We start from the raw sequence: 72,089 nt of genomic DNA, 5'->3' as shown, positions 1-72,089 counted from the left end.
TACATGCATCCCACTGTAAGAAAGTACCCCTACTCGTACCCTCTGATGAGATAAAAAGTGGTGACCACCCGACGACTGAGGGCCATTTCAGCAACACTACGTGGAGTGATAAAAAACAGAACAACAGTGTGCTGCAGGAGGTTCCCTCAGATTTAGGTCACACTGAACAATTGTTTCCTGACCATACCATACCACAGTCCACAAGATACGGTTTCCACCCACGAAAATAAGAAAATGAACAATGAACTGATTGCTTGTCCCCTGTATTAAGTCTGACGATAGCTGCAGGGCCGTGATTTTGACTGTCGGGCCGGACCAGAGTGTGTCAATAGGACTGCTGGAATCACCCCACAGTGAAGCAACCACCAGTCACGGGCAGCAACTAGGTTGGACTGAACTGCTAGTGGGACAAGCAATAAAGAGAAATGGATATTATACAAGAAGACAATAGGAAAAAGAAGAAAATAAGTAATTTAAAAAGACTATTAGGCCCACGTATCGCGTGTCTCACCATAACTATACTAATTTTGATTCTTCTGTCCTGCATTGGGTGGGTAATACATGATTCTGACTCAGAGGTCTCACCAACTACGCCACTGCCTCCAGAACACAGCCATGTTTCCTTACCACCCCATGAGGAAGGACGACGTAAGGAATATGAAAACAATACCTTCATATCTATGTTACATCAACATCAGCTGGCTATAAATAGAACAAATTGTTGGATATGTGGCTTGCTACCGAGTTCCGTGCAAAGAAGGTTGCCATATATTGCATTCCCTTTTTCTTTTGATGGCTCCTGCAGCGCCTGGTATGAACTATCAGCCATTTGGGCTACCTCAATGGATGCTACTAATTCCGGACTATTGGTCACCCACCTATACCAGTTATGCTGGCCCACTGGAACGAGAGTTTATGGAACAAAGGCAGAAAAGTCAGAATATGCTGACCGACGAAATAGGTCTACTGACATATATTTTTTATCCTTTAATACCACACCCCGGATTGGCCGAAGATTTTTTGTAACACAGGTCAAGGCTCCACTTTGTTTTCAGAAAAGTGGTAATAGAAGTGTAGGTGCCAGTATCTGTAATGCTACAGTAATGTTGAATGGAACTAATTGGCCTACCGTGATACCATCGCGAAACTCGTATCTTGTTTGTGGTAATAATGCCTACACCTCCTTGGTACCCACCTGGACCGGCACATGTTACATTGCTTGGTTACTACCACCAACTTACACAGCTGGCCCTCAACACCACAGGACTCGGCGAGGGGTAATATCTGCAGAAGATACCTCAGCACAAGAAGCATTGGACTACTTTAAAGGAGTCCTTCCATTTTGGGGCCCTATGATGAACAGTAGGGATATCAGACATCTCACACGAGTCATGGAAGCAACAATAAATGAAACAGCAGGAGCTCTGAGTAACATCACTACAGAGCTCGCTGCTGACCGCCTTGTTACTCTTCAAAACAAAATGGTTCTTGACATTATCTTGGCAGACCGTGGTGGAGTTTGCACTTTGATTGGATCGAGCTGCTGCATTTATATACCAGACAATGCCCCTTCAGTGTATAAAGCTATTCAAAGGTTGCATATGATAGCTTCCACAATACACCAAGACGAAGGAACATGGTCCTTGACCGACTGGTTTTGGGGCTTGATTTCCCAATGGGGCTGGAAGATACTAATATTCCTTTTTGTGCTTGCTGCTGTATTCCTCACCTGTTGTCTTTGTGTACAGTGCCTACCTGCTTTGTGCGGTTGCAGTATGGCATCCCTTGCCCCCTGGCCTGTTCGCCCTCCTCAACACACGGCTTTGCTGTCCCTTGAGCAGGAGATAAAAGACCTTATGTCCATTAACATAGACACTTAATGATGTTCAAACTTGCCTCACAATGGCAAAAGGAGGGATTGAGAAAATGTACATAAAGTTAATCATACACCATAGCTGCTAGGCATCTGTTTATCTTTATTATGTTGCCATGTGCTCGACAAACCTCCTGAACTTTGATGATTGACCTTGTGCTCGCAGCCTTGGGCTGCAATCTGCTTATCGCTGCCATATTACTTAATCAGTAACTGCCAGAACAAGTTTGTACAGGTCGTTGCCACCTCCTGCCAACTGCATCTGTACCTTCTCCCACCACACGTGTATCCCTGAAATATTCTGAAGACCGCAGAGGACCTTGAATACGATAGGGGTGGAGTTGTCCTCTGACTAAGCAGTTTTGTGTGTATATAAGGTTGGGTGCCACAGAGTGAAGGGGCAGCCTCCGTAGGATAGTCACTTGACTGTCCTGGGACTCTGTATTAGCTCGAGCTATAATCCATGTAATATACTTCTCTTTATTTCTCCAGTTGGTGACTCTGTCTGATTTGTGAACTCTCTGCTAAATTGACCCTGAGGACATAAAGGGTGTCCCTCCACCACTGGGAAGAAGAACCCGGGTGGGGGTCAAATATTTCCTGGTTCCTCAGTCTGAATAGATATATTGAGAAGATTGCCATACACTACAAAAAAAAGGCAATTGCTTCAGTTTAAACTAAGATGATACCAACCAATTAAAGAGAATGTATTTATCTTTATAGTTACAACAATCGAAAAATGTATTTTGAAAAATTAAATTATCACAGACACACACATGAACAGACACACAAATTCACAGGGATGAATAAAGATAATTTGTGGCCATAAAATCTATGATTCACAAAATAATAGGGTTTGCAACTACGAATATCCTTTTTTACTAGTTAAAACACTATTTTTGAGTCCCACAAATCTTTCTGACTCATTAAAGGGGTATTGCCAATCCTGTACAAATCGCAAATCAGAGTTAGCATATTAAGGGCTTTCCCCTTCTATAGGCAATTTGGAGAGAAATACATTAATGATTTGTGACCGAAATTGCTTTTGCAAACTACTGATCAGATATTAACACCCCAAAAACGATGATATCTGATTCGTGAATCGTAACAGTGGCCTAAGGAAGAGGATCCAGTGCCTTTTGTGAATCGTAACAATGGCCTAAGGAAGAGGATCCAGTGCCTAAGGAACCACTGCGTCTCTCTCTCTCTCTCTCTCTCTCTCTCTCTCTCTCTCTCTCTCTCTCTCTCTCTCTCTCTCTCTCTCTCTCTCTCTCTCTCTCTCTCTCTCTCTCTCTCTCTCTCTCTCTCTCTCTCTCTCTCTCTCTCTCTCTCTCTCTCTCTCTCTCTCTCTCTCTCTCTCTCTCTCTCTCTCTCTCTCTCTCTCTCTCTCTCTCTCTCTCTCTCTCTCTCTCTCTCTCTCTCTCTCTCTCTCTCTCTCTCTCTCTCTCTCTCTCTCTTTCTCTCCCTCTCTTTAATAGACAGAGGCTGATTTGGATTTGTTTTCATTAAAAACGTTTCCTGTTTGGGAAATAGAAATGTAGGGACCGATATCTGCAGTCCCTTTCAGGTGTCCAAACTGCAGCCTGCCTAATAAATATTAATTAGGCTCATCATTTTGCGTCCCCCATCTGAATTACAATTTGTGATTCCACTCATTACCACAAACATCATATTGCAAATTGTATTCCCATTCGCAAACCACCTTGTGTGCTAATTGCACATCCCTGGTTTTCGAAAGGACATAGTGCATCAAGAACATAGTTTACAACACTTTGCAGCATTAACAACAAAACCAAATCCTTAGCTGAAGCATGTCATCGATATATATGTATTGTGTCATGGACATTGTTGCTTAATTCGGCAGTCGCTTCAGGACGGAAAATGGACAAATGAGTGTCCTCATAGAATAAAAGAAGAGAAAAAATTTCTCTCAAATTCACCTAGACATGCAAAAAAACATAAAAAATCCCTAATAATGTCCGATACATTTTGTATTCTTACTAATTTCTAAACCATAAACTGAACAGACCAATAAAATATGGTAGAACCTTTGATAAAATAACAAAAAATATGGATAATTATCCAGTTAACAGCTGAGTGACTTTGTTGTGTTGGGCCCCAGTTGCCAAAGAAAGAAACATCCCATAACAAATAAATATTTTGGGACACAGGAATGTGGACGTGCAGAATAGCCCCTCTACTAAATAGATGACATCAATATTGTTCAGCTGTATCATCAAAAAACAGTGATATTAAAAGGAGCCAGAAGATTAGATTGATGCAGTAGCTGGGGAAACTTAATGTCATGCACAACAAATACTTTTGCAAATCAGTGGTGCTTTTTTTGCAAAGCCTATGTGTGCACAATCCTTTAGTCTGTAAACAAAAATAGGCACAAATCCAACATGTTGTCATAACAGCAAAGCAAAGACAAGCACTGAGAAAACCAATAGTCCTGGGCTCTAAAAGGTCTACCTATTGGGTTTGCATTTGGATTACCAGCCACATGAAAACACATGTAATTATACAAGCAGATTGCAGGGCTCGCAATCTTTCAATGGGTTTCCTTTAAAAAATCACCTTCTAAGACAGGAAGCCAATGAGTATGCATACATTTTTACATAAGTCATCATTTTTTACTTTATCACTTTAACCTGGTGGTCATTCGTGTTAGAATGGTACATGAAAGATAAATACAGTGAAAATGTGTGTGCATCAATGTGAAAAAGTTAACCAGCTGTTTGATAGCATATTGCAGCTGCTGAGCAGTTAAAAAAAAAAAAAAACAATAAGAATACATAAAAAACTAAATTGGTGTTCGGGGATTAAAAACATAGGGGCATATTTACAAGCCCCATGGTGCAGGGCCGCACAGCAAGTGACCCTGCTGTGCTGCCCTGCACCACAGGAAAAGGGCAGAAATGCACTGTATCTGTCCTTTCCTCCTGGGCGAATGGAAGAACGCTTCAGCCATGGTGCAAGGATGTCTGTGTTGTAGGCAAAGATTGTTTTTGTGCAGCAAGGTATACCTTCCTGCATAAAAACAATTCAGAGAGGTGTTTTCCTCTTTCTATGTGTGCTGCCGAATGCAGCACACATGGAACGAGAAAACAACAAGGAGAAATAAACATATTTCTCCTTGTTGCACCTGCCCTGGTGAGGCATACAGTTTTGACACATTTCAAGGTCTACAGATTCTTGTAAATCTGCGAATGTGTCAAAAACCCATGGGGTGTTGTGTAGGAATACCCACTGCAACACCCATGGTATGCCTCCCTGACTCAGTGTAAGGCAATACCACAACTTTTGCTGTGCTGCCTTACACCAGATCTACAAGCCCATGAAAACCTCCACAAAGTGGCTTTAGATAGTCTTGTAGATATGGGTCTGCACTATTTGCTGCCAGTACGTCACCAAAAGTGTCACACCAGCAGTGCACAGGCTTGTACATATGCACCAAAGTCCTTGGGGTCCCATTAGCATTTTGCATCTGGCAGGCACTTGTAAAAATCTAACAATAAGAAGGAGACATAAAAAAAAAATTAAACAGAGAGCATGGTGGGGATCCATTGAATAAAATGAAGGCGCTTAAGGTCCGGGTAACACTTTACAGCTACTGGGCTCTCGTACAGTAAATAAAATAAATATATATAACTATGAAAATAAATAAATACATAAATGAATAATCATATTACAAAATACCATGCAGAGCAGAGAAGTAGAAAGAAAGATGACCAGGAGGGGCAGAGAGAAGGACAATAAAACACATGCACTTCAGTGAGTGCTGATAAATAATGAAAAGAAAAAGGTGAGTTTTGCCTCACCTGAAGTTGAACAAGAGGACAGGGCCACTGGAATTATGTGATTGTTCAGCTGCAGCGATTTTAGCATACTTATAGATTTGCCGCATTTACCACTTAATCCATCACCTACCGCCTAATCTGCAGATTTTACCCCCAAAAAATTGTTTGTATCTCAAACGGTTCATACGTTACTATAAACACAGCGACACATGTTGCCATGCAGCGGAAGGCCCTTTGCAAAGCTGGAATGATAACCTTTTTATATTGCTTTTTGCTATATTTGGGTGTTACAATGGGACTGCTGAGGTGCAGCTAATGCCCTGATGGTGTTACCAAGTTTAAAATTGACAAAATAATGAAGCAATACATTTACAAATGTGGTGCATTATGCCACCAATTTTGCCTTTTGTTATTGCATACCTTACTCAACCCTGCTGTATAATTTAGCACTCTCCTTCTGCATGATTCCAGTGGTGCTGCAAGAGGATTATTTGATGCCTCACCAGCAAAACCTACTTTTAACAAAATTGAGGCAAGAAAATCAGCCTTCAAATGCCATAATGTTAATGGACAGCCCAGCCAAATAATGGCAAACCTTGGAAAACAGAAACACATGAAATCAATGGCTGAAGGGCATTGACCCATAGACCAGTTGACCTAAGGCCGGCCTATTCTGTGTACATCTTATACCTTTCTGAAGAATTCCTAACAAGATACATCAGATAGCTAAAGATGTCAGTAGCCAATGCTAGAAATCTAAAAAGAAATTCTTAAATTGTGGCAAGTTAACTCTGCAACCCCTCTTTTGTGTTCACTCTACAACAGTTCTGGGGCAGCTTCTCTCCCACTAGGATTGGTGCCTGCCTGGGGAAACAAAGGAGGGCCCTGCCCTGAAGTCATCTAGCATTTGCCTGTGACATGGTAGGCCTCCTTGAAGTTAATCACGTTCCTGGGCATAGTCTGCAGAGTCACATCTCTTAGCACCCAAAGCCTTTTCCTGCTCTAGGAGCAGTTTTCTTACCTCATCAACTGGCTAGTCAGGTGACAGATGGAGCTCGTTCCGTAGGCCTCCTGGGGCCTTATGCTGGTAAGTTTCAAAAAGTATGTTTTCCCAAATACTTATTAAAATCTGACTTCACCAGTACATTTGGCTTTTAATAATATTGCATTTCAATGCTTTTCCATGGCTCTGGAACTACAAACCTTGCTACAGTAAAATAGCTTTTGGGGCCATTTTTTAAAGTAAGGAAATGTGTAACATTAAACTTTTACATGATCTACATTTAAATACCATACACTTTGCCTTATAGGTAATACTGTACACTTGTGCTTGACTTTTTAATATTAAAAAGAAGGATTGGGCTCTTAAAAGGGGTTATTTTGACTGTGAAATTGTCAGTTAAACAACTGTGTAGCCAAGCTACAAGTAGTAAACCTGCAGTCATCTTTGCACTGTCACTGATGTGGATGACACAATTGGTGTTGTGGTCTTCTGGTACCATTTAACTCACAAGTCTTTGGCACTCTTTGTATCACATGGTAGCGACTTGTAGTTATGTTAAATATACCCGTAAGGGTGTTCCAATTTCACCATATTGAAAGGAGACCCCATGCACTTTAGCAAGGGTAAAGTTCACAGAATTCTATAGACATCAAACATAATCAAGGAAAAAATCAGGGAGTACACCACACAGAAGATGGTAATTTCCAACAAATATACTTTCACTTGTGGCAAAATCCTTTATTAAAGACTTGGCATGCATACATCTTGACTTAAAATTAAAGGAATCCACATGATGGGATTTGAAGAGGAAGAAAATAGGAGTGAAACATGAATGTTGTTTTCAAACTCAAATTGAAGGTTGAACAAGCTATTCTGTTCACTTGAGTCTTAATTAAAAAAGATTATTACCAAATCAAACAGCAGATTTACTAAGAAGTCATGATATGCAGTACTGCAACTAAACTATCATCATATCTACTAAGATGTGATGCTGTTCTCATTTTTCCGTGCGCTGGCACACTTTTGTGAGCCATGTACCAATGCAGACACCCTTGCCCCACAGTGCAAGGGTGTCTGCATTCCCAAAGGCATTGGTTTTGTATTAGAAGAAGTCCCTTACAGTACAAAAACTATGGTGTAAAGCGTTTCCCACTTTGTATGTGTCCTACACAGTGTAGCACACTTGCAAAGCAGCATGGTTTACAGTTTGCACATTATCATAGAAGACTAGCCAGCAATAGGCAACAGTAGACAAAATTTCACATCTGACACCAGCCTGCCTGGTGCTCACCTGCCTGATACCCACCTGCCCACTCAGCAATCAGCGAGCATGCCACATCAAATCTGGCTGCTCGCCTCGAGTATTTCATGCTTGCAGCAATGCATATTTGCTTCAACAGGAGGGTACTTTAAGGCTTGTTTTCTGATATTATGTGCCAGTAGACACACGTGTGGAGGGTGAAGAGCCTGCTGATATCCCTTCACTGACAGGTGGTGGGAGAAAATGATCACCTACCTATCAGAAGCACGCATCCTACTTGGTTATTGTTGGAGGACGGATGGGTGTAGCAATTGTCCTCATAATGTGGCTCTACCATGGCGAGGTTCTCTCACAGCACGCATGTCCCCTCTTTGAAATATTGGGATCTACTTGGTGGGTGGGCCTGTTGCACGCCCACGATGCACAGGCCCTACACCTCGGCCTTGGGACATGGCCTTTGTAAATCGTTCCCTGGGCTTCTAAGAAACATCCAGCTGGCAAACAGAACCACCTTGGCTAAAGGAACATTAGAGGAGTTCATTTCAGTTTCCATTCATTTCAAGGTTGCCAAACAATAAAATCCGTAAGTTCCTGTACAAACAGAAAACCACATTTTAGTAACTAATCTCTGCTTTTGTTTGCAACCTTTATGAGTAATGATAATGTTTCTAATGATCTACTTGTAAAGCATGAGCGTAATGAAATGTAGATGTTTGTTGTTCACATGTCTGCTCCATCTCGAAACTAGATGTTAAGTGATTTGTTTAATCCTACCAAAGTTTTTATCTTTGATATTTTGTTTTAAATTTCAAAAAATGTAGGATAAGAAGGAACTGTTCAGCTACACAGAGTACCTCGTTGATTAACACATTTTATTTCCAGGCAACCTATGCTTCCTTACATGCTATCACGCAGGCTCCGTCTGCTTAAGGAAAGCAGCTATATCACATAATGCTTCCCCCCTAATTCAAGCTAACGTAAAACAGTACTCCAGGCCCTGCTTCCAATGTGGTTTCTATTCGTCCCACAATGACATCAGATTTGTTCCATTCTTTTTTCCTAATAAAATAGTGTGCAGATAACTCTTGGTACCAATAAAGTAGACTAGATCCCACGATAAAGCCTCCATTTGGCTGGGTGAGGTGCTCTGCGTAAACAAATATCACATAAACCATGTGGAGCAGTAGGAATTGTAAGCGGATGTACCTTATGCAAAGATATGTGAAAAAAATTCTATAGAACTCAGCATTATTTCGGAAGGTTAGCTTTTGTTTACAGTGACAGACCTCCGTAACGAAAGAAATAAATTTATGGAGTGGGGGTGAGCTTCATAATTAGGGTCCACTTGAAACTTTTGTCCTGATCTGTGTCAGTAAAGATCGCGAATAAAGCATATTTTATACACCTGCAAATTCTGCATTGCCTCGTGCCTTTTTTCACGACTTTGCACTTTCTGAGTATGTCAGGTGGGATTCAAGTTACAGACCTCAAATCATTTTAGATGCCCTAAAATCGGTGCATGGCACACTTCCTACTCACCTAAGGCATTTCTGAACTGGGGGAGAGAGAGAGCAGTCTATGGAGAAGGTGCAAGATCAGAAGGGGTAGAAACGTCCTCTTTTTGTATGACAGACCCCTCACTCTATCATCTGATAGGAACATGAACGGTAGAGTACAGAATTGCAACTCTATTGTTGGGGTAGACATTGGTATTTACCTACCATGTCTTGAGCATGTAAATGCACGTCAGTTTGGAGCATGGATGTAGGAGTCTGAGCCTCGGACAGAATTCTATAGACATCAAACACAGTCAAGGGACAAATCAGGGGTACACCACACACAATAAGGTCATTTCCAACAAATATACTATGTCAAATTTGTCAAATCATTTATTAAATACTTGACATGCATATATTTTGATTTAAAGTTTAAGGAAATGAACATGATGGGATTTGAATAGGATTGATTAGGAAGAAAAGGAGTGGATCATTAAAACACGGATGTTGTTTTTAAACCATTTTAGATCCATTTTTCAGGCCCAGCAACTGTGCTCAGTACATGACTCCCGACCTCGTCAGGTCCCAGATTTAAATTGTAATTCAGAGCCTACAACTAAATACAATAGAGTCAAACATCAGTGAGGAAGATCAGTGAGGGTGTTTCCCTTGAAACATTGATGGTAGTGAATTTGCTCCTTAAAACTTAGTTCAGGAGGCAGTATTGTGTAGCGCATAGGATAAGATGTGTCTGGCAGGAATCATTATTGTAAAGGCACCAAAGTCTTAATTCCACTCTTTAGTCTAAAATACTTCAAACGTTTCAGTGCTCCTGAAGATAAATGCTTGCTAACAAAGGACTATGCCTACAAAGTATTCTGACAGACTGCAGTGAGACCAACAAAGCTGCCTGTATCTCTGAATTTGTTCTGAATATGCTGCTGGATGTAAAGGACAGGAATATGTTCCATGAGGGTAAATTGGAGAATGCTAACCATATATCTGTTGTAATTATTGAGGGCAACGTATGAGATACTTTTTTGGTGATTTTAATCTGTCACTCAATATTCACATGTAACTGAACTTTTTCTCTTAATTCTCTCGAACCACTTACTAATCAACATGTTACACACCAACTCATAACTCAGGAAAACCCTTAGACCTTATACTAATATATAACACAATCTTGCTCTCCACCAGCTGTTAAATTTACTCCTTTCTAATCATGCCTTCATGAACATTGTGTCCAACATGCCTGTAGCACACACCTCCCACTATCACCTCCATATCCAAGATGAGCACTTTCCAGATTCTGGTCCAACATTCCTCGATCAAATACAAAGATACATCACCCCACAACAAAATAGTACACTGTTCAATAGATTTAACTTGTACTTTGAATCAAGTATTAGGCTTGTTCAAACATCATAATATAGAAAACAGTGAAGGAGTTCTGGGCCCTATCTGTGAATCCGGAATCCAATGAATCTTTTCTTCTTACATCTGAGGGAAGAGGAGAACCTACTTCAATTTAAATGACAACAAATACAGTGTAACTCAGGGAGCCACACATCACGTCTCAGAGACCATCTTAAGTTTCAAAGGGCTTTATTATAGACTCAAAGTTAAAGTTACATAAATGAGCCTTAAAACCATAATATAGATATACACAATCACCTAAGAAGAATTGAAGCATCGTACTACATAAAATTTCAAAAGCATATAAGAGAAAAGTATCTCAATAGTGATAATGCAGAAAATCAGAAATAAAGATTGATGCTTAAATTCTGAAATCAATTTCTCCTGTCTGGCCATTTAATCTAAGTTAGCTACTGTAATGTAAAATTTTCTAAGTAAAGAATGAGCAAACAGGAAGTTCAGTAGACGTTTCTGTTAAGAGAGGTACAGCCGCATGAAGCCAGAGAGAATGTAAGTATAAGGGAAATCTCAATAAGGTCCGCTGTCTGCTAAGGACAAATGGAACCTAAATCTTTCACTGAATTGATCATTCTTTTAAGACCGCGATCTACTGAGCTTACATCATTTCAAAGACATCGTCACTGAAAAGCAAATCATTAAATTAAATTTACTTGGCAGCTTGACTTCAGAAACTCTCCACTCCGACCTTGCACCCCTTGGCATTCCCAGGAACTTTAGAAGAGTTACTGCCACCATTTCAAATGACTTCGCTCATGATAACAGCATCTCTTGTAAATTTTCTTATCTTTTGATTACAATGGACTCTTCATTAGTTCAAACTTGGATCCTGACTGCTGCATTGCATGGAAACAAATTGCAAAAACAGCTTCACGTTGAAGGTTAGACAAGAAAATAATTGTGGCCTTCACTCCCGTCAAGTTAAAGAAAGACAAAGACACTTCATTTTAAATGAATTATAGTTAAAATATAAAATGTTTACACAGAGTAATACTTTTAAAACATTATAGCATAACATATTTCCAAACAATGATTATATGCAGCTTCTTTAAAATGTTACAATCAACTTGTGCATTTGGCCGTGTATGTTGCAATGCACCATTCAAATAAAATGTTTTTTTCATATTATTCAAATATGTGACCACCAAATAATGACCAGCAGAATTGTGATCGCCCTTTTGCATCCATTTTGAAGAGACATAGTGGCACAGCCCATTGCGTTCTCTCAAGAGTAATAAACTCACACATAGGGAAGAGACTGGAAATCTGCTGTTTTTGACATGATAGATCTTCCTCCTCATCGATTCTCCCTAGAATCACTAAACACCACAGTCCTTGCACACAAATGCCTTTCCTCCCTATATTTCTTCTCAGTTGCAAGGGGCACAAAAATGTTTATGCTTACCTCATCTCCTGTGGATGTTCTCCAAGGTTTTGGCCCTGGCTGTCTTCTCTTTCACTCTAACCTACTGACGTCTGATATTCATATCCTCTCTAGGATTTGAGTACCATATTTACACTGACAACACCAATAGTTTTTTTTCTTTCCAACTTTTTCACCTGTCCTTTAGGCATGGGTATTCATTTGTCTCATTGCTATCCCCCAGATGGCCTTCATGCACCCCATGTTAAAATCCACTGAAAATGAGGTTATTAGCTCTCTAACCAACTTTGGTCAGTTTCCCTTGACATCCTGAAATTCACCACCTTCAATAAAGTCCTTGGAACTTTTTTTCCAGCTCACCCATGAAGGTGGAACCTTTTATGATTACTACTGTCACAGCAGTGCAGTATCAATTAGTGAGTATACATAAGATCCACCAACACATCCCATTAAAAACTGCTCAAAACACTTTTCAGTTCACTGGTATTCATCAGAGTGAGCGACTAAAATAGTCTACTGGTTGGACTACCAAAATACTCATTAACCCTCCTAGAAAAAAGACTAAGGCATGAGTTAGAACTCAGTGGACAGGCTACTCCATCACAATGGTGACCGTTATCCCGTCTGCCGACATCTAAATCCCATAGACTATAATGGGATTTAGATATCTGTGGATGGGATATCCATCACCATTGTGACAGAGGAACCTGTCTGCTGAGTTGTACATCAGGCCCCTAATTTTATCACAAGAACCTTGCACAGTCAACCTTGCATACTCCCAACTATTTATACTGTAACCAAGCATACTGGTCCTCAGCTAAGATCAAAACAATTTATAAGCAACTGACATTTGTACTTAAAGGAGTGAATGGCAGACCTCCCAAATATTTCTCTGTCATCATATCTCAGTACACCCTCATCCAATACCTAATACGAGTGTCAGTCGTTAGGTGGCACCCAAATAATAATGCACTGCCTCCAATTACTTGTCATTTCACCTTCTGCCCCCTGTTTGCTGGATGCCCTTACTACCTGACATCTGGAGAAAACTCTCACACCAAGGATTCAAGTAAAAAAAAAAACATTAAGATGCCATCTTTTAAGCCTGAACAAGCAGTGCAATGGCTGGTCTACATGCTTTACACCACTGTAAATATGCATATTGTGCATCTGTAAGCTCAAAAGTGATAGACATATTCTAAGAGCATACAGCTGTTTGTCTTTGCATAAGATATCCAAGAAAATTGCCACACTCAACCACTTATCAAATGCATATAAACCACCTTCCTAATATTCTATGTGCAATGTGTTGCTATTTTAAACAAACAAATAAATAAGTGAAGCAAAGGCACGTTTAATTGGAGATTGGTGTTTGTAGTGGGAATTATGTCAGGAGGCCCAGCTGAGGAGAGTGATCAGGAGCTTAATAGACATACATTTATTGACAAAGTATTGCCAACTATATTTAGACACGTCTCTATAAAGTAAAACTCCTGCTCCTCTGGAGACTTACTAATGTTTTATTGCATTCGTTTATCCAGTACCTTCAGTCTCTCTATTACTTTCGGATTCATATATATTCAGGTAATTTGATGAAAAAGTGTACCTTGATTGAATCTGGGACTCAGTAGCATATATAGGGGGTCATTCTGACCCCGGCGGCCAGGGTCTGCGGGAGCACCGCCGACAGGCCGGCGGTGCCCCGCAGGGCATTCTGACCGCGGCGCTTCGGCCGCGGTCAGAAGAGGCAAACCGGCGGTCTCCCGCCGGTTTACCGCTGCCCTTTGAATCCCCCATGGCAGCGCAGCTTGCTGCGCCGCCATGGGGGATTCTGACACCCCCTACCGCCATCCTGTTCCTGGCGGTTCGCCCGCCAGGAAAAGGATGGCGGTAGGGGGTGCCGCGGGGCCCCTGCCGTGCCCATGCCAATGGCATGGGCACGGCAGGGGCCCCCGTAAGAGGGCCCCGCAAAGTATTTCAGTGTCTGCTAAGCAGACACTGAAATACGCGACGGGTGCAAACTGCACCCGTCACACCCCTGAAACTCCGCCGGCTCAATTCTGAGCCGGCGTCCTCGTTGCAGGGGCATTTCCTCTGGGCTGGCGGGCGCTCTTTTGGAGAGCGCACGCCGGCCCAGAGGAAATGTCTAAATGGCCGCTGCGGTCTTTTGACCGCGGTGCGGTCATTCAGCGGCGGTAGCTTGGCGGGCGGCTCCCGCCGCCCGCCAACATTAGAATCAGGCCCATAATGTCTACCTGCTAATCTTTGTCCTATACTCCTCTCTCCATCAGCCATTTTATTTATTTAAAAACAAAATACCTATTCACAATGATATGGGTATCTTTTAGATATCACTTCTTAGTCATCTATTTTATTTATTCATACCTTTCATTTAGATATCACTTCTTAGTCATCTATTTTATTTATTCATACCTTTGACACTCTTCCTTCCTTTTAGCACTGAGTTTGCCTTCTATCAACTTTATATCTATTTCTACTCATGACAGAGCTTCAGAATCAATCTAACTGATTACTTTATATGTGATATGTAAGTTATGCTCAGACAGCTGCATAATGTGGTTCCTTGAGTGAATGTAAATAGGAATATACCCATTGTCTTTGGAGAGTTAAAATGATTCTTATACCTCTCAACTTCCTGAGGTCCTGGCCTGTTTCTGCAACTCCTGCTTAATTTGCCTGTGTTCATCAGGACAATAACATGCTGACAGCCACCGCCCTGTTTTTTTTTTTATCCGATCCAGAACATCACAGCACAAAGTGCCTGTATCCTTCTATGTGCCTCTCTTTTTTGTTGCATTTACACATGATGCATGCTTTCTGCAGAATTCCTTAGTTAAAACATGTTTTAGGGTCTCTGTGCAAAGTTACCATTATGTACCAGCTTTGTGAATGAGAAGAATTCTGCACATAGAGCACCTGCACCAAGTGACGAATCATGCAGGGGCAGTGGGGAAAATTTACAAGCTGGGATGAGTAAAATTGAATGTCTAAAGCATGTGAGTAAATTGAGAATCACAGAAATGTAAAAAGATTCTGAGGACATTTGTTGGATGAGGAAAGACAGACATGTAGGAGAGACCTTTATAGTGAGAAAAACTAGCACCCAGAAATGAACAAATGGGGAAGGAATGGTATTTGTGGGGACAGAAACCTTAAAAATTTCATGTGGCTTGTCTACAAGGCGTTTGGAAAGCATGATAATATAGTGTTTGTAGAGTAATGATTTTTTGTAATTAACTTGAATATTTTAATTCATTTTTTCATTACTTCAGATTCATATTTTATCATGCTGGTATATTTAGGATATATCCCAAAAATTAGACTCCTTTGTGATGATCGCGAGATGATCCACATCTGCTGTGGTGCTCTTAGGAGATGGCTGGACTGGATCTGATTTAACCATATAAAGTGCATTTTTTCAAGGCTTGTCTACATGTTTCATGAGACAGAATTCTCCCTTTAACACTACAGTCCGAATAATAATAACAAATATTTTTATGGAGACTGCGGTTGCAGTCGTTTTAGAAGCAATTAGATAAATTCTCCTCCTGAAAGAGGCACAATGTGTTTTTCTTATGTGTACCTAACTCGTAGGTAACGAAAGCATGTACTCCCAAACTGCTCCAGGAGTGTTATTTTACCATTTTTATAAGGATATAGGGCCCAGATTCATACTTCTTCATGCAAAACTGGGTTAACGCAAGTATACCGCCAGCTAGCAACATTCTAAGACGCCGGCTGGGCGTCATATTTATGGAATGTTGGTAGCCAGCTGTAAGGCCTGGCTAGCATCATGAAAAACTAAGCTAGCCGGGTGGGGAAGGCATGGGGGAACAGGAGGTTGTGCATCAAAGGATGACTCTAGTCTGGTTAGAGGTGTAAAAATGCCTCTAACCAGGCTAGCATAATTTTTTGATGTACAACTCCCATGGACATGACTCCTGTCTTATTAAAGAAATGAATCATGCCCACCAACCCAACGGCTATGCCCATGGGACATATGTCTGCTGGGCATGACCACTGGACCCAGTGCCATGTAGGGGGGCCTAAGTTAGGCCCACCTATGGCACTTTAAAAAAAAATTAAAATACTTACCTGTACTTACCTTACTTACCTGGGATGGGGTCCCCCCATTCTCCGGTGTGGGTAGGAGTGTCCCTGGGGATAGGGAAGGGCACCTGTAGGCCCACATGTCCCCCTAAGGTCCCCTAACGCCTGCCCTGACCCAGGCGTTAAATAATGGCACTAAGCAAGCTTAGCACCATTTTTTAAGGCCCCCCTACCCCTGTGTTTGATTTTAGCACAGGGGATAAATATTGCGCTAAGGCCATATTGTAATTTGTTTGCACAGGAACGCCTACCTTGAATCTCATTGATGCAAGGTAGTTTACCACAAGCAAAAATTTACTTTAACTCCAAAACAATGGTGCTAGACGGGTCTAGTGACAAAGTATGAAAATGGAGTTAAGTTTGCACCGAATTTGTGTAAACAAATGATGCAAATTCGGCGCAAACAGAGTATAAATCTGGGAATAGGTGTTTTGGGGAAATACCAGAAATTTGCTGCTGCCTTTTGTCAGATTTTCATAAACTTGTTCCATTTCTCACCTGTCTTTACGACACCTGTAAATTCTATATTTGAGCAGATTTGCATGTTGGAGATTGCATGAAAAGTCTTTGACATATCTGTATGGTATACTCGGTAGATCTTTTTTTCAAAGAGAAATGCTGGTTCTGCTAGCGCAGGTGTTTTTAATAAAAAATATTAATAAGTGTTTATGTATGTTGAATAATGAGTTTATGTAGAAAATGAAATAACAAAGAAAAATAATGCACGCATTTGAAAATGAGACCTCGAAGAATGTCCACCAATGTTAACTAAATGTACTAATCAATGATTAATACTTATGAAATACTAAATATGTGTTAGACTAATGCAGTAATATGTCATATTGAGAGCTATGAAGTATGCTTTAGCTTTATTAATTGTAGGCCTTAACTTAGCGAGTGTCTTGGCCTATTTTGCCAGGCCTCATACAGAATCTGTATTTTGTTAGCTTTTAATAAAAAGGCTGACCAAGTGAATTAAATTGTGAATCGTCTATTGTATTGTTTAAATGTGCTCATAACGGAAGCTTTTCATGAGAACCAACTGCTAGCAGAAGATGTTCCTGCTAAAGCAACATTTTATGTGTAATGTGTGTGAGACTGACTTTCCCAGAACAAGAACAATGAAGATACTGACTACAATGAAGCTGCAACAATATTGTTACCTTACAAGCCAGATGATGAAGACATCACAAGACGAACCAATCAACGATATGAGAACGGAGAAATAGTAGAATTCATAGATTTGGTATAGTAGTTTTATTGGACAGAGTTGAACATACGATTAACTGATTAATAGGGAATTAGGGGATAGTTTAGGTGAATTTAATATAACAGCGCCGCAGAGGGAAAAGACTGCAGACTATAGTAGAGGGAGAAATTTCAGGAGACTTCAGGTTCCAGACATTCATTCCAACATTGGGCTCATATTCCCTGACTGAGAGCCTTGCTTATATTTCTGTATTAGGCAAATAAAATAGCTTAAATATTGTTGATGATGCTCGTGTTCATGCTCCATAGGTTGAACCATTGGTGATGCGAGCCCTTGTTTATAACAAAGCTTGACAGGATACTCAAAGCAGATAACTTAATTACAAAGCTTGAAAAACCCATGCTCTTATATCTAAATAAAAACGAGTGCTGAGTCACTTTTCGGTCCCACCCATGGATTGTTGATGTTGTTGTAAATGGTTATTCAATTAAAAAAAATAATCATAAAAGAATAAAACAGGTACCTACCAATCATTATTGATATTAAAAAGAAACGCACGACGTATTTTGTTACATAACTTGAAAGTGCAGATGTGTGCACATAATAAATAGCCCCTTGACATTTGAGGACTCATCCTTACTTACTTTGGAGGGGAGATATAAAGCTCAGGTCTGCCCAGTGAATCAGCGATCTGCTTTAGGTAGTCAAGCCGCAGGATCTTATTGTGGTTAAAAGCTGTATGCTGATTGCTCCAAACCGCCATCCATAGTAGCAGAGGGGCAAATCTAATTGTGTCTTTCACATATGCTAGATTCAGTTCTTCATGTATGAAAAGATTAGGATTTCCTGGGGCCAGTCCTAGCAGCCTTCTACAAAAATGATTCTCCCCTTGCTGTAGTTTTATGCAACCATGGTATCCCCTTATGGCTACTCCATAAGTCAAAACGGGAAGACACTTCAATTTACATACTTCCAGTAGTATAGGGTCAGTATAGGTTTGCTGCCAACACTAGAGGCAAACCTGAACAATGTCCCGCAGGATTGGATAAAATGCATACTGCGGTTGGAGAGACAGGGCGTCCAGCAATTCTGAAAGTCAAACAAGAAGCCCAAATAGGGGAATTCACTGACCAATTATTTCACCCATGATGGAAATTGGTCTAATGTTGCACGTCTGCCTTCCATAAATCTGACAAAGGCATCAACAAGACCCCTCAGGTCACTGGGGGTACGGAGAGCAGGACTGTGTCACGGACATACAGAAGGGCTGGAACAAAAGCATAGTTTACTTTAGGCATGTCCTTCCCATTCGAAATGAAAAAAAAAAATCAAGACCATTAATTCATAATAAAAATAACAAAGGGGCCAAGGGACAGCGTTGTCAAACTCCTCGAGAGAGATAAAAATATACAGAAGATTTCCCCTCGATACCATATCTAATGGAAGCTCTGACCTCCATGTTCGGGACCAGCAAAAAGATTGATTAAAGGAGAAGGCATAGCAATACGGGATAAAGGCGGTGATTCTAACCGCGGCGGGCGGCGGTCGCCGCCCGTCATGCGGTTACCTCCAAATGACCGCACCGCGGTCACAAGACTGCGGCGGCCATTCTGGCTTTCCAGCTGTGCTGGCGGCCGACCGCCAAAAGGCCGCCCGCCAGCACAGCGGGAAAGACCCAGCAACGATGAAGCCGGCTCCGAATGGAGCCGGCGGAGTTGCTGGAGTGCGACGGGTGCAGTAGCACCCGTTGCGAATTTCAGTGTCTGCTAGGCAGACACTGAAATTCGCGACGGGGCCCTCTTACGGGGGCCCCTGCAGTGCCCATGCCATTGGCATGGGCACTGCAGGGGCCCCCAGGGGCCCGCGGCACCCTCTACCGAGATCCTGTTCCTGGCGGGAGACCCGCCAGGAACAGGATGGCGGTAGGGGGTGTCAGAATCCCCATGGCGGTGGAGCGCGCTCCACCGCCATGGAGGATTCTCAAGGGCAGCGGAAAGTCGGCGGTACACCGCCGACTTTCCGTTTCTGGCCGCGGCTGAACCTTCCGCGGTCAGAATGCCCAGCGGTGCACCGCCAGCCTGTTGGCGGTGCTACTGCGGTCATTCGCCCTGGCGGTTTTTACCGCCAGGGTTAGAATGACCACCAAAATATCACACAACTTAAACCAGTTTTATACTTAAATCAATAAAGGCTTAGTAAAGTGTCCCTTTCTATCCTGTAACATACTTCCCAATTATAGGATTGAGATTTAAGCATTGTTCTAAAGTCCTGAAGCCTTCCCTAAAAGTATTTTGTACCGGGAAAAGGACATTGGTATGCTACACCCAGGATTTAATTTGATTTAAGATGACATACCCCACAATATTGACTACAGAGTCTAACAGCGATATAGGTCTGTAGCAACAAGAATCCTATATGTGACCCTTCTTAAAAACTGGGACAAGAGTTGCAGTTTTCCATGAATCAGAAATTTCAACAGCAGCAGCAGCATTTAGAATATTGGTGAGGGACCCAGAGCTCGATGTAAGCCTGACTCAGAGGCCTTGCTGGATGGGCTGGTCATGATAGCGCTAATAACTTCTGCATTCTCAAAGGAGATTTCCAGAGGAAATTATGAGGGTTCCACAGCAAGCTCTGCCGTATAGCTAGGTGCTGATGAAAAGGTCTGCTTAAAGTAAGCCATCCATCTTTTTGGATTTATTTTAGACCCTAAGCCATCTGATGAGTGTAGGAAAAACTGCTCGCCAGAATCCTCTTGGATCTCTGTCTCTGCATATAGAAACTAGACATTGCTATCTTTCCTTCTTTATTTCAAATTTCCTATTCTTAATGGCCTTTTTGTACTCAAGCCTTGCAACCATAATACTTTGCAGATCTCTGGGTCTCGCATTCAGACATTTTCGAAGCCTGCAATTGGTGACTTTACACTCTTTGTTGAACCAATACAGTTTACATGTTCCTCTTGATCCAGAAAGATTTAGCATGATTGCTCTAGCAAAAATATTTAGGCTTTAAAAAGCTTTTAAAATATTGGTGGCCAGAGAATTCATTGTTAAAAGGTAGTCAGCTAGTGTGACCAAATTCACTGCTATTAATTGATGCGTCAGGGTGTGGATATCAATTTCCCTTCACTTTAGCCTTAAGCCCTTATCCTTCCAGGAAAGGCCAATTATACTAGGAGTAATTGGGGGGCTGTCAGGTAAGTTTGGAGAAGATCCAATGGAGTTATGATCACTATAATAAAAATCTATGACCTCTCCCCCCCGAAATAACTAGACATTTCAGGTTCCTATTAATAAAAACATAATTGATCATAGAAGCACAGGCTGAGCCAACACAAACAGGGGGCTGGTTGAGGGGGCCACCTCCTAGGTCTACCATGCTGGAAAGACCCAAATTGCACAGGGCCTTATACAGCTTCCAACTCCTTTGATCAGTCAATGTACAGTAAGTGGGCACATCATACATCAAGAAAGGGTCAGACATTTGTGATAGTACCCAATTTGGTATTGAAGTCACCGTCAAGTTTTATATTAAAATAGTTACAGAAGTTAGATGATCTAGCATTTATAATCGACATCACCTGAAAACATTGCCCCTATCAATCAAGCCAGTTCATACACTGAATTATAAAAGCTAATCAGGAAAAAATTAAACTAATTTGGTAACACAACTCACACAACCTAGATCCCACTTTACTCTAGGGTGTTTGGGGCAATTTTTAGAAGCTTTAAAATCTGTACTATAATGGCCAAACCACCCCGTCCTCGCTGACCCAAGGAGACCAGGTAAAGCTCTTATAGCCATCCCATGTGATCTCCTCAGGAGTCCAGGTTTCTTTTACAATAACTATGTCAAACTGGGAAATAAAGTAAAACCACTTGGGATTCTGCCGCTTTTCCCTAATACCTACGATGTTCCAGCTGACCATCCTAACAAGTGTACCTTGTTCCTGGGAAGACTGATCCCTTGTGTGTGAACTATTTCCATTGATGCATCTGGGGGCATCTGGGCATCAGTCATTACTGGCCAAGCCTGACAAGATAAGAAATCTGTTAAAGATGTGAAGTATAAGTCCAGCTAACACAGCTGCCTGGGTGGTGCCCAGCCTCCTTTCCGGGTTGCAAATGTTTATTGAAAAACCATAATAGAACAATATTAATATGAGTTTCCTGCAAATGCTTCCTCGCACTGCATTGAATTAGTGAGCCAGACCCAGGTTATTGCAATTAATCACAATACAATCTCCTCTTGATTGTTTAGTCAAAGGACCATCTCACCCAATCCTCCTCACAAACAAGATATCATTGTATGGATTGATTTGAAAATTTAAATTTTGGGTTAACCAGTGGCATATTTTGTTTTTCAAATGAGGGGTGCATTCCTCCCTACAGGAGTTCAAATATGGTACACCTGTCATTATGGCTGCATAGGGGCAACATTCAGAGGGGAGATTTAAACAGGACTGATAGGGGGTAGGCCGAGCCTGAGATTCTATAGCCTGATCTGGTGAACCATATGGGGTGGATGTATGCCTGAATTGCGTCTCAAGGTGCTGTAGTTGCAAGTTGCTTCATGGTGATCTTGTTAATTTGAACAGCCAGGTCTTGAGTCCTTTCCTGAATTCCTGGAGCAATGGTGTGGTCCTGAGGTTCAGGGGAAGGCTGTTCCAAGCTTTGGCCACCAGGTGTGAGAAAAACCATCATTCACTGTTTTCTTAGTGGATCCGGGGGGATGTCTGTAAGGAACAGAGCTCATAGCCAAAGCCCTTCCTAACTAAACAAAGCTGCCGGGGCAGAATCGGGGTGAGCCTTTGGGTTTGTATGGAGCTTAGATAATTTCAGAATACCACCTTACAGACTTTGTAGCCTGTTCACCAATGGAGTAACATAAGCAACCACAATGGATTAAATTTTTTCCAAACTACATTCCCAGTCAATATTTAAGGCTTCACTAGATGCTCCATTTACAGATGATAGGTAAAGCCCAGACTGTAGAGGGTGGACATAGTGCTCCTGTCAGTATTTCTATAAGTACTGCTTTAAGCTCTAGGTGCTCTGGATGTACCTGCTTGTTTGGGTTTGCGCTTTCTTTTGGCCAAAGGCCAATAGTCACCTATCTTAATGTAACCAGAGTTATTAAGCAAATCAGTCCATGTGAATTATCTAGCACAGGTTCGAATGAGAAGAAACTAATCAAGTACAGTCAAATGTTTTGATGTTTATTAATGATTCTCAAGGGGAATAAAGAGACAGCTACCTCGCTTGCAGGCTTGTCAATAGGATAGGACTATCTTTCCTCTGCTGCATTTGTAGGAAATCTGACTCAGGGAGGAAGTGGGGATTTTCCCTCCTCCTCAGCCAAATGGAGGTTTGATAGATGCCAGTAATGGCAAAGGTTGTAAACTCATCAGCTGTAACATTGCTGCTATAGCGGCAATTTTAGTGATTTAAAATAACTGACCTTTATTTGAGGATTTGCAGTAATTTGCCTCCAGGAGACTTAGGCGGTCATTCCTACCCTGGCGGTCCGAGACCGCCAGGGTAGGGTACCGCGGATGCACCGCCAACAGGCTGGCGGTGCATCCAGGGCAATTCTGACCGCGGCGGTACAGCCGCGGTCAGAAACGGAAAACCGGCGGTGTACCTCCGGTTTTCCGCTGCCCAGGGGAATCCTCCATGGCGGCGCAGCTTGCTGCGCCGCCATGGGGATTCCGACCCCCATACCGCCATCCTGTTCCTGGCGGTTTAGGCCGCCAGAAACAGGATGGCGGTATGGGGTGTCGTGGGGCCCCTGGGGGCCCCTGCAGTGCCCATGCCAGTGGCATGGGCACTGCAGGGGCCCCCGTAAGAGGGCCCCACCATGATTTTCAGTGTCTGCTATGCAGACATTGAAAATCGCGACGGGTGCTACTGCACCCGTCGCACGCCTTCAACTCCGCCGGCTCCAGTCGGAGCCGGCTTCCTCGTTGAAGGTGCTTTCCCGCTGGGCTGGCGGGCGGCCTTCTGGCGGTCACCCGCCAGCCCAGAGGGAAAGCCAGAATCACCGCGGCGGTCTTCTGACCGCACAGCGGTGTTCTGGCGGGGATACTTTGGCGGGCGGCCTCCGCCGCCCGCCAAAGTAGGAATGACCCCCTTAGGCCCCTGTGAACTGTTATTTTTAGAGGGTTATAAAACCTTTTTCCTTCCAGTGTTACAATCCAGGGTATACCAAAGGGAGAGGATAGGGGACTGATCTCTTGTCTTGTTGGCAATCAGCAGAAGATTCAAAGTGTTATCCTCTGGATTTGCTACTCTGTAGGCTATAGCATTTCCTTCAGGTTCAAATAAGTTGCTATTTATAAACGTTTACAATGCTAAACCTCTCCCACAGAAGGGCTGTAACATTCAAAGTTTGGGTTCCTTTGTTAGGAGCCTAAAAGGCTCTATAGTGTAATCCACATGCATTGTGGTGGTAAGGGATTTTAATGTTTTTTTTGCATCCGAGGATCCGAGGGCAAATGGGGAAAAAAAATTTGATTGCCCTATAATGTCTGACTTCCATGTAGAACATAGTCAACAGTGTACAAGCCTAAATGCATGTTAAATTAATTTAACTTAGCTGACACAATGGTCAAGATGACCATGATCAGAAAAGATATTGATCGGCTTTTGTAGGGTGAGGTTGTGAGTCCTTCATAGATTTTGTTTTTTGTTTCTGCATCATTTCTTCCTTATGTTTCCAATTTTGGGATATCATTGAGCATTTTTAGTGATCATAACCCAGTGTAGTATACCAATCTTTTGGTCCCCACTGATTCAAAACTCTATGGTATGTGCTAGCGGGCAATGAAGGCAATAAACAAGGATAGGGGACTCAGGTGGTCTCAGGTTATACCTGAGGACTTCTATAAACCTCTGTATTCTAGATGTAAAAAAGAGTTGGCTGTTTGGACATTGAACATAATTAATCCAGGTAATATCTTGGGGCCGTTACAGAGATTTCTATTGCTGTACTTAGCTTTTTAGAAGCACATGTGTTACGGAAGCACAATAAATCACTTTGATGGTTTGATACTGACTGTTCCAAAACATTGAGGGATCTTGAGAAAGCTCTGAGCAGTAAGCCTAGGGACCCAGTTCTAGTCAGGATTTGTTGCAATTTGTATAAATGGGAGCAGGTCAGACAAAAAACGTACCTAAGGGAGGAGGCCTGGAGTGACTTGGCCAAGGTGAGTACACTGAGATGTAGTTCTAAATTCTGGGGTATTATTAATTGTCCTCTTTTTGGCTCAGAATGTGGCTGCATCTATAGGGGCACACATCATTAAAGATTCATGGGTGGCCTCCTTTGAGAAAATGTATAATTCAGTCCTTGTTGAATCTGGGGAAAGCAAGCATGAGCTGGTAGGAACTGTCATTCTGACATTTTCTTGAGAGGAAGTAGAAAAGGATATAATGGGCTTATCAAAAAATAAAACCCTAAGACCAGAATTCTGCCTTTCCTTTTTGTAAACAATGTTAGGGTTTGGCCTATATTTTTACAGCCCTTATCAGCGCTGCAGTGAGGGCTGGTCCCCACAGTCATGGGCTTTGTCCATTATTGTGCTCATATTTAAAAAGGGAGATAGAGATAGTTGTCACTGCAATAGGCCTATCTTCCTACTTGACATGGCAGTAAAGGTTGTGGGGAGTACATTATTGGACAGGCTTTCTGCATGGGCCAAGAAAATGAGGTGTTAACTGAAGTTCACTTTGGCTTCCGGGCAAGCAGGTCCACTGTAGACCAGTGTTTGAACTTGTATCTGGTCTTAGGTAAATACACAATTGCATTCCCCGGCTCCATTCACTAATGATTTATAGACCTCTCAGCTGCATTTGATCGGGTCAATTGGTCAAATGTTTGGCAGATCATGTTGAATATGGGGATGAATGTTACTGTTTTGTTTTCAAGAGACCTTCACAGAGATACTGAGGGCCATATTTATACTCCGTTTGCGCCGAAATTGCGTCGTTTTTTTTGACGCAATTTCGACGCAAAACTAACGCCAACTAACGCCATATTTATACTATGGCGTTAGAGGCGAATAGCGCCAAAGTTCCCGGAATGTGCGTCATTTTTTAGCGTGAACCCCTTCCTTGCGTTAATGATATGCAAGGGAGGCGTTCCCGTCTAAAAAATGACTCCCAGGCCTTTACGTGGTATTTATACTCCCGGGCAAAAGAGACGCCCGGGAGTTGGCGTGGCTAAAAACGGCGCATTTGCGCCACTTTTTAACGCCTGCTCAGGGCAGGCGTTAAGGGGCCTGTGGGCTCAAAATGAGCCCACAGGTGCCCTCCCATGCCCCCAGGGACCCCCCCTGCCACCCTTGCCCACCCCAGGAGGACCCCCAAGGATGGAGGGACCCACCCCAGGGACATTCAGGTAAGTTCAGGTAAGTATAATTTTTTATTTTTTTTATTTTTTTTTGGTGGCATAGGGGGGCCTTATTTGTGCCCCCCTACATGCCACTATGCCCAATGACCATGCCCAGGGGACAGAAGTCCCCTGGGCATGGCCATTGGGCAAGGGGGCATGACTCCTATCTTTACAATGATAGGAGTCATGTTGATGGGGGATGGGCGTCGTTAAAAAATGGCGCAAGTCGGGTTAAGACGATTTTTTCGACGTAACCTGACTTGCCCCATTTTAAGACGCCCATGCGCCATTTTCCCCCTACGCCGGCGCTGTCTGGTCTACGTGGTTTTTTCCCACGCAAACCAGGCAGCGCCGGTCTGATTGCGCCGTCTAACGCCATTCCATAAATACGGCGCCCGCTTGGCGCTTCAGAATGGCGTTAGACGGCGCAAAACTTTTTGACGCTAAACTGCGTTAGCGCAGTTTAGCGTCGAAAAGTATAAATATGGGCCCGAGGCCTCAGTCCGATTTTATAAGGATCTACTGAGCTTACGTTGCTTCAGCATTAAAAGAAGAGTACAACAGGGCTGCAATTTGACCCCCTTTCTGTTTAACTTGTTCATTAACCCCTTAGCTGCTGGGCCGTTTCCCCCCCAGTGCTGAGCCCTTTTTTGGCTATTTGGGGTAGTTCGCGCTTAGGCCTTCATAACTTTTTGTCCACATAAGCTATCCACGCCAAATTTGCGTGCTTTTTTTTTCCAACATCCTAGGGATTCTAATGGTACCCAGAGTTTGTGGTTTCCCCTGGAGGAGACCAGGAAAATAGCCAAAATACAATGAAAACTTCGTTTTTTCCCAAAAAATGGGAAAAAAAGGGCTGCCAGAGAAGGCTTGTGATTTTTTCCCTGAAAATGCCATCAACAAAGGGTTTCTGGTGCTGAAATCACTATCTTCCCACCTTTCAGGAATGGGCAGACTTGAATCAGAAAACCACATTTTCCAACACAAATTTGGCATTTTACTGGGACATACCCCATTTTTACTATTTTTGGTGCTTTTAACCTCCTTCTAGTTAGTGACAGGAATGGGTGTGAAACCAATGCTGGATCCCGGAAAGCTAAACATTTCTGAAAACTAGACAAAAGTCTGAATTCAGCAAGGGGTCATTTGTGTAGATCCTACAAGGTTTTCCTACAGAAAATAACAGCTGAAATAAAAAAATATTGAAATTGAGCTGAAAACAACAGCCATTTTTCTTTATGTTTTACTCTGTAACTTTTTCCTGCGATATCAGATTTCTGAAATCAATATACCGTTTTTTCTGCTGGACTCTTCTGGTTGCGGGGATATAAAGGGCTTGTAGGTTCATCAAGAACCCTAGGTACCCAGAGCCAATAAATGAGCTGCACCCTGCAGTTGGTTTTCTTTCTATACTTGGTATACAGCAATTAATTTGCTGAAATATGAAGAGTGAAAAAAAGGTATCAAGAAAACCTTTGCATTTCCAAAATGGGATCAAGATAAGGTTTTGAGGAGCAGTGGTTATTTGCACATCTCTGAATTCCGAGGTGCCCATACTAGCATGTGAATTGCAGGGCATTTCTCAAATAGACGTCTTTTTTACACACTCTCTTATATTTAGAAGGAAATAATGTAGAGAAAGATAAGGGGCAATAACACTTGTTTTGCTATTCTATGTTCCCCCAAGTCTCCCGATAAAAATGATACCTCACTTCTGTGGGTAGGCCTAGCGCCCGCGACAGGAAATGGCCCAAAACACAACGTGGAATCATCCCATTTTTTGACAAAATACAGAGCTGTTTTTTGCAAAGTGCCTACCTGTAGGTTTTGGCCTCTAGCTCAGCCGGCACATAGGAAAACCTACCAAACCTGTGCATTTTTGAAAACTAGAGACCTAGGGGAATCCAAGATGGGGTACTCGTGGGGCTCTGACCAGGTTCTGTTACCCAGAATCCTTGCAAACCTCAAAAAGTGGCTGAAAAAACAAGTTTTCCTCACATTTCGGTGACAGAAAGTTCTGGAATCTGAGAGGAGCCACAAATTTCCTTCCACCCAGCGTTCCCCCAAGTCTCCAGATAAAAATTATACCTCACTTGTGTGGGTAGGCCTAGCGCCCGCGACAGGAAATGCCCCAAAACACAACGTGGACACATCCCATTTTTTGACAAAATACAGAGCTGTTTTTTGCAAAGTGCCTACCTGTAGATTTTGGCCTCTATCTCAGCCGGCACAAAGGGAAACCTACCAAACCTGTGCATTTTTGAAAACTAGAGACCTAGGGGAATCCAAGATGGGGTGACTCGTGGGACTCTGTCCAGGTTCTGTTACCCAGAATCCTTTGCAATCCTCAAAAAGTGGCTAAACAAACAAGTTTTCCTCACATTTCGGTGACAGAAAGTTCTGGAATCTGAGAGGAGCCACAAATTTCCTTCCACCCAGCGTTCCCCCAAGTCTCCCGGTAAAAATGATACCTCACTTGTGTGGGTAGGCCTAGCGCCCGCCACAGGAAATGCCCCAAAACACAACGTGGACACATCCCATTTTTTGACAAAATACAGAGCTGGTTTTTGCAAAGTGCCTACCTGTAGATTTTGGCCTCTAGCTCAGCCGGCACATAGGGAAACCTACCAAACCTGTGCATTTTTGAAAACTAGAGACCTAGGGGAATCCAAGATGGGGTGACTCGTGGGGCTCAGACCAGGTTCTGTTACCCAGAATCCTTTGCAAACCTCAAAAAGTGGTTGAAAAAACAAGTTTTCCTCACATTTCGGTGACAAAAAGTTCTGGAATCTGAGAGGAGCCACAAATTTCCTTCCACCCAGCGTTCCCCCAAGTCTCCCGATAAAAATGATACCTCACTTGTGTGGGTAGGCCTATCGCCCGCCACAGGAAATGCCCCAAAACACAACGTGGACACATCCCATTTTTTGACAAAATACAGAGCTGTTTTTTGCAAAGTGCCTACCTGTAGATTTTGACCTCTAGCTCAGCCGGCACATAGGGAAACCTACCAAACCTGTGCATTTTTGAAAACTAGAGACCTAGGGGAATCCAAGATGGGGTGACTCGTGGGGCGCTGACCAGGTTCTGTCACCCAGAATCCTTTGCAAACCTCAAAAAGTGGCTAAAAAAACAAGTTTTCCTCACATTGTGCGACAGAAAGTTCTGGAATCTGAGAGGAGCCACTAATTTCCTTCCACCCAGCGTTCCCCCACGTCTCCCGATAAAAATGATACCTCACTTGTGTGGGTAGGCCTAGCGCCCGCCACAGGAAATGCCCCAAAACACAACGTGGACACATCAAATTTTTTCATAGAAAACAGTGCCTACCTGTGGATTTTGGCCTCTAGCTCAGCCGGCACCTGGGGAAACCTAGCAAACAAGCACATTTTTGAAAACTAGAAACCCAGGGGAATCCAAGATGAGGTGACTTGTGGGGCTCTGACCAGGTTCTGTTACCCAGAATCCTTTGCAAACCTCAAAATGTGGCCAAAATAACACGTTTTCCTCACATTTCGTGACAGAAAGTTCTGGAATCTGAGAGGAGCCACAAATTTCCCCCAGCGTTCCCCCAAGTTTCCCGATAAATATGATACCTCACTTGTGTGGTTAGGCCTGGTGCCCGCGACAGGAATAGATCACACAACGGTCAATGTTGGTCCTTACGTGAGGCAGCTGTTGACCCTGGGGTGATTCATTCCTGACACAGGCACTAGGTGTAGGCACTCAAGTGGGGTAGTGTTTTTATCAGGACAGGTGAGGAGTCACTGGGTGGTAGGAATGTTGTGGATCCTAGCATATTCCTGTAGTTTTTGTGACAGAAATGCAAGAAAAATTGAGGTTTTTTCCCAACATTTCAGCTTTGCAGGGTATTCTGGGTAAGAAAACTTTGGGGAATCCACACAAGTCACACCTCTGTGGACTCCCCCGAATGTCTAGTTTCCAGAAATGTTTGGGTTTAGTGTGTTTCTCTATATGGGCGCCGAATCCAGGACCAAAAACACAGGTGCCTGCCTTACAAAACCAGTTTGTTTTGCCATACATAATTTTGATGTCTCCGCAATATGATTTGGGTGGTGAAATTTGGGGCTGAACTAAATTGGGGAGTTCCCAAGAGAGCACTCTCTCTCTCTCTCTCTCTGCTTGCCGCCGCATTCACCTGCTCTCTGGGTTGGCCTAACCCACTATTACCCAGTTGCACGAACAGCTTGCGAAGGGACAACAGGAATGTCCTCATCACCTCCCTCATAATGTACTGGAAGAGGAGTTATCGAATGGGACTCCTCTGACTGAAAAATCACTCCCAGAGTCTGCGCCATTGTCCTATCCCTCAGATGCTGTCTCAGTATCTGATGTCTCAGTCTCTGATCCTATGTCAGAGCGGTCCTCTATAACCTGAGTGCAGGCAGCAGTCATCCATCAAGATGCCATCTCTGCTATTGGCTAAACTGTTGCTCTAAAACACTAGCCTACGTAGACAGTCACAAAATCGATGGTGTGTGTGAGATACGTGCAGCAGTAGAGGCCACCTTACCTGCGCTTCTTCCCTCAATCAGCACGTACTTTCAACACACTCAAAAAACACCTTGTCACATACCATTCGTCACAGTCTTTAGCACCTCCTGCGCCCAGTCCAACAATCATTACTGGTGCTCCCACTCCCTCCTCCTCGGATTCCCTCATTACCACCCAGCAAAAGTGCCCTTCATCTCTCCATAGCCGCCCTCCACCCCGCACATACATTTCATTGGTATTATAGTGCAGGTAATGGCTGACTTTACTAATGTACTCAGCTATTTACATAAAATACAGATTTGCTCTTTGCAGTAGGCATATAAACCTTCTGCGCTTCTTTATGGCACTAAAACTGCCACTAGACAAGTCGGACCCTTTTCCCCCCAGGGAAACCACACACATATTGACAAAAGTGATATATATATGACAGCCAACCACCTGAAACTCAACTCAAGCAAAACCGAAATAATCCTCTTTGGCCCACACAAAAACACCTGGGACCCCTCATGGTGGCCCACCACGCTAGGCCCTGCACCCACCCCCGCCAACCACGCACGCAACCTCAGCATCATCCTAGACTCCTCCCTCTCGATGACCCAACAAATCAACGCTCTCACCTCCTCATGCTTCAACACACTCTGTATACTGAAAAACATTCAAATGGATCCCCACAGAGACCAGAAAAACTGTCACTCACACACTCATCAGCAGCAGGCTTGATTACGGAAACGCCCTCTACGCCGGCACCACTCTAAAACTCAAGCGCAAACTACGCACATCCAGAACTCAGCAGCATGACTCATCCTCGACCTCCCCCGACACAAACACATCTCTCCACACCTCAAATCCCTCCACTGGCTCCCCACTGACAAAAGGATCACCTTCAAGATCCTCATCCTCGCACACAAATCACTCCACAACACAGGCCCTGCCTACCTCAACAAGAGTCACCTTCCACACCCCCACACGAAACGTCCGCTCAGCTGACCTATCTCTCGCCTCTGTCCCCCGCATCACACACACCACCACCGGGGGCAGATCCTTCTCTTACCTTGCACCCAAAACCTGGAACGCCCTCACAACCCACCTTCACAAGACCCAAAACCTACTTCTTTTCAGGAAGGGCCTCAAAACCTGGCTTTTCGAACAGTGAACCTCCCAGCACCTTTCCCTCCCCCCGGCCCCCCCTCCAGCACCTTGAGACCCTCACGGGTGAGTAGCGCGCTTTATAAATCTTTGATTGATATATATAGATCTACCTCTATATATATATATATCTATCTACATAGATATATCTATAGATATATCCATGTACATAGATATCTATCTACATAGATATATCTATCTAGATACATATATATATATATATATAGATCTATATATAGATCTATTTCTTTTAGTTGTTGTTTGGTTTCCTTGGGGGCCAAAATGGCCCCGAGGGAAACCCTACAACATCTAAAAAAAAAATTGCCCCCTCAGGGGGTCACCCTGCCCACGGGCGACCCCCTGTCATTTTATTTTATATTCTTTTTTTATTTTTGGGGAAAATCAAAAAAAAAATCCCCTGGGGGGGCGCGATTGCGCCCCCCCCCCCCCCCGGGGGCACCTACCTTTTTTTTTAAATAAAAAATATGCCCGGGGGGGCGCCCATTTTCCGAGGGGGCCGCCCCCCCCCAAAGTGAAATCCCTGGCGTCTAGTGGTGTTTCCTGGCCCCCAATCGCAGCTGCGATCGGGGGCCAGGAAACAGTTTCAGAAGGCCTCGTAAGAAAGGGGAGAGTGTCCCCTTTCTTACGAGGCCTTTTGAAAGTGTGAAAGCTGTGCTGCGACCGGGGGCCAGGAAACACTTTCAGGAAGGCCGAACGTGGGGAAGGCCGTTTTCTCTTTGATGGGGAAAACACCTTTGAAACGTCAGCGCGCCTCGCAAAGCTTCCGTGTCTCCCGGGGAAAGGTTAAAAGCTTGGAGAATACCTTGATTGATGTAAAAGCTGATTGTCCACAAGTGGGGTCACACGGTCAACCATTGCTACTTTATGCAGTTGACGTAGGAGATATGGCAAAAAACGCTAAGTGCCTGCAGTCCCTGATGAACTCCTTCGTTAATTTTATGATGGAGTTCTACTTATCAGTCAACGACAAGAAATCTTTAGTGATGATCATTGGCCCATAGTCCACTAAATCAACTAAGTTTAACCTAGGACCTGGCATACTTCCCAAAACTAAAATGTTTTCTCACCGAGTACGTTGTTTGATTCAGCATTGCGTTGGCACCCTCAAGTAATAAAAAAAAAAGGAGGACTTTTATGTGCAAATGCCACAGTTTTTAGTTTTGCATAAAGATTGGGCAGTAGCCCAATTGATGCCATCCTCCAAATGTATACTGTCAAATGTATTTCTAAAGTGATATATGGGAGTGAAATTTGGTGACATGTTCACCAGGTTGAGCTGCAGACAGTGGAAAATACGTTTTTGAATTGGCTCCTGTGTGTTCCACAAAGTACCCCCATCTTTTCAGTACAATACGAATTAGGAGTACACTATTTAATGAACAATCTAGCTTTCCGTCCTCTTGCTCTTTGGTTGAACATCTTCCTAAGGTCTGGCATTAAACTTAGCAAGGAGATTTTAAAAGATTGTTTAGCCCTCCAGAATGCTCAACAAATCCCTTGGCTTTCGTACATCAGGGTCTCCTTTTAGAACTTGAGGAGGAAAGATTTATTTAGTATGTAAGAGGGATTAGGCACAGCGGCTTTTAAATGGGTGAGAAAACACTTTTTTAAGCAGAGGTTCATGGACACAGAAGGGCTTGCATTAGCAAAGCCTTTTGCACAACGTTACTTTATGTTAAAGATGTTGTTAACTACAGCAACATACCTACTTGCTGTTAAAAGTAGGTATGATCGTTTTTTGTTAACCAGGTTTTGATTTGATATATTGCCCTTTCTGTTAGCCTATCCTGGGTAAGAAACAGGGGTCACCAATCACACCTTGTGGTTGTGACAATAGGTCCCCTTAGGATACCCTGTAGTTTTTATGAAATGCCCTGAAAGGTGTATATTGTTCCCATCTTGAAAAAGGCAAATTTTTCCAAAGTCAGATTAGCTCTTATGCTTTTGCAAATGCTTTCGGAGGATATTAATTTTAACATACTATGTTTTTTTAAATCTGTTGTAAGGTAGTGATTAGGTATCCTATGAAACTTGATGCAATTATCCTCAGTCAATACATATTGTTTCAGCTGCGTTTGCACAGCTAGAAAAGTTTTTTATGCTTGTTTAATATTTTATGTTTCATTTTTATCTGTATTTATTGATGTTATACCTGTCAGCTCTTGGGGTGGTTTCTCCTCTTGTTTCGGCTTCTGACCGCCTCTTTTTTGATTCAGTGCTGAACTTTGGTTTTGCTGGCTTTAGGACTCTGGGCACTTAACCACTGCTCACCAGTGCTAAAGTGCAAGTGCTCTCTGTCTAAATTGTAGTGGTGATTGATTTATCCATGATTGGCATATTTGATTTACCAGTAAATCCCTAGTATAGTGCACTATGTGCGCCCAGTGCCTGTAAATCAAATGCTACTTGTGGGCCTGCAACACTGATTGTGCCACCCACGAGTAGCCCTTTAAATATGTCTCAGCCTGCCGCTGTGTGTGCAGTTTTAACTGCCAGTTCAACCTGGCAAGTGCAGCAACTTGCCAGGCCCAAAACTTCCCTTTTACTACTTGTGTGTCTCCCCTAGAGTAGGCCCAAGGTAGCTCCCTGGGCAGGATGCAGTGTGTTTAAAAGGTAGGACATGTACTGGTTATTGTATATATCCTGATAGTGAAATACAGCAAAAGTTGTTTTTCACTATTGAAAGGCCTGTCTCTCCCAAAGGTTAACATGGGGATTACCTTGAAATATTATTAAGTCTAATTTCCCCTTGGGAGCAGATAGAGATGTGGACTTTGGTGTCTCTGGACTTACAATTTAAAAATACATCTTTTGGTGAAGTTGGTTTTGAAATTGTAAGTTTGAAAATGCCACTTTTAGAAAGTGGACATTTTCTGGCTTAAACATTCTGTACTCTGCCTGGCTGTGGAATACACACCTGGGTCAGGATGCCAGACGGGCTGTTTGTGAATTCACGCTATACCGTCACACAAAAGGAGTTGAGGTGTTCCCTGCATATCCTGATGGGTCTTCCTGGGCTAGAGTGGTGGGAGGAGCTGACACTTGCACCCGAATAGTGCTGTGTCTATCCTTACACAAAGAAGTCACCAACTCCCTGAAGTGTGCCTGGGGCAAGGACAGGAAAGATAGGGTCTTTTGCACTACAAAGACTTTCCTTTGAAGTTTGCCTACTTCAAAGGCAGAAATGAGTATTAGTACTGGACCTCTGGGACCACAACTTTAGAACACTTCAGGACTGAGGACATTCTACCAGGAAGAAGACTTAGATTTTGTAGGTGGGACTGCCTCTTTGCCTGTTGGTTTGCTGTGCTGACTTGCTGCCTCTGTCCTTGGAGTGAAAGGACTGGACTTTGCTTTCTACATCCTCTTCCAAAGGTTCTCAAAGGGCTTGGACTGAGCTTGCCTCATGTTTGAAGTCTAAGGGACATCAAAGACTTCATCTGTCAGCACCTCTTGCTAAGAGTCCTGACTTTCAGGCATCATTTGACTCACCAAGTGGTGCCAAATCCAGTTTCTGGGCCCTTAGAAGTGAGTTCTGGTGTAACCACGAAGAAACAAGCACATCGACTCCAGAGTGACTTCGGAACTGGTGCCGCTGTCAGACTCTGCATCGCTGTCTGCACCGGAGCCTTGATCCCAGCTGAGTGCAATGACCACCACCGATGCTGCATGGCCGGACACTGCTGCAGTGCCTCCAAAGACCCACCACAGCATAAGTCCTGAGTGTTGTGTCACCGACGTCTGTGACACCCAAGTCCACTGCAGCATGTGTGGCCCTGTGGTGTGATTGCGACACTGCGGTGTTCACGCCCCACTTCTTGATCTGATGGGTTCAGTGACCTCACCTTGCCGTAAGGAACCGACGCCTCACTATCGATGCTGCATCACCTTCCCCGCAACAGCAAGAAACTGGCACCTTACCTCCCCTGCCTAGCAGTAAGGACCCAACGCCTCATCTCCCCGGTAGCGGTCAGAAACCAACTCTGCACCAGCTCCAGCAACTGCTTACCTGCCCAACCCTGTGCAATATCTTTGTTTTCTAGTTTTCCAAGGAACTGTACTTCGGGTCTGTGTGACTCCGTGACTGGCCCGCACTCCTTTGTGAGTGGTGTCAGACTGTTGGATCAAGATGTCATAATAACCTCAGTTGGAGGTATTGTGGGCCATATTTATACTTTTTGACGCAAAACTGCGCTAACGCAGTTTTGCGTCAAAAAAATTAGCGCCGGCTAACGCCATTCTGAAGCGCCATGCGGGCGCCGTATTTATTCAATGACGTTAGCCGGCGTTAGCCGCCGGCGCTGGCTGGTGTGCATGAAAAAAAACGACGTACACCAGGCAGCGCCGGCGTAGGGGGATATGGAGCTTGGGAGCCAAAAAATGGGGCAAGTCAGACTGAGGCAAATTTTTCGCCTCAACCCGATTTGCGCCATTTTTTCCGACTCCCAACCCCCATAGAAATGACTCCTGTCTTAGCAAAGACAGGAGTCATGCCCCCTTGCCCAATGGCCATGCCCAGGGGACATCTGTCCCCTGGGCATGGTCATTGGGCATAGTGGCATGTAGGGGGGCACAAATCAGGCCCCCCTATGCCACAATTTCTTTTTTTTTTTAAACACTTACCTGAACTTACCTTAATGTCCCTGGGATGGGTCCCTCCATCCTTAGGCGTCCTCCTGGGGTGGGCAAGGGTGACAGGGGCGGTCCCTGGGGGCATGGGAGGGCACCTCTGGGCTCCTTCCGAGCCCACAGGTCCCTTAACGCCTGCCCTGACCAGGCGCTAAAAAACGGCGCAAAAGCGGCCGTACGTCATTTTTTTTTACCCGCCCACTCCCGGGCGTGAATTTTGCCCGGGAGTGTTAATACGGCGCACATGCCTCGGAGTCAATTTTTTAGACGGGAACGCCTACCTTGCATATCATTAACGCAAAGTAGGTGTCCACGCTAAAAAATGACGCAAACTCCATGGACTTTGGCGCTAGACGCGTCTAACGCCAAAGTATAAATATGGAGTTAGTTTTGCGTCGGAATTGCGTAAAAAAAAACGACGCAATTCCGGCGCAAACAGAGTATAAATATGCCCCTGTGTTTCTAAAGATTTTAATGAGATTGAGGGCCTCATAATGAGTGTGTCAGTCCGAGGACCACCATGAAAAGGCTGGTGGAGAACAAGTGCAGGGGGCCACAGGGGAGCCCCTGCCCAGCACCGTCATAATGCGCACCTCATGGTTTGCAGACAGTGAGCATTCAGAGGGTGCTGAATGGCCCCCTATGTGCTATGATATAGCAGTCTGCTTCCTTAAGACAGCTGAGTGCTATATGGTAGCACGGTTCCCGCCGAACATACTGTGAACGCGTATTGCAATGTTTCTGCCGGTCAGCTTGGCGGGAACATTGTGATGGGCTCAGGGGGGATGCTGTCCTCCCCGCGCGTTTGGTGGTCCCATGGTGGGACATCCAAAATCTTAATGAGCAGCTTAATCTCGACTGGCGTTGAATACTTTTATGGTGCTTTCACTGTGTTCCTGTGTGAGTGTATGAATACTTTACACATTGCCTCAGAGATAAGCACGACTGCTCGTGCCAAGCTACCAAGTGGGTGAGTGGGGTTTATCTTAGCTGTGTGACTCCCTTACCCTGACTAGATTGAGGGTCCCTACTTGGACAGGGTGCAGACCACTGCCAACTAGAGCACCCATTTCTAACAACTGAAATTGTATTTTATATCATTTATTGTACATTGTATGTGTTTTTATGTTTTTTTACTTGAAACCAAATAAAGTTATTTTTGATTGATTGACTGACTCAGATGAGCTCAACAGAGATATTCTTATCAGATAGGAACCATTTTATGTATCCAACTGGGTTGCTGAAGAGTGCTGAAGCACTACTGACGCTTCTAACTGAAACTCATCCTCCTGCAAGATAGATACACTGTATTTTTCACATGAGAGTTTGTGTATGTCTTCCATAACAAGTAATTGTACAAAACAAATATTTCGGTCAGACATTTTGAACTACTGTGTCTTCACTGCAGTTGACAAACAATTTTGTTGGCAACAACACTATTTTGCCAATACTTAAAAGTGCATTCCACAGGCTCCACATTGTACTCTATGGTTGCCTCACGATATTCTTGCCCACCACTTATTTCTTCTTCTTAATGAGGGAAATTGTGCATAGGGCAGTGTGATAAGTGGATGTTTTTTTTCTACCTCGAGGTTGCGACTGACATTATAGAGGATTCTAACGTCTCTCTCGTGGCCTGCAATGTTCTTCAGGGTCCCTCTGTGGAAAACATTCCCATTATTGATGCCTGTCTACATAAAATTCGACATGCTACTATAGTAATTCTAAAGTGGTAGTTGTTTTTAAGGAAAAAGCTGAAATTATAATTTATTTATTTTACTGCTTGCCGTTTGATTCTTTCAGTGAAAGACAAGGCACATGTTGTCTGTAATGTCCATGATTCATTAATTAGCTCACATCTTTTCTTTTACAGCTTTAATTTTAAAAGACATTGCTTCGAAATATAACATGATGTTTTGATTGTTTCACCCACATATTGATTGGTGACATATTTCTGTGAAAAATAGCAAAATGTTAAACCATATGTGAAGACAAGAAAAAACAAATGTCTATTAGCCAAGTTTACAAAGACCTGAATCAAATACAAATAACACATTTTTGGATTAAAAATCATTTGAGACACTCTTTAAATGAATAATGATCATTTGCGTGTTTGCAAGTTGCGGTTTGTATATTCCATCTTCAGTAACAGAGTGAATCCATATTGAAAGCACGTCTATGCATTGGTATGTGAGACAGTCACAAAGCTCTTCCATTTTACCTAATATTCGAAGCTTTGTTGTCTTTCAAAAAATAATTTGGTTATCTATCTATCTATCTGTCTATTTATCTGTCTATCTGTCTATTTATCTCTCTATCGGTTAGAGTAATTTTGTTCTACGTATAACTTTGGTTCTTTCCGTTTAACGAGTCTGCATAACCTACATGAAATTTGACTTAAAAAAGTAAGTCTGGGTTAGTTTCACCCTGTCGAGTTTTGCGTAGATCCCTCTAAGGGGAAATAAACTGTAGTGTAGTTTTTTTGTTTTTAAACATTAACTCTGTATATAACACATTGCTGTCACTGCAGACTAAAATGCTAAACAAAATTACACCAAACCTAAACATGTACTCAGGGAAGTGTATTTTTGCCTGGTTTGGGGCCAATGAATTCTCAACTTCTTGACATACTAGTGTTAGGTAAAGTTATAAACTTGAATTTGAAGGGAAAAATTGTAGGGTTATCTTGCCATCTGAAAAGGTTTTTAATAGTTTCCCTATAACTTTGGTGCCATTTAAGGAATTTGCACAAACTTGAGGTGGTGCTTAGCATGTCTAATTCAACAAGAGGAAGCACAGTTAAAAGGAGGAGGCAAAAAGTGTTTACTCCCTAATAACTGTGGCATCATCTGACAAATTCAGATCAAACTTCTCAGACATTTGCATGTTTAGCATTCCCTAAGCATGGCTAGTTTTGCGCAGAACCTTTAAGAAAAGGCAAGGTTAAAAGGGGATGGGGTAAACACTTTGTCATGTCAATTACTTGCTCTTTAATGAAAATTCATAAAACATGGGAAACTGTTGGAAGGTTAGTGTCAGTGCCTAATGCATTGATCCAACAAGATGTTGGGGGGTGGGGAGTGAATAATAATTGATATGCTAATAACTCGGGAACAGACACAGAAGCATTCCACCTAAATATCGAAGAAAAATTGTTGTGACATAAGAATGTCACATCAAATATATTGGCAACTCAAAAATATTGTGGGACAGAACATAGAAGGTAAATATATGTTTTAGGTATATCACGTTTTTCAAATGTTGTTGTACACAATGTAATTTTCTTTAATATAGTTTCATTTTATGTTGTATATTAATTAACGGCATATATCAGTTATTGCATTCTTATAAGGTATTAGTATAATGATAATATTTGTTTTTTATATGTGTTTAGCATACATTGTCATTTTTAATGTGAAATTTGTTTTATTTAATTTGCATTCGTAATATTTAATTTAGTATTGGGTTGTTTAATCTCTGGGGGATTAGAGTGGAAAGTTATTTAAAATATAAGTTATTTATTTTTAAATACTTTTTTGTGGTAATTAAATTACTAATTGCTATATATGTAAATTATTTAAATAATTAATTGTTATTATATTTATTTTCGTTCAGATTGTAATTTTCAATTGGAAATTTATTTTTTAAACACTTAATTGACAATATTCAATCTGTAGTGGGTTGTTGGGTTAGTATGGCATTAGGGCCAAACGTTTTTTAGTATACACGTTTGTTACTTATTTTGTAACATTATTTAAATTATTGATGACAATGATATGTTATTTAATTCATTAAGAGATATTGAAGCATTTATCCTTTAAATTTATTGTTTATTGTTTGATTAATTTTAAAGTTATAACATTTTTACAAAGAGTTTTATATTGATTATTTGTTTTAATTGTAACTCTTCTATTTAATAATTACTTTAATATTACCAATGCTCAATGTATAGTTTTTTAATTACTTTTAAAATCTGTAATGTTGTTTTTGTGTAGTAGGGATTCCAGTGTACATATTTTTCATTTCTTAAGTTTTTTATATTTTGTATTTATTTTGTAATATAAAATAACTTTTTATTTTTTTATGTATCTATAATGTCTATATATTTTTAAATATATTTAAATAGCTTTACCGTGCTATGTGCTTAGATTCCTTTTAAAAAAAAAGTTTCGGAAGTGAAATGGCATATCTAACACTTCCAAAATATAATGGTTTCCCTACTGTTTCTTAGAGTTAAGTGAGGATAGTAATCCTCACTCCTCCAACGTCCAACACTTTCCTTACTGTTGCTAATATTGGAGTGGGAATAGTAAATGTAACCCCTTTTAATTCCTGTTTTTGCATACACTGCATTGGGATTTGTAATGCTAAACCCACCAAAGTTCAACACTTGTCCTACTGTTGTTTAGATTGGAGTAGGAATTGTGAATCTAACCCCATCAAAGTTCAACAGCTTTCCTGCTATTGCTTCCATTGGAATGGGAATAATAAATCTAACCCCTCAAAAGTCCTACACTTTGTCTACTGTTGATTAGATTAGAGTGGGAATAGTAAATCTAACATCTCCAAACTACAACACTTCCCCTACCTATGCTAAGATTGGAGTGGTACTGGTAAATTTAACTCCTTCTAAATCCAACATGTCACTGCTTCTGCTTACGATGGAGTGCAAGTAGTAAATGAAACCCCTCAAAAGTCCAACACTTCCCCTATTGTTGTTCAACTTGGATTGGAAATACTAAGGGCCTAATTAAGAATTTGGCACATGGGAAAGCCCATCCTCCAAACTCCCAATAGGGTGACTGCCGCCTTTGTAGTAACTACCCTGCCGGAGTAATTAGGAGTTTCCTGCTGGTCGGCGGGCAGAAACCTCAGTTTCCGCCTGCTAGCCTAGTGGGAAACAGACTACAGCGTTGTCTCCGGCTTGTAATAGAGCCATAGGCAATGCTGCAGCCCACAAGGAGCACCAGCACACGCACAATGTTCACTGTTTGCAAATGGTGCTTGGCAGGGGGGACCCTGCATTGCCCATGGCAAGTGCATGGGCAGTGCAGGGGAGCCCCTGTGGCCCCCTGCACCTGTTCTCTGCCAGCCTTTTAATGACAGTGTAACTGCCATGAAAAGGCTGGTGGAGAACAAGGTAACATGCAGCGCTGCCCTGGCGGATTACAGTGCTGGTGGTGCTGGCTGTTCCACTGCCACTGCGAGGTTGGCGGTCTGAAGACCACCACACTCATAAAGAGGCCCTAAATGTATCCCCTCCAAAGTCTAGCATTGTCCAACTGTTGCTCAGGTTAAGGTGGGAATAGTAAATATAACTCCTCCAAAGTCCAACACCTTCCCTGATTTTGCTTATGTTGGAATGGGAATAGTAAATCCAACACCTCCAAAGTCTAACACTTTCTCTACTTTTGCTTAAATTGAGTTAGAATGGTAAATCTAACTTTTTCAAAGCCCAAAATTAGTGCTGTTAATTTTGGATTGCTAGTATATTTTAATTACTTTTTATTTTTTAATCAATGTTTAAATCATTTATAGATAAAATAATTGTTTAATTTAAATGGCGTTTTGTTGACTTTGTATTAAATTTATTTAATTAAGTTTGATGTATGTTCTTATATACATATTTGTTGCTATGTAATGTTTAAAACATTTGAATGTAGTATTCTTACATAGAATACATTTGAAAAAAGGACTCTGGGGGGAGCTTGAGATTGGGGCCAACTATGTGGAGCAGATAACAACGTAGCCAGGAGACCTGCCCTCAGCCCCATGTCACTTGAACCTGGAGGCACATTTATTCCAGCATGATTCCTGCTGTGCGGGATACTTTTTAAAAAAGGACTCTGGGGTGAGCCTGAAATCGGGGGCGACTACGGGGCCCAGATAACAACATGGCCAGGAGGCCTGCACCACATCACTTGCACCCAGAGGTGCATTTTTTTCATCGAGACTCCCACTGCACGGGACGCGCCTGGGCCAAGACAAGGCCAAGGCCGGGTCCGTCTTCATCTGTCATCGACCGGAGGAGACTGGGCTTAGCCCCATCTCTTTAATTTACCACATTTTCTGCACTTAAGCAGCATTTAACCAGCTGGTGGTAAGTCTGCCTTTCTTTATTTTCTGTAGGCTCTGCCCTCCATATAACCTTTTCGGTCCTTGAGCTTTGTGTCTGTTTTCTGTGTAAGTTACTATGGGGAAGTGTAAACTGCAGGAAAATAAGGGTTCACACACAAAGTCTCATCCAGGAACTACGATTGATTCCTTTTAAACCTGGGCCATGGGGGTGATTGCCAAAGAAATTGACTTGGCTGAGAGACGGTTGTCCTTGGACCCTGTGAAGGGCCCAAGTGGTGCTCTGCAAATGAATGCTTTTCCTTTATTAAATTCTCATCTTCATCCTCTATTGTTTCCTGATCAACTGAACCCAGGGGCTCATTTTCCGTCAAGGGCGGTAGTAGTTGGGGGTATTCCTTCAATGGACACACCAGTCCAGGATTCCCAAACAATTAGAGACTGTGCACCGGCAGCTAAAAGGAAGCAACAGACTAAACAAACAGTGAATAATTACACTTTGAGAAGTAGGGTGGGGGGCTTGGGTGCAAATCATGCTCAGGAAGCGACGCACCTGGATTGGGACTGTATCTTGGACAAATTCAAGCTCATGGTTGAACAGTGGTGTGACCTCTTTGATAGAAAGGCTGCACAGTTTGGAGTTGACTGTCCTTGCCCTGGGCAGTTCAGCCTCCGCAGTTTCTGTTGATAGGAATTCCACCTTGGATGGTATAGGGAACAAGGAGTCTTGTTTACTGGGGGAGGTCCCAAGTGATCCAAAGGCCAGGGGAGAGGATTCCCCAATCTCTGGGCGTTTGCCTAATACCCCATCCAATGCCCCCTTTTTTCAGTCTTGTGCACCTGGATCACTGATGGGCAACTATAGGTGTTTCCCGACCCAGGTTGATAGGGGAGCAAAGGTATAGTCTAAGCAAGTTGACAATGGGGTCTTGAGGGGTTGTGGTGAGGAAGCCCCCCACTTGCTGGCCCAAAGATTGCCCTGTCTAAACCTGTCACCTGAGTGCTGTCTATTTGTAGCAGTGCTTGCGGGGGTCCTTCATCTTGAGGTATCCCGGGATGAGACCAATGGAAACTTGCAGAATAAAGCTTGTCATTGGCTGAGTCAAAATGTTAATTTTAACCGTAGGGAATCAAGGGATATATTATTTGTGAGAAGAGTTGATTGGGTTGGTCAAATGAACAAGACAATTGAGGATGATTGCGTGGTGATTATCTTTAGGTGACCTGATATGACTAGGAGGCTGATTTGCACAGCTAGGCAACCACTTAGCTCGGGTTTGGGTATTAGGTTTCTGACACTGTTTTATTTAAAAGCCTGCACTCTCGCAAATTAATGGTGGCTCTGATTGCCTTGCACAGACTGTAGGAGGTTTTTCTATCCCCACAAGGAATAGATTCTCTCCTCTATCTGAGTTGGGAAACAATGACTGACAGGTCAGTACTGTGCCCATGGGGGATTCAACTGGAGATAAAAACCATGATGGTTGCTCAATGGTAGGAACCACTATATGTGCAGGTAGGGAACTTAGTTTCCGTTCCTGGAACTGTAAGGGGATCAAAGACTTATGTTGTCCCAGCAGGTCTCAGAGCTAGGAGAAGCTTGGCCATCATGCTCAGAATCTCTGCATAGTTACAAGCTGTTCCGGTCCCTCTTTGGCACAGTGGAATTCAGATTTTATGGGTTGTTTGTTTTTTCTGCAGATTTTCATTTTTTACAACTCAGTGTGTAACACAGGATGTCAGATTGAGACCCTTTCAAGTATTATCTTCTCTGGAGGAAGGCGCTGCTCACAAGTTGGATTGCTTTAATGTCTTTCTCGGGAAGACTTTAATGCTAAACTGGGAACGATTCCCACTATTTTAGATCCTTTTGTCTTGGATGTTGGGGCACTGAATGCGGTACCACCTGACCTCAGAGGTAGGCAGCTGATTAATTAATTGGGTTGGGCTGGCTTACACAATCTGATGGAGTGGGTGGCCAGTCATGACCACTATAAACCTACATTTGTCAGGGTGGGGTAAGGAGACTACCATCTTTACATCCAATAAATTTGGAGATCTTTTTACTAGTGGGCAGATTCACAAATCACTGCAGAGTGGTCACAATGCCATTGAAGCTAGGATGGTAACCCCCATTCCTGGCCCCCAGACTGTGGCCTCAGGAGTGGTCGGGTTGACCCCAAAGGAGCAGGGTAGGAGGACCAGTTGATGCAGAATCCTGATTCCCATTTAATTGGTAAGTGTATTTAGGACCTGCAGGAATATGCAGGAATATGCTTTTAAGCTCCCTTCTATCGTACAGGGCTTCTCATGGTGCTGTTCTGGCAGATTTTCAGACACTTAATAGTACCCTTAGATCCATTATGTTGGATCTTTCTGGACCCTAGGGGTCCTAAGGAGGGGTGGTTTGATAAAAACTGAAGAGCTGCAAGCAAGCGTTTGCATGAATCCCTCAAGATAAATTCAAGAGAACAGTAGTTTGTTAGTTCAGCAAAGAGGCAATTATAAATAGAAAGCAATGCCCTAAGGAAGAAAGGTGGGAGCAGTTACTGGGCACTTGCAAGTTGAGGGATGTGAGAGGTTTTTGGAAGATAGTGAATGGCAAACCTGCATATTTAGTTTCCCCTGAGATTGTAGGGTCCAATGACCCACCAAAAAATGGGTTGCTCATTTTGAGAAGGTTTACTCCTTAAATAATGCGGAACAATTGGCTGAGGGGGGAGACGTAGTGCCTCTCCCCTAGGGCTTAAATTTTACTCTGAAGGAGGTACAGCAGGCCATTTTGGGTAGCCGTTCTAATAAGGCCCCTAACCCAGATGGCGTACCTATGGACCTGTATAAAGATAATGTTAGTTTGTGGGAGCCATTGCTGACTAATGTGCTTAATGCTTCAACATAAATCGGTATCCCCAAATCATGAAAGTCTGCGGTTATAGCTCTGGTTTTTGAAAAGGGGTGTAGGCAAGATCCAAGCTGCTACCGTCCGATTTCTTTACTTGACTCCACGGTCAAGATTGTGGGGCGTATCGTTCTGGTCCGCATTGAAGAGTGGATACAAGCAAACAATGGCCCGTATTTATACTTTTTTTGCGCCGCATTTGCGTCGTTTTTTGACGCAAAAACGGCGCAAACTTGCAAAATACCATTATATTTTGTAGGTTTGCGCCGTTTTGCGTCAAAAAGCGGCGCAAATGCGGCGCTAAAAAAAGTATAAATACGGGCCAATGTTCTTTACCTGGTTTTAGAGAGGGTAAGGGAATGATGGAACAGTTCCTGAATCTTAACCTCCTGGTGGGCAAATATGTGGTGGCTAAGAAGGGAGCTGTCTATCTTGCCTTTATGGATTTGACCTGCGCATTCAATAGGTTTAATCGTTCAAAGCTGTGGTCCATTCTGGAGGGTCTCGGGCCACAAATTACAGCACTCATGACATCTTTGATAACATCATTGATAATATCAATATAAAATTTGCAGTAAAATTTTTGACGAAAAAACTGACGTTCTTTTTTTTTTGCAGTTTTATATAGCACAGACTTGACACATGGACACATTCCTTTTGGGCTTTATGAATGAGGAGATTAACACCCTATTTACGAGTTTAGCGGTCCCAGCACCGGGCTGACCAGCGGGAACATTGTAATGCACATTACGGCCAGTCATTCTGGTGGGAATAATGCTACAACATAACACTCGGCCTCCTTAAAGGAGCTGAGTGCTATCTTGCAGCACAAAGGGGGCCGATCACCTCCCTGGGAATGCTCACTGTCTGCCAGTAAGACAGTGAGCATTCTGATGTTGCTGGGCAGGGCGTCCCTGCATTGCCCATGCCATGGGAATGGGCAGGGCAGGGGCCCACCTGTAGCCCCTGTATTTTTCTCTACCAGCCTTTTCATGGTGGGGAACCAAGGAGCACATGGATGTAATCAGCCAGGGGGTGTTGAGTTCAGCGCAGCCCTGGCTGACTACAAACAAGACTGTCGTCAGCCCATCGGGAACAATGTTCTCAGCAGGGAGGGAGGTCCCCTGGTGGGTCTGCCTGCCAGGGTCATAGTTGGGTGGTCGGACCGCCCACAGTGCAGTGGTCTGACCGTCAACGTGAGTGTGGTGGTCCTCATACAGCCACACTTGTAGTGAGACCCTCAGTGATTTGCCCAGAATCATAGGAGCTGACACCAAAACTCAAACCTGGTTCCCCAGTTGCGAAGTCAGCAGCTCTGGCCAAAACTCCACATTCTCTCCTGTAAGTGCAACATATAATCAAGTGATAACTGGATAAGAAAAAACAAGATAGCAAATAATTTAAAAGTGCATAAGTCTTTATGTTAGATTTTTAGAGCACTAACAGTCATTTGTACGGGAATAAGACCCTCTCATTTTTATAATTTCTAAAGGAAATGCTTTCGGTATTACAGTTTTGATTACATCAAGATGACATCAGGAGTGCCACCCTTTTTAATAAATATAGAATGTTGGCAAACTAGTTGTTCATTAGGATAGTGTTGGGAGGCAGATGTCAGGGGCACAGACTAGGATAATTGAGGGCAGGGAGGAGGGCGCAGAAGCAACAGGTTGACTGTGCTGGGCAGGTAGGAGGGGCAGTGGCAGTACAATCGACCATGGAGGGCAGGTGAAATGGGAGGGCGGGGGAAACAAACCAACTATGCAGGACAGGCAAGAAAGGCTGTGGCAATAAAACAGTCCATAGAGGGCAGAAGGAAGAGGCAGCAGCAGTCCCTATTCAGGCAGGAGACTCCTGATGTTTTTAAGCCCAAGATGACTTTAGTTTACCTGTCTCCTGACTAAAATCACCTCGTTTGCAATGCAAGACGATGAGAAAAATCAATTCCACAGTTTTTTTTTCAAACTCTCCCTCTTACCAAGTTCAAAATGTTAGCAAGTATGGTACATTGGATCCCTGATGGCAGGAGTAATGGGGTAGGGACATGGACGCATAAAACAGATGGCAGGAAGGAGATAGGCAGGGGCACCAAGCTGAACTTACACAGCAGGTGTCAGAGGTTGCAGCAGTACAATGCACCAAAAAGGTCAAGCGGGACAGCAGTGAAGCACAACGGGCCATGGAAAGCAATAGGGAGGGGTCAGGTTGAAGCATATGGACAACAGAGAGCACAGTGGAAAAAGCCAAAGGCAGAAGCTGAGCACATCGGACAGACAGGAGGGACAGTTGCAGCATAACGGACCATGGAGGGCAAGAGGGAAAGGGCAGGGGCAGGACAACGGACCAGACAAGGCAGGATGGAGGGGATATGGGTCTGCATACAGAGGGCAGGGGTCAAGGGTGCAGGGCTGGAGCAGCAAGTTGATCATGGAGGGCAGGTGGGGTGGGCACTGGAAGTACAACACACCATGGAGGGCAACAGTGAGACTATAGTGGCATAGACACAGACAACGGAGGGAAGGTGGGCGAGGGTCAAAGGCAGCAAGCTGACCGCAGGTGGGAGGGGCTGGTGCAGCACAGAAGGCCATGATGGTACGCTGGAGGGATAGTGGCAGTAAAACAGCCATGGTGGGCAAGAGGGAGGGGGAGGGGCATGCACAAAGTACCATGGAGGTCAGAAGGGATGGGTAGGGGCTGGACACAGACAAGTAAGGGCAGAGGAAAGGCCTTCACAACAGACCACAAGGGTAGGCAGGAGGAGCATTTGTACTACAGAAGGCCATGGAGGGCAGAAGGGAGTGGCAGAAAAATGGACCATGGAGGACAGAAGGGAGGGAATAGGGGCATGGAACTCAGACAGGCAGGATGGAGGTGCAGAAACTGACCATGCTAGGCAGCTGGGGGGTAGGTCAACAGCACACTCCGAATAGATAGGAGGGGCAGTGGCTGGTTCATGGTACATGATGGGCAAAAAGGAGGGAGCCGAGGCAAGTGCACACACATTGGAGGGCAGAGGGATGGATGATCGAGGCAGTAAGCTAAGCACAGAGGCTAAGCAGGAGGGCAATAATGGGGCATAGAGTTGGGCAACAGAGGGAAGGACGAGTGGACAGGGGCATCTAGCTAAATGAAGATCGATGGCAGCACATCCGACCTTGCAGGGCATGAGGAAGGGGCTGCTGAATGGACCTGGACAACAGAGGGTAGGAGCAGGTGGATGGGGCAGCAAGCTAATTATTCAAGGCAGGCAGAAATGACAGTGGCAGAAAAACAGCCACACACTTCTGTAATGAGGAAGCATGAGCATGGACAATGGATGGCAAGGAAGAGCGGGGGCTTGGGTGGGAGCAGCACAATGCCAGGCCAGGACCTGAATCCAACTCCCCTCACCATAAATTTTACTTAACGTTAAAAAAAAACTAGAAATTCATTGAAAAATCCAAAGGTTACCGGGATGTTATAGTTAGGAAATAGAATTTTAAAAAATCTTGGAAACTCATTAAAAAAACAAAAGTTACAGGAGTTTTATAATTAGGTTCTGATTTTACACGCACAAAACCATAAAAAATGCAGCTCTTATAGTTAAGAGTTGTTTCAAGTAACTCTAACTTGTGCCTTAAAATATCTGTAACTCGGGCCCTGGTATTGCACTGCTAATTACCCCAGCTATTACATCATTCATGGCATTTTCTATGACATCATTGAATTCACTGTAACGTTTACTGTCAAATTATTGATGAATAAACTGTGCATGTCGAGAGAGAGAGTTATAGTTACCTCAAGGCACAAGTTATAGTTACTTGAAATTCTAACTATAACAACTGAATTTTTAGGGTTTTGTGCATGTAAAATCTGAACCTAACTATAAAATACCTGTGTTAATATATATATTACCTGGTGGCGGTTGCTACTAGGTAGTTTTAGTTAGGACCCAGTTTCTATATCAAAATCGTTTTCTTACTTGCCTATATCATTGGCGTCGTTTCATGAAATTTCACAAAACTTTCCCCCAAAAATTGGCACTCACATCACCTGCTGTCTGGAAAGTTTCAGGGGGATCTATCTAGAGGGGGCCTAGAAAATGGGGGGTCTCAAAACACGTTTTCCCCATTCATTTTTCATGTAGGGATTTTGAACAAGAATAACCCCAAAACTACTAGACAGAATTACACCAAATTTGGGAGAAGGGTAAGTCCTGGTTCAGAAAACGACCTTTTTTGCTTTGGTGTAAATTCATTCAGTAGTTTTTGAGGAATTAAGGGGGAAAATGTTTGTATATATAGGGACATAAAGAATTTGTGACTCCTCCCGGTCTTGTGCAGAGATCTGATTGGCTGTCAACATTTTCACCAGGAAGTGTTGGCAGCCATCTTAGGACTTATAGCTGAGCCCTAAAAAAAAAAGTGTAAAATAAAAGGTGGGGCAGGGTACAGACACCCTGACCTCTTAGCTCTGATGGTGGGATCCAAAAGGGAACACCCCCCCCCCTCCACGGGCTAAAAAGCATTTTATTTATTTTTTACGGCGAGAGCCATGGTGGTTCCGTGAATCTGCAGTAAAAAAAAATTAAAAGGTGAGGCGCGGGCTCCTGCTGTTCATTATTATAGAGCCCTCTGGTGGGCTAAGTCCCAGGGTCATTTCCGGGACTGCCACCTCCCTTGGGCTTATAAACTGTATGCAGAGGGCTGCGAGCCCCCCGCGCTACCCCAGGGAACACCACCTCCCTGGGGCTATCAATAATATGTTGGGGCAAGTGCCCCCCCACTACCACAGAGACCACCACCTCCTCAGGGCTGTTCATACTTATACAAGGGGGCTGCGTCCCCCCCACTCTGCCCTGGGGAACACTACCTCCCATGGGCTATAAATAATACGTGTCTGAGGCCAACCACCTCCCCAAACCCCAGGGATCACCACCTTCTTGGGGCTTCTAACACATTGGAGGGGGACACCGTGGCCCCCCCTTGTGGAGCCACTAAAGGCCCTGGGGACCGCCACCCCCAGGTCCGGCTCCTGCTAAGTCCCAAGGTGCCCACCTTTGAAGCTGCAGCCAAGTCAAAGCAAACATTCTGATTTTTGACAGCACGACCTGTCAAAAAGGTCCTGATGTCAAAAACTGGACTTTTCAACTCTGCTCTCTGCACGTAGATACGCGTGCAGAGAACATAGATGAAAGGTTTGCACCAGCAAGCAGGCAGCTGCAGTTTAAAGCAGTTCCTGCTTGCTGGAGCAATTGGACTGTGGGAAGGCTTCACTGCGGTCCCAGATAGCCTTCAAGGGAATTTTTTTTTTTTTTAAATTAGGACTGTCCAGGGACCACGGGGGAGGCTTTGAGGATCCCTGCGGTCCCTGATAGCCCGTAAAGAGCTTCTTATAAAATGAATTTAAAAACATGCAGGGACCGCAGGGGAGCCTTTGAAGGCTCCCTCATGGACCCAGATAGCCCATAAAGGGCTTAATTTAAAAAAAAAAGCAAAGTGAATAGCTCAGCTTGAAGGTCACATACCTTTCCACTGAACTGAGCATTCAGGGTTAAATCTAGCTGGACTTTTTTCACTACTTTTTTTCAAGTAAAATTATTTAGGGGTAACACTGAAAGGTGATCTTAATTTTTAAATAACAAATACATTTTGCTTTTCAAAAATCTCATTCTATGTATGTCATACATCAAAGCCTAAAAATCTTGCTAGCTCTCTCCCTCTCACTTTCTCTGTCTATCTCTCTCTCTTTCAGTTTCTTTCTCCCACACCCACTCAGACACTTACGCACCCACTCACAGACCCACTCAGACACTCACGCACCCATTCACTGACCCGCTCAGAGCCTTGTGCACCCACTCACAGCCCCAGTCAGGCCCTCACACACCCACTCACAGACCCACTGACAGCCTCATGCACCCACTCACAGACCCACACACACACACACACTCAATAAAACACTGATGTATGCACTCTCACACCCAGACACACCCTCTCACACCTATTCTGACACCCAGAGAGGCAGCAGCGAACCACCACCACCAAAGGGCTGTGTACAGCATGGGGTTTTATGTTGAGGGAGTTGGCCGCAGGGTCTGGCTGCATGCAAGGTCTTGCGGACAACCTCCGCTGCGCACGGGCAAAGGCCGTGCATGAAGCAAGATTGGGTGCTTATAGGGGGTTGGCCTCAGGGCTGAAGGCCATGAGCGACATTGGTTGGATTAACGTATAGTAATGAAAATTACTATACGTTTTTTAAAAAAATAGAAATTCATTCTAAAAAACAAAGATTACAGGGACGTTATAGTTAGGAAATAGATTATTTTTTTTTAAATAGAAATTCACTTAAAAAAACAAGAGTTACGTGTACGTTATAGTTAGGCTCACATTTTAAACATATGAAATCATAGAAACTCACAGTTATAGTTAGTTATCTCAAAAACTATAACTCGTGCTCTAAGGTAACTTAACTATAACTCATGCCGTCGCCATGCACTGCTAATTACCCCACAAATTACGGCACTCATGACATCTTTGATAACATCATTGATGATATTACTGTAATATTTTCTGTAAACATTTTGGGCAAAAAAACTGTGCACGGCGAGGGCCCAAGTTATAGTTATCTTAGGGCACGAGATATAGTTACTTGCAATAACTCTAACTATTAATGGTAAATTACTATGGTTTTATGCATTTAACGTCCCTGTAACCTTTATTTTTTTAAGTGAATATATATATATATATATATATATATATATGTATATATATATTTTTTTTTTTCTTTTTCTTTTTTTCACTAATAAACCAAACGTTACAGGGATGTTAGCATTAGGAAATAAAATTAAAAAACAGAAATTCATTTTTAAAAAAAAAAAAGATTACGGGGACATTATAGTTAGATTCTGAATTTACCCTGGAGTTAGCCACAGGACCTGTCTCTCTGGGTGTAAATATAGGTATAAGAGTGTGTCTCTGGGTGTGAGAATAGATGTGAGACTGCCTGTCGATGTCAAGTTGCATCACTTCCTCAGGATTTGCAAAAGGCTCCACAAGGCCCACTTTCAGGCACCTACAATTCCGAATGCTGATATAGCACAGAACGCTAGAGTGGCCAGGAGAGGGGAAGGGAGTGGGAAAGGAACAGCGGGGAAGGAGATCTAAAAGGCAAAAAATATTAAGCAACACAAAAAAATTAAACACTGCTGTGCGTTCTACACAATAAGGCCCATATTTATACTTTTTTGGCGCCGCATTTGCGTCATTTTTTGACGCAAATGCTGTGCAAACTTGCAAAATACAATTGTATTTTGTAAGTTTGTGCCGTTTTTGCATCAAAAAGTGGCGCAAACGCAGCACTAAAAAAATATAAATATGGGCCTAAGTTCCTTGCCAAGAATTCAACACTTATGCTCTCAATCAGTTTAGAGTGTCCAAAGTATCCTCATGCAATGATGGACAACTAATGAAACTGCTACATAATATGAGGTTCTTATTCACCGCATAAGTCTTCTAACGCACGCAGCACACATAATTAAGATTTATTCACTCTCATCTAATCGGGCTTGTATGAGACCTTTACTCATTCTATAAACATGTAGCCCCTAAACGTTAACTTACTTCCTACAAAAGTAACTTGATGGAAGCCTTAAAACTCAGGATCCTAAAATATGTGACTCAAAGACTATGAACACAAGACTTAAAATAAAATAAACACTCAAATCAAAAGACTTTTCAGGTGTGTATCAATGTCGCCAAACTTGGAAATGAAGCTCCATGATAATAAGAGCTCCTAGCTAACTATTGCTAATATTTCCCCGAGCTCTGTCCACTCGTACAAGCCATTGGAACAAGTATATACACACAATAAGAGTTTTGGCATCTCAAGGACACACTAATTTTAAGAAAATTGTTAGGGGCATAAAGAGATGACTCTTAGGCTCATATTTATACTTTTTTAGCGCTGCATTTGCGCCACTTTTTGACGCAAAAGCGGCGCAAACTTACAAAATACAACTGTATTTTTTAGCTTTGTGCCGCTTTTGCGTCACAAAAATGATGCAAATGCGGTGCTAAGAAAGTACAAATATGGGCCTTAGTGCCCAGAGCATGGCCTGCTCTGAATGTGCATGTGAGAAATGCTTCCAAATAGGAAACATGCTTATTGGAATCCTGTGGGATCTGGCAAGACAAAAATGTCCCGCAGCAGCAGGAAGCAGAGGATTAGACCGGAAAACAGCCTCTCAGGAACCGGAGAAGAACAGCTCCTGTTCAGAGAGGTTCCCAAGGAAAAGTGATCATGAGGTGTAAAAGCTTGACTAGTTCATACAGCCTGCCACACCCAATATGGCCGCCACCAGGGCTTCTAAGATTTGCAGTTTTATGTGACTACTTTGTTCCTGGAGGGGAGGAAAGAGCATTATAAAGGCACTGTGACGAATGCAGATACATCTTTTAAACATTACTGAAAGTGCATTATAACAAGATCCTCCCCATAACTGATGGAGTGAATAGTGTGACTAGCAACGCACAGCAAAGGCTGCCTCATAGGCTTTCCCACACAGAGACTTGACACACAGGGACATTAGCAGACAAGATGCCACCATTGACATGGTGGGGGCAGGCCCTAGACCACACACCACCCGGAACCTGACAGTCTGGGTGTGAGAGTGGATGTGTGAGGGTGTCTCTGGGAATGAGAGTGGGTGTGAATGTCTCTGTGAGTGGGTGTGTGTCTGTGTGAGTCTGTGAGTGGATGTGTGAGTACCTGGGAGGGTCTGTGAGTGGTTGTGTGACTCTGAATGGTTCTGTGAGTGAGTGCATCAGTCTCTGGGTGGACCTGTGAGTTGGTGTGTGAGTCTCTGAGTGGGTCTGTCAGTTGGTGTGTGAGTCTTTGAGTGGGTCTGTGAGTGGGTACATGAGTGTCTAAGTGGGTCTGTGAGTGAGTGCGCAAGTGAGAAGGTCTGTGAGTAGGTACATGACGCTCTGAGTGCATCTGTGAGTGAGTGCATGAGTTTCTGAATAGGTCTATGAGTGAGTGCATGAGTCTTTGAGTGGGTCTGTGGGTGTGTGTGTGAGTCTGAGTGGGTTTGTGAGTGGGTGCATGAATGTCTGAGAGGGTCTGTGAGTGTATATATGAATGTCTGATTAGATCTGTGACTGGGTGCTTGAGTGTCTAAGTAGGGCTATTATGGGTGCATGAATATCTGAGTGGGTCTGTGAGTGGATGCTTGAGTCTCTGAGTGGGTTTGTGAGTGGATGCATGAGTGTTTTATTGATTGTCGAGTGTGGCTGTGAGTGGGTGTGTGAGTGTCTGAGTGGGTGAGTCAGTAGCTGTGTGAGTGATTTGGCCACAAAGAAACCTCAAATACCCTTTTATCCAACAAGAGTCCACAGGTCTGCACAAAATATCTACCAAAGTGGAGTTCTTTCTGCCTCCTAGGGTAAGTGTTCAGTATGTATTCTACACTATAGCTGTGTAGTGGAGCACAAGGGAATGTCACCAGTGAAGTTGTGTGTGTTTTGGCAACATGATTGTTCCTGTTGCGTCTTTTTCTAGAATTCTGTGATAACATGAATCCTCCTATAGAGAGGCCAACAAGACTACAAAGACGTAAATCTCCACCAAACCAGGGTCCCTTCTCTTATCTATATGATGTAAGTGTGTTTTTTTTTTGTGGAGGTGTACTCATACTCCTCATCATCAACAACGTACCACCAAAATCAGTGGGAAACGCATTGGGGGACTCTTTGGTAAGCTGTCCATCATCCTGGCAAAAGGATGGGAAGACACATGCGTACTACTAATGTGGACAGTGCGGGTCAGGCGGGTACAGCTTCCAGGTGATTTGCACATTTGCATACTTGTAGCAATTTAAAAGGAGAACGATGGACTCTGAGGAGGGGTGCTGCTTGGATGCCCTACCCAGGCTGATTTTGGCCCCAGAGACCATCCTCCGGACCTGAGCATAAACAAATGGAGGAGGGGCCCACATGGTCTCCTTTCCTGGGCCGATTTTGGCCCTGTGGTCCACATCCCCAGGGCCCAGCCTTCATTCAGTAGGGGACGGGGCCCCGTGGACTCCATCATCTGGCCGATTTTGCCATAGATACCCCATCCCCTGGTTAGCCATGTCTCCTGGCTGCCTCCAGGGGACCCACTGTGCAATGGGACCACAGGAGGTGCTGAAGCCACCACAGTCCCAACCAATTCCAGGCCTCCTGCAGGAGCCAGCACTGCTCTCACACGCACATGCAGCTCCTTCTCTGAGAACATCCATTTCATCTCCTTTCCTGCCTGCATGCCTGTGGGCAAGGAAAGAGGAATCCTCCACGTCCAGTGGTCAAGAACACTTTGACAGCTTTCAACCGCTGGAACCAAAGTGTTTGTTATGACCTGGCGGAAGTTGTCAAAGCTCCCTCAAGTCAGAGCAAACTGCTATGTCCTAGGGGTGGGCACAAAGGGACATAGCAGCAGCTGGCCCTGGGGGAGTGGCTGTCCCCAAGACCATTATTGGCTCCATGAGGGGGGCCATGTGGTACCCCTCCAACCTTTAATTTTGCCCAAGGGAGGTGATGGTCCCTGGTGCCGAGGGTCTGCGACTAACCCCCTTCATCATATTATTTCTAGCCTAGGGAGGCAGCTGTCCCTGGGGCTGCGGGGGGCATGCTGGTCCCTACATTTATTTCACATTTAGCCCCGGGGAGGTGCTGATCCCTGCACTTTGGGGGAGGCAGTACTTACCCACTCATTAAAAATTACAGTTTTTCCCCGGGGTGATGGTGGTCCCCAGAGCGTGGGGTGGAATTCCCCAATGCACACTTACTTTACTATGCCCCGTGGAGGTGGCGGTCCCTGGGGTTAGAAAATGCACAGGAGGAGGGCCCAATCACCCCCTCCTTTTTTCCCCTCACAATGCCCCGGGGACTGGGCCCACCCAGGGGTAAACAAAAGGAAAAGCGTGGGAAAACACGCTTTTTTAAACAAAAATCTCAGAAAAATATGAAGATGTTTTTGCAATTTCTTTGAAGAAAAATGCATTTTAGCCCTGGGGAATCCCTAGACCAAGGCTAGGTGCTCATGGTGATCCTACTGTGGCGCCTTTTCTATTTTCTTTATCTTTTTGTGAGATAACTCTCCTGCCACTTCCTTTTTGAAATGTAGGCAGCCAATCAGCTATCAGCACGGGGACAGTTGAATCCACGGAGGATCTTCGACTCTAGATATCTATATTTTTTAAACTTTAGTATCTCGAAAACTACTGAACGGGTTTACCTCAAATCATAAAAAGTGTGTTTCCTAGACAAAGAACTAGCTTTCTGCCAAATTTGGTGTAATTCTGTCCAGCAATTCGGGCTGTAGTCGTGTTCAAAATCTCAATGAGAAAATGCATGGAGAAAATGCATTTTAGGACCCGTCTTTTTCTCGGCCTTTGCTTGATAGATCACCCCAAAATTTCTAAACAGCAGCTGAACCGAGTAATGTATACGTTTTGAACATTTTGTGAAGATTTGTCAAACAAGGCCAAAGTTATAGACAAAACAAAAAATACTCCTATGGAAACTAGGTCATAACTATAGCTGCCTACTGGTAACTGCCAGTATGTGGTGTAGATATATATATATATATATAGATATAGATATATATATATATATATATATATATATATATATATATATATATATATATATATATAGATATATAAAATAAATGGTTTACAGGGATGGTATAGTTAGGCTCACATTTTAAACACACAAAATCATAGAAATTCACCATTTATAGTTAGAGTTAGCTCAAGTAACTAGAACTCGTGCCCTAAGGTAACTATGGGGGTCATTCCGACCTCGGGGGTAAAAGTCGCTTACCGCCAGCCAGAAGGCTGCCATAACACCGCCGCGCCCGCGGGAAACCGCCACGGTCATTCTGACCCGCAACTGGCAAACCGCCAAAAAAGAGACATCCACAAAAGTTCGCCACACCAAAGGTCAGCGGGAAACTGGCAATGACCAAACCTCCACCGTCACGCCAACAGAAATACTCCCATGCAATTCCGACCCGCAAATCCCCACAGCGGTCTTTCAACCGCGGTATTCCATTGGCGGTACACACCGCCGCGCTCAAAATACACACACCTTTACAAAACACTACCACATTGGATAATTCAAAATACACACACCTGAGACACATACACACACCACTCCCACACACCCAATTAACTATAAAACACACACCCACATCACCCACAAACCCCTACGACCACAATTGCGAGTGAAGGACAGAGAGAGAGAGAGAGCACAGCATAGAGTACACCATCACACAGAGGCAAATCACAACATCACCCACACAATTTCCATGCACAAAACACCATACACCACCACACTCACCACACTCTACAACACATACACCACCCCTCACCTCATCCACACCACCCCATGGCACCCCAAAGACACCCCAGGTTCTCTGACGCAGAACTCAGGGTCATGGTGGAGGAAATAATTTGTGTAGAGCCCCAGCTCTTCGGTGCACAGGTGCAGCACACCACCATTGCCAGGAAGATGGAGCTATGGAGCAGAATAGTGGACAGGGTCAACGCTGTGGGACAGCATCCACGCAATTGGGACGACATCAGGAAGCGGTGGAACGACCTACGGGGGAAGGTGCGTTCCATGGTATCAAGGCACAACATCGCGGTACAGCGGACTGGCGGCGGACCCACACCTACTCCCCCAGAATTCACAGCGTGGGTGGAGGAAGTCTTGCATATCCTGCATCCTGAGGGCCTCGCAGGAGTAGGCGGAGGAATGGACTCTGGTAAGTCAAATCTCCACTACTTCATTCCCCCCACCCCACCTGCATGCCAAATCATACCCCCACCCTCACCCCCACCCCCATCACACCAACTCCTTGCAAATGGCTCACCATCACATCCCACCCATCCCAAAACCTAGCCCTGCGTGCGTCCCCAAAGCATGGACACCCATCCCCAAAGCATGGCAACCCACCCATTACACGAAATGCCACACACAGAAGCAATAACCATACTCTTATACCCCTGCAGGACCCGAACGCCACCACACAGCCCAGGAGGGTCCAGAGATGTCCATCCCGCCCCCAGAAGAGGCCCCCGGTGATGACAGCAGCTCTGTCTCCCTGGACCCTGATGACCAGCCCGGCCCATCGGGGACCTCGGGACAGTCGGTTCCCCACAGACAGCCACAGGCTACACCAGACCTAACCCCCTCTGGGAACACCAGCACAGCTCCCACCCAGCGGGCCCATGCCTCTGTCTCCAGGACACGTCAATCAGCGGTGTGTTCACCACTACAGGGCACCCAGGTTGACCCACCACCCCAACAACCACAGGGACCTGGGGGCAGTCGTAGTGGGCACACCGTCCAGGGGACAGAGGCCCAGGGAAACAGGGGAACTGGGAGGGCTGCTGTGCGACAGGGGGGGGACAGGCCCAGGGAACCGACTCTCCAAGAGGCCCTCTCCTCCATCATGGGAGCATACCACCACTCCCAGGAGACGATGGCTACGGTACTGGCCAGGTTCCTGGAGATCCAGGTCATGCAGGAGCAACAGTACATGGGGTTCAGAGAGGAACTGAGGAACATTAGTTCCGCAATGGGGACCATTGTTGTGGCCCTAACCCAGATAGTCACCACATTGCGGGACCATGTGGCACCACAAAGGGCCCCTGTCACTAGCCTGGACCAGGAACAGCCTACCACCTCCGCCGGCGCTAGTGGATAGGAGGCCCCCACACAACGACGGGCCACCATAACCCCACCTCCTGCAGAAGAAGAACCACCCCGCAAGCGGAACCTGAGATCTCACAAGAAGACAGAGTAGGATTGCAAGACCCCCGCAAACGATACCCCCTGATGTCATCCCACTGTCCCACATTGTCACCCTGTCCAACCTTGAACTGCCCCTGCTCCATCCTTCCACAGGCATATGGACAATGCACCTGTGCGACTGAGAACTGGACTCTGCCATGGACAATACTCCACCATCACCCATCCCCGTTTGACAATCATGTTCCTTAAATTTAGCACTTGAATTAAATCACTTATTGCACTAAAAAAATCTGGAGTCTGCTTGTATTTTGAACAAATGTATTAGACATAACAGTGCCAAAATGTTCAGTTACATTGTGATGACAACATACCACTGTCACACAGCTGTAGTCCATGGGCAAACAAAGCAGAGGTCACGCAGTGGGGCCCACAGCTCTGAAAACGGAAGGGAAAGTCACAACTCATTTAACAGGAACTGGGGGGGAACTCAGACAGTAGAGAGGCAGGAGACTTTAAGTAAATGTAAAATGGCGTGGTTGATTCGTACCTGTGTGCTACTGAAAATACTGTTGTATCACTGTGTCCCTGTTGTCTGTGTCGTCCCCGTCGTCTTCCTCCTCTTCACTCTCCACAGGCTCCACAGCTGCTACAACACCACCATCTGGACCATCCTCCTGCAGGAAAGGCACCTGGCATCGCAAAGCCAGGTTGTGAAGCATACAGCAGGCCACGATGAAATGGCACACCTTCTTTGGTGAGTACATTAGGGATCCACCTGTCATATGCAGACACCTAAACCTGGCCTTCAGGAGGCCGAAGGTTCTTTCTATAACCCTCCTAGTTCACCCATGGGCCTCATTGTAGCGTTCCTCTGCCCTTGTCCTGGGATTCCTCACTGGGGTAAGTAGCCACGACAGGTTGGGGTAACCAGAGTCACCTATTAGCCACACACGGTGTCTCTGTAGCTGTTCCATCACATAAGGGATGCTGCTATTTCGCATGATGTACGCGTCATGCACTGACCCAGGGAACTTGGCATTTACATGGGAGATGTACTGGTCAGCCAAACAGACCACCTGGACATTCATCGAATGATAACTTTTTCTGTTCCTGTACACCTGCTCACTTCCACTGGGGGGAACCAAAGCCACATGGGTCCCATCAATGGCACCAATGATGTTGGGGATATGTCCAAGGGCATAGAAATCAACCTTCACTGTAGCCAAATCGCCCACCTCAGGGAAAACAATGTAGCTCTGCATGTATTTCATCAGGGCAGACAAAACTCTGGACAAAACCTTAGAAAACATAGGCTGAGACATCCCTGATGATATGGCCACTGTTGTTTGGAATGAGCCACTTGCCAAAAAATGGAGTACTGACAGAACCTGCACCAGAGGGGGAATCCCTGTGGGTTGGCGAATGGGGGACATCAGGTCTGGCTCCAGCTGGGCACACAGTTCCTGTATAGTGGCTCGGTCAAGTCTGTATGTAAGTATGACATGTCGTTCTTCCATTGTCGACAGGTCCACCAGCGGTCTGTACACGGGAGGATTCCTCCATCTCCTCGCAAGTCCCAGCGGATGGTGCCTAGGAAGGACAACATGGAGCACAGAGTCAAGCAACCCACAGGTACGTAACCACAGCTTGCACAAAACACGATTCGCTATGCATTGAATGGCTTGTATGAGTGGCAATGCAAGGCCTAGGCCTGTGTGACGCAGTAGAAATTAAGCCATGTGGGCCCTTGAAATGGCGGGTGCCTGACCTGTGAAGTGTGACAATGGGATGTGAGGTCAATGCGCTGGCGTGGCACACCGTGGCGGTAGGCGGTCGAAGACTGCGGCGCAAAGCAGCATTGGTTAACATTGAACCCTATGGGTCTCAGGAGCCAATGACGATGGGCGCCGGTGGGCGCGGTACTCACCGCCGCGGGCGTGACCGCCATTTTCTAACTGCTTAATCACTCGAGACCTGATCATCCACAGGAGAGGACCTATACTGCAAGTGCTGCTGTGACCTCGGTCTGGGAGATACAATGGCTGCTGCGACTGGCGAAAGGGCCCCTGCCTTTACATCTGAGGAATTGGAGAAACTTGTGGATGGGGTCCTCCCCCAGCATGCGCTACTCTACGGTCCTCCAGACCAACAGGTAAGTACACAGGGAGCACGTAGTATGGGCTATGCCTGTGTTGAGTGGGGTGGGTGTAAGATGGTGGGGAGGGGTGCGAATGGGGAGTGCAACGCACGACAGATGAGAGCATGTGCCACATGGCAAGGTTGGGGAGGGGGGGCCACTCACATCGACCATGCAGGAAAGTGATGATATTTCTTGTTCCATCCTGTCCATGTCACATAGGTCAGCGTCCATCAGAAGATCGACATTTGGCGTGCCATCGCCAAGGACGTCCGGGCCCACAACAGACGGGGCACCCACTGCCGCAAGAGGTGGGAGGACATCCGCCGTGGGAGCAGAAAGACCGCCGAGGCTCTGCTGGGGATGGCCTCCCAACCTAGGAGGGGTGCCACACGGCAATTGACCCCCCTGATGTCCAGGATCCTGGCGGTGGCCTACCCCGATTTGGATGGGCGCGTGAGGACATCACAGCAGACACAAGGGGGTGAGTATCAGCACATTCTGCTATATTAGCGCACAGTGGAGGTGTCTGGGTGGGGGAGGAGGGCTGTGGCTATCTCTAGGCCAGGGCGGTTTCTGTAGGCTAGGCCCCTCCGTTAGGCATGGCCCTGTACCCCCGCCCCCCACCTCTGTAGGGTGCTAAGTACAGATATCCATGGTTGGGCCTCACCTATGTGTGCATTTGTCGTCCATTGACTTGTAGGCCAAGTCACAATAATTGAGTAGTGTACCACGAGTGCGCGGCGTAGTGCAGGGGGCTTCTGTGTCTGTCCTCTCCGCCAACGGTGCCGCCAATGCATGCACTCAACATGTCTTTCTTTCTTCTCCCCCCCCTTTTTTTGGTTTTCCTGTTCATGTGTGCATTAGCATCATCAGGCGGAGGAGAAGTGGCATCGGCGCACGAGGGAGGTGCATCTCACATGGCCCCGGAGGGCCCTGCAACCGACTCAGAGTACACCAGTGAGACGGAGGGCGAGGGGGGCTCCACAACGGTGACCCGTGGAGACGTCAGCGACACCGACACGTCCTCGGAAGGGAGCTCCCTTGTGGTGGCGGCACCACCCGTGCCCACCGCAACAACAGGTACAGCCGCCACCCAGCGCACCAGCCCCGCCCTCCAAGCAGCCCCTCAGCGTTCGCCCCGTGCCCGCTCGGCCAGGAAGCCGGGCATCTCCTTCGCCCCTGGCACCTCAGGTCCTGCCCCAGTTACCCCTGCTGCCCTCAGTGCGGAGATCACTGACCTCCTCCAGACGCTCATTGTTCGGCAGTCTACCCTTTTGAATGCCATCCAGGGGGTAGAAAGGGAGGTGCATCGGAGCAATGCATACCTGGAGGGCATTCATTCGGGTCAGGCTGCCCATCAGCGATCGTTCAACGCTCTGGCCTCAGCACTGACGGCAGCAATTGTCCCTGTGTCTAGCCTACCCCCTCCAACTTCCTCAACCCAGTCCCACTCCCCTGGTCCTCTGCCTATCCCAGACACACCTACAGACCAGCCTGCACACACCTCAACACCCAAGGGCAGCTCATCCAGACATAAGCACCACAGATCACACAAGCATTCACCCAAGCAACATCCACATGCAGACATGCCAACAGCCACTGCCTCCTCTGTGTCCCCCTCCTCCTCGTCTCCCTCCTCCCTCCCTGTGACGTCTCCACTCACACCTGCATGCACACCACCATCAGCCAGTACGTCCATCACCACCACACCCACAAGAACAGTCCGCACACGTGCAGTCACCACCCCCACTGCCATTTACACGTCCCCTGTGTCCTCTCCCACTGTGTCTGTCACCCCCTCTTCCAAACCACACAAACGCAGGCAGTCACCCACGCAACAGCCATCCACCTCTCGACAGCCTCCAGCACAAGCACCTGCACCCAAAGACAGCACACTTGACTCTCCTACAACCACATCCTCTCCCTCCACTCCCATACCCACTGCACCTACCCTTCCCATTGCTCCTAAAAAGTTGTTCCTCTCCAAAATTAACCACTTTGCATCACCTGCCCCACCCCCTCCATCTTGTAAGAGTCCAAACAGCACCTCAGCCACCACAAGCCCTGCACCTACTAGGACCATCGTTCAGGGCTATTGGAGTCCACCAGCTCCTAGGGCAGGAACATCGGCCAGCAGCAAGGGGACAGCCAGCCCACCCCCTGGGAAAAAAAACAAGAAAGGGAAGGGCCGGCGCGACAGGCCTGAGACGGCTGCCCCCAAGGACACCACCCTTGCACCGTCACCTGGCCCATCCACAAAGGGAGGCAAGGGCCCCAGAGATTCCGCCAAGGGGGGCAAGGGCAGCAGGGCGGACAAGTCCGGCAGCAGGCGAGCTGCCCAGGAGGGCCCCACCAGCCCCATTTGGGGTGTGACAGAGGACACCCAGGGGCCCAGGAGTCCTGCACAGGAGGGCCCCGCAAGCGATAGGTCGGATGGCGACTGAGCGGGAATGATTGCCCAGATCTGGTTCCCTAGGAACACAAGACAAGCACCGCTGAACAGGGCCCCGCCGTGAGAAGCACCGCTGAACAGGGCCCCGCCAAGAGAAGCACCGCTGAACAGGGCCCCGCCGTGAGAAGCACCGCTGAACAGGGCCCCGCCGTGAGAAGCACCGCTGAACAGGGCCCCGCCGTGAGAAGCACCGCTGAACAGGGCCCCGCCGTGAGATGCACCGCTGAACAGGGCCCCGCCAAGAGAAGCACCGCTGAACAGGGCCCCGCCGTGAGAAGCACCGCTGAACAGGGCCCCGCCGTCTCTGCACCGCTCCGCTGGGCCCTTCCTGTCAAGCACCGCTCCGCTGGGCCCTTCATCTCAAGCACCGCTCCGCTGGGCCCTTCATCTCAAGCACCGCTCCGCTGGGCCCCGCCGTCTCTGCACCGCTCCGCTGGGCCCTTCATCTCAAGCACCGCTCCGCTGGGCCCTTCCTGTCAAGCACCGCTCCGCTGGGCCCTTCATCTCAAGCACCGCTCCGCTGGGCCCCGCCGTCTCTGCACCGCTCCGCTGGGCCCTTCCTGTCAAGCACCGCTCCGCTGGGCCCCGCCGTCTCTGCACCGCTCCGCTGGGCCCTTCCTGTCAAGCACCGCTCCGCTGGGCCCTTCCTGTCAAGCACCGCTCCGCTGGGCCCTTCATCTCAAGCACTGCTCCGCTGGGCCCTTCCTCTCAAGCACCGCTCCGCTGGGCCCTTCCTCTCAAGCACCGCTCCGTTGGGCCCTTCCTCTCAAGCACCGCTCCGCTGGGCCCTTCATCTCAAGCACCGCCCCGCTGGGCTCCGCCGTCTCTGCACCGCTCCGCTGGGCCCTTCCTCTCAAGCACCGCTCCGCTGGGCCCTTCATCTCAAGCACCGCTCCGCTGGGCCCTTCATCTCAAGCACCGCTGGCCCATTGGCAGGGCCGGATCTGTGTCGGGCAGGGCTTCACGAAGCACTCTGGGCACCATGCCTCCTCCATAACCAGTGGAGTCTGTAATCCACCAGATGGACTGTGGCTTTGCACTCCCCAGGATGGTACAGTGGGCAAGTCACCCACTGTAGAGACTTGAGAGACTGTGGCTTTGCACTCCCCAGGATGGTACAGTGGGCAAGCCACCCACTGTAGAGACTTGAGACACTGTGGCTTTGCACTCCCCAGGATGGTACAGTGGGCATGAAGGCCCCTCGTTGATCTGGCGTTGTTGACTCATGTGGCTGAGGTGCCCCCCCTTCCCTTCCCCCTGAGGTGCCTGTGGTTTTATTATCTGATGCCCCAGCAGTGTTCTCTCCAATGGAATCGGGTCTCGTGTATGGGCTTTGCCCATGTGTTAATGCACATTGGCCCACGAACAATGGCATGTACCCAATATGTGCCGGACTTTTGGACTATGTATACATTGTTTATGTTGTGATTTATTTATTTTAAATATCTCATATTTCACTTCAGTTCAAATATGCTTTAATATACTTCTATTTTAATGATCATTTTATTGTGTCTTTGAATTATTCCAGGGGGTTTGGGGGGTGTAAATCTGAGTTGTTGCTCTGCTTTGGTGTGTGGGGATTTGGGGGGGGTGGGTGTGTCGCGTATGTGTGTGCCCGTTACCTTTTCTCCTCCCCCCTCCCCTGTGTCGTAGGTGCAGTACTCACCGTTGTCTCCTGCGGCGGCGTTCGTGCTCCTGGTAGAGGAGCAGGTAGACAATCGCTGGTAGGATGCTTAATTCGGGTTCCATGCTGTCCAGATTGCTCGTGGAGTGTATAAAGGTGAGCGTTTTCCCGTTCGTGGTCTGTTTCTGCCGTGTTTTTATGGCGGGGTTCCCGCCCCAGAAAAGGTGGCGGATTGGTGGGTCATGATAGGGTGGGCGGTACATTGTCTGCCGCCTGTCTGTTGGCGGTGACCGCTGCGCTGTTTGTTTGCCCCGCCGTGGCGGTCGGAGTGTTAAAGTGGCGGGCTGTGTTGGCGGTTCCCCCCAGGGTCAGAATTCCATTTTTTTTACCGCCTGCCTGTTGGCGGGTTGGCCGCCGCTTTAACACCGACCGCCAGGGTCAGAATGACCCCCTATAACTCGTGCCCCCGCCAGGCACACTTTTTTCTTCAAAAATGTTATTGCAAATATTACATTGATATGATCAATAATATTCATTAAAGATGTAACAAGTGCCGTAATTTGTGGGGTAATTAGCAGTGCATGGCCAGGGCAAGTGAATTCCTCTGTTTTTTTTAAATTCTATTTACTAACTACAACGCCCCTTAAACCTTTGGGTTTTTCAGTGAATTTATATTTCATCCATGTGCAGCGGAGGTTACCCACAAGACCTGGCCAGCGGCCAGAGCCTGCAGCCAACCCCCTAAATACCCAATCCTATGCGGTGCACAGCCCTCTGGTTGTGTATGGCAGGAGTAAGCTGCAGCCTCTCTTGGTGTGAGAATAGGTGTGAGAGTGTGAATACGGGGGTGAGAGTGGCTGTGAGAGTGTGTGTCTGATTGTGAGAGTGTGCACATCAATGTTTTAGTGGGTGCACCAGTGTGTGCACAGGTTTGTGAGTGGCTGCATGAGGGTGTTAGTGGGTCTGTGAGTGGATGGGTGAAAGTCTGAGTGGGTCTGTGGATGCGTGCGTAACTGTCTGAGTGCGTGCTTGAGGGTCCGAGTGGGGCTAAGAGTAGGTGCATGAGGATCTGAGTGGATCAGTGAGTGGGTGCATGAGTGTCTGAGTGTGTCTATGAGTGGGTGTGCAAGTTTCTGAGTGGGAGTATGAGTGGGAGAAATTGATTGAAAGAGAGACAGATCAACAGAGAAAGTAAGTGAGAGGTAGAGAGATAGAGTTTTTTAGGCTTTGATATATGACATACTTAGAATGAGATATTTCTGTACAATTTAAAATTAAAAATGTATCTGTCTTTTTTAAATTTTAAATTAAGTTGTACTTTTTTTTTTTAAAAGAGGGAAGCAAGTCCAGCTGGACCCAACCCGTGAGTGTTCAGTGTGTAGGTCTCCGACCTTCACACTGAGCTATTGCTATTTTCCTCTCCTATTTATTTTTTTAGCCCTTTCTGGGCTTTCTGGGACTTTGACGGAGCCCTCAAGAGCTTACCTGCGGTCTGTACTGTTTAATTGTTACATTTTTATTTTTATTTTTATTTTTCCAAAATGCCCTTTATGGGCTGCCTGGCACTGCGGAGTAAGCCTTAAGGCTTCCCTCACAGTGCCATTGCTTCAGCAGCTCTGTACTTGCAGAACCATTTCATCTCTGTTCCCTCACATGTGCAAGGGACAGAGATGAAAGCTTCGGATTTTACAGCGGGACCTATTTGACAGCACACCACAAACAGCTATGTCCCAAGGGTGGGCACCACAAGGCATAGAAGGAGCCCATCCTTGGGGTGGCAGTCCCCCGGGCAGTCTGTGACTCCATGAGGGAGGCCTTGTGGTACCCTTCAATGTGTTATAAGCCGCGGAGAGGTGCTAATCCCCGGGCTTGGGGGCGCTTTCCCCAAGTGTCAAAGCCCAGCTCACCTGAGTTCTTGGTCAGTTCTGATGGAGGTTGAAGACAATCCGACCCCACCCTGAAACTGCTTGTTCCAGCACACTAGTTTTTAAAACAGTGCACTAAGAACAGAAGCTCAAGGGAAGGGGGGAAGTGGATAAAATTTTAAAAAAAGAGACAACACCGTTCTTGCGTTTCCACTGTTGAAGTGCTGCACAAATCTGCGGCCCTTTCTGACTTCTGTAGAAACTGGTGCCTAATGAAACATAAACAAAGAACAGATAAGTGCAACCTATTCCTAAATGGGTTCCTAACTATCCCTTTATTTATTAGAAATTCTCTTCTAAAAGTACCTCTTGGATCCTGGTCTCTAGTTTCCAGGTTTGGAATGTGTTACTGCTCTGGGATGTGTTTTCTATTACTGTAAAGCTTCTAAAACATTAAACAAATACCATTATCAGAATTACCAATATCAAACATTCATCATAATATAACTAAAGCCTAAATTCCCAATAGCAGACTCACTTTTCGCATATTTCCAGAATCTTTTATAAAACAAATACTGTACTTTTACATCAAAATACAGCATGTAATTTGTGCAAGTCCTTGATTTACTGTTTGCCCTGCTGTCAATGGTTTCCACTGTTCGATTCCCAAAAGTTCCATGAAAAAAAACAATGTCCGCTTCACAAAGTCCTGCAAAATACTCCTGCAACAAAGAGCCTGAATCACAATGCTCGTGGAAGGCACTTCGCCTCAAACTGTCTATACACGAATCCAGAAATTGCCGTCAAAGCTCCCTCAGGTAATAAAAAGTTTTGCACTTACTTGTTGCTGGCAAGAGATACTGATCAGTCTAACCTTGTCTTCTTTCTCTTTTGCAGGTTACTCGTAGGAGAGAGGCTGAGGCAAGGAGGAACCGGAAACCAGAAGAAGGAAGAGCCAGCAGCTGCGCCCATTGAAGTCAAAGAAAGTCTGTAAAGAGCAGGAGTGCCAGCGCCGAGGGATCTGTTCTCAGGTAAGCGGGAGGTAGACGAGCACAAGCACTGGGTGAGGCTCGGGGGATGCCTTTTATAGACAGGGCTGGGTGTGGTTCGAAGAGCTGGGTGTGGTTTGAAGGGCTGGGTGTGGTCCTCACATGCTGCACATGTTCTTGGAAGGTGTGCAGAGCTGGGTGTGGTTTGAAGAGCTGGGTGTGGTCCTCACATGCTGCACATGTTCTTGAAAGGTGTGCAGAGTTTCAGTTATTATGCAAATGAGTTGGATTAACACATGGCCTAGGGAGGAGTGTTTTAAAGAAGCCTTGGTAAAAGCAAGGCCCAATGTGTAAACAAAACAGCACATTAAACAACATACACAGAAGCCTAGCGGGGGGGGGGGAAGGTGAGATAACAAGAAAGGCTTTCAATAGTAAGTTTAAAAGGGAGCTATTACAGAACCCACTAGTGCAGTGAGAGGGGACATGCTCTTTGCTGTGTACAAACCCTAACACCAGGGAGGTGGTGATTTCTGAGGCAGTGGTGGGGCACATGGCCCGCATTATATTTATTATCAGCCCCAGGGAGGTGGTGATCCCTGTGGAAGTGGGGGGTGCACGCCACCCCCATTATATTTATTTATAGCCCCGGAGAGGTGGTGTTTCCCGGGACAGCGAGTGGGCCAGTAGGCCACCCGCATTATTCAGGGAATGCCCCCAGGACTTGGCCCACCCAGGGGCTTTATAATAATGAAGCGCAGGAGCCTGTGCTTCATTTTTTTTTTATTTTACAGTGGCTCCGCGGATACACCACAACTACAGCTGTAACATACGAAAAAATGCTTTTTAGCCCGGGGGGATCCCTTTGGGACCCCACCGCCAGAGTTAAGGGTTCAGGGTGTTCGTGCCCTGGCCCCTTTTCTTTATTTTTTACCTTTGTTGTCCCAACATGGGTGACAACACTTCATGCCTTCCTTGGTGAAGTGTTTTCAGCCAATCAAATCTCAGCACAAGATCTGGAGAGGTCGCAAATTATTTGCGTCCCTATATATACAAATTTGTTTTCCCCTTAATTTCTCAAAAACTACTGAACAAATTTACATAAAAACAAAAAAAAGGTTGCTTTCTGGACCCAGACCTACCTTTCTGACAAAGTTAGTCAAATTTGTTGTAATTCCATCCAGTAATTTTGGTGCTGTTCAAAATCCCTATGTAAAAATGAATGGGGAAAACATGTTTTGGGACCCCCACTTTTTCTCAGCTTCCCCTGGATGGATCACCCCAAAACTTTCCAGACAGCAGCTGGCATGACTGGCAAATTGTTTTTTAAAGTTTTGTGATTCACAATATGTATATAAAGATATATATATATATACAAATAAACCAAAGGTTACAGGGACATTATAGTTAGGTCCACGTTTTAATCGCACAAAACCATAGAAAATCAGCAGTTGTAATTAGAGTTATGCAAAGTTTTCTCATCAGTAATGATACTGCACATGTTACAGAGATGTTATCAATTAAGTTATAAAAGATGTCATGAGTGATGTAATATCTGGGGTAATTAGGAGTGCATGGCGAAGGTGCGAGTTATAGTTACCTTAGGTCACTAGTTACAGTTACTTGAAATAACTCTAACTATAACTACTGAATATCTATGGTTTCATGCATTTGAAATGTGAGCCTAACTATAACATCCTTGTTACCTTTGGTTTTTATGTGAATTTCTATGTTATTTTTAAAATTCTATTTCCTAACTATAACGTCCCTGTAACCTTTGTTTTTGTTAGTGAAATGGAATTACGACTGTGGCAAAAACCGCCAACATAGACAGCCACTTTAACACTCCGACCGCCAAGGCGGTTCAAACAAACACCGCGGCGGTAACCGCCAACAGTCAGACGGAGGACAATGTACCGCCCACTGAATTACAACAGTCCAATCTGCCACCTTTTCTGGGGCGGATTCACCGCAAACAAAAACACAGCGGAAACAGGAACTGGAAGGGGAAACGCTCACCTCTACACACCCCACGAGGAACCAGGACTCCATGGAACCCGAGCTCCAGATTCTTCCAGCCTTTATCTTCCTGCTCCTCTACCAGGAGCACGAACACCGGCGGCGAAGACCACGGTGAGTACTGCACCTGCGACACAGGGGAGGGGGGAGGGAAAAAACAGTGACACACACACGCAACACACAAAACCCCCACCCCCACCCTCACCCACGACAACACACACACTAATACATCATGATACATTACAGTTACGCCCCCCAACCCCCATGGAAGAATGCAAGGACAAAAGGAAATGAGTCGAATGATTGTAAAATATTCAAATACAGTATTATAAAGATATGTACACTATAAACAAATATGTACACCAAGAATACAAGTCCAAGGTATTCCACTATCATAGTCCGTGGACCACTGGGCCCAAAAGGCATGGGTGAGGCCCACACAAGATACCCAAACAAGATGGAGAGAACGCTGCTGGGGCATCGGATAGAAAAAAAACAGGCACCTCAGGGGGAAGTGAAGGGGGGGCACCTCAGCCGGATGAGTGCACGACACCAGATCCACGAGGGGGTTCCATGCCAACTGTTCAATCCTGGGGAGTGCAAAGTCACAGTCTCTCAAGTCTCTACAGTGGGTGGTTTGCCCACTGTTCAATCCTGGGGAGTGCAAAGCCACAGTCTCTCAAGTCTCTACAGTGGGTGGTTTGCCCACTGTTCAATCCTGGGGAGTGCAAAGCCACAGTCTCTCAAGTCTCTACAGTGGGTGGTTTGCCCACTGCTTAATCCTGGGGAGTTCAAAGCCACAGTCTCTCAAGTGGATAACATTCTCCACTGGTTCTGGAGGGGGCTTTGTGCCCAGAGTGCTTCATCCTGCCAAGGACAGAGGCAGTGGATGCCTTTCTCCACTGGTTCTGGAGGGGGCTTTGTGCCCAGGGTGCTTCATCCTGCCAAGGGCAGAGGTAGTGGATGCCTTTCACCACTGGTTCTGGAGTGGGCTTTGTGCCCAGAGTGCTTCATCCTGCTCGTGGCAGCCTCAGTAACGTCAGAATCTTTGGCGCTCACTGGCCTGCAGTGCTTGTTGCGGCAGTGTCCTGGGCAGAGGTGCTGATGGCGGCGGTGTCCTGGGCAGCGGGGCTGGTGGCGGCGGTGTCTTGGGCAGCGGTGCTGGTGGCGGCAATGTCCTGGGCAGCAGTGCTGGTGGCGGTCTTGTCCGTCATGCAGATTTTCCCAGACTTGCCGGTTTTACTGTGCCCCTTCCCCACCTTGGATGGTGGCGCAGCTGTCTCCACACTCCCAACTGTACCCCTGGGAGCGGCTTTGGTAGCTGATTTCTTTCCTCTCTCCCGCAGACCACTGGCCAACTTTTTGTGCTTTACAGGTGGGGGACTGTCCGTGCTCTGGCTCCTTGCCACACTGGCTGCCCTGCTGCCTGGCGCACTCCAGAAGCCCGTTACTACTGCCACCACTGGTGCCGCAGATGTTGTGGCTGAGGTGCTGGGTTGGGACCTGTAGAGGTGGGCCCTAGGAGACTGAAGGGGTGGGGGGAGGTGAGGGGAAGAGGTCAAGGTTTGACAGGAAAAGATTTTTGGGAACACTGGGACGGGTAGATGGAGGGGGTTTGGGAGTGGAGGAAGAGGTAGTGGTTGTAGGAGGTGTACGTTTGGTGACTGAAGGTGCATGGGCTGGAGGCTGTCGTGAGGTGGATGGCTGTTGGGTGGGTGTGTGGCTGCGTTTGTGTACCTTGGGAGGTGGGCTCACAGACACACTGGTAGAGGACACAGGGGATGTGTGAATGGTAGTGGGGGTGGTGACTGCACATGAGCGGGGTGTGGTGGTGGGTGTGCTGGTGATGGACATAGTGGCTGAGGATATAGTGCATGCAGGTGTGAGTGGAGATGAGACAGGGAGGGAGGAGGGAGACGAGGAGACGGGGGACACATTG

The sequence above is a fragment of the Pleurodeles waltl genome, chromosome 3_1 (assembly GCF_031143425.1).
Source record: "Pleurodeles waltl isolate 20211129_DDA chromosome 3_1, aPleWal1.hap1.20221129, whole genome shotgun sequence".
In the NCBI taxonomy this organism is placed as follows: Eukaryota; Metazoa; Chordata; class Amphibia; order Caudata; family Salamandridae; genus Pleurodeles; species Pleurodeles waltl.
Note: the sequence above shows the minus strand (reverse complement) of the source record.